The 57,543-nt window shown below is 41.4% G+C and overlaps 2 protein-coding genes across 2 annotated transcripts; one reads left to right on the top strand and one right to left on the bottom strand.

Annotated features, from left to right (window-relative positions):
* Nucleotides 1-24,268: 24,268 nt before the first annotated feature.
* Nucleotides 24,269-29,931, top strand: OPN5 (opsin 5). Its single transcript, XM_009573839.1, has 4 exons — nucleotides 24,269-24,346; nucleotides 27,569-27,862; nucleotides 28,444-28,775; nucleotides 29,572-29,931. The coding sequence occupies exons 1-4, from the start codon at nucleotides 24,274-24,276 to the stop codon at nucleotides 29,917-29,919; spliced, it is 1,047 nt and encodes a 348-aa protein (XP_009572134.1). The 5' UTR covers nucleotides 24,269-24,273; the 3' UTR covers nucleotides 29,920-29,931.
* Nucleotides 29,932-35,938: 6,007 nt separating this feature from the next.
* Nucleotides 35,939-56,368, bottom strand: MUT (methylmalonyl CoA mutase). The gene is made up of 12 exons (XM_009573827.1): nucleotides 55,961-56,368; nucleotides 54,476-54,843; nucleotides 53,566-53,723; nucleotides 52,005-52,176; nucleotides 49,482-49,730; nucleotides 48,066-48,177; nucleotides 46,670-46,785; nucleotides 45,896-46,011; nucleotides 40,079-40,210; nucleotides 37,672-37,819; nucleotides 37,389-37,556; nucleotides 35,939-36,067 (listed from the first exon to the last, which is right to left on the bottom strand). Exons 1-12 carry the CDS (start codon nucleotides 56,337-56,339, stop codon nucleotides 35,939-35,941), a joined length of 2,247 nt encoding a protein of 748 aa, XP_009572122.1. The 5' UTR covers nucleotides 56,340-56,368.
* Nucleotides 56,369-57,543: the final 1,175 nt, after the last annotated feature.

The raw sequence follows: 57,543 nt of genomic DNA, 5'->3' as shown, positions 1-57,543 counted from the left end.
CTTGGCCTTGTTGAACCTCATGAGGTTCTAGAAGCCTTTTTTTTTAAATAAGGTAGCTTTTCGTAAAGGCAGGATTGCAGCCCCCTTTTAACAGGAAACTCTAGGAATGTTAGAATGAATAACTGAAATATAGCCATCCTTCTCCTGCCTTTATAGGTCGAAACATTGGTTCAGTTTGTGAAATGCAGATGGCATAGTTATATTTTCGAATAGAACTGGCAAAACCTCTTGGCAGGAGCGTTGTCAAAACCCTTTGAACTGGGACTATTAAATTAGACAAAGATGAGCGGAATATTGGTTTCTGTGTTTCAGCTCTCGGGGTAAGACGGCTTGTTGATACTGCAAGCTGGGTGAAGCAGATGCTGGGGTGAGCAGGATGTCTTGCCTAGATTTTTCCTGCCACAGCAATCCATAGGATGTCCTTCTTGTTCCTCCTATGCAAAAAAAAAGTAACAAAAAATTCTCCTTCTGCCAGAACCTGTCTGATTCTCCACAAGAGGGCTCTGCGGCCACGGATTCGCTCCATGGACGTGCTGAGAAAGACTCTGCAATGAAAGAACCTGAAAATACACGAGAGATCAAAAATAATCCTGTCCCTGTTCAGCTGGTCCAGAACATCTCTTGTAGAAAGGGGTGGCAAGTAAGATCTGAATTTCAAGTGGAAATTAAGGAGGAAAAATACATCATCTCAGTTGTAATTGTCAAAGTTAATAGAAAGGTAATATCTCACACATTTGTTATTCCCATCTCATAGGTCACTTTCAAAATGCACAAACCCCAGCTGTTTTAAAGAGACTGAACCGCAGGAAATCCATTGTGAATAGGATTTCTTTTTTGGCTGTGAGTCATGTCTCAATTCCTAACGATGTGTACACTGATTTCTTGTAGTGATTTGTGTCTCAGCCATTTGCTGAATCTTTTTTTCCTGAGCTAGTTCCAAATTTACATTTTAAAAGTGCAGGGGTTAACAGCTGAAAAGGATGTCACAACTCAGGCAGCTAGTGTTTCCAAGGCAATGCAGAAAATGAAGAAAAGAACTTAATGGTGAATGTTTTAGTTGCTCATATATTCTTACTGGAAGGAGATTAATATCTGTTTCCATTCTTTCTTTTTAAAGCATAAACTTTTAAATAATCTTATTTGAAAAATATCTTCCCCACAAAAAACCCTGCAAAACTCTGCGCAAACTTTACAAAGCTATAAATGACAAGCCTGGGACATGACATGCAATGGCTGAAGAATAAATTTGGCCTACGGAAAGTGAGCCTGGGGGATGGTGGAGCTGCCTTCACATTGCACAAAGCTATGTTCTACAAATTCGACTTGCAGTGGAGTCATAGAAATTTGGCTGCAAAAATGCTCATGCCCACACTCCAGCATGAAAAAAAAGAGTCGTGGAAAGTATCTTGTAAGGAATCTCCATGATTCCTGCATCTCTGCCTTCTAACTCTGTGACAAATCTAAGAGAAAGCATCGTCAGATCCACTGTTAACTGGAGGAGGAGTTGCCACTAATTATTAATAGCCGAAAGTCTTCATTTATGAGCTTCAATTATGATTATGAGTGCATGTGTGTTCTTGGCCAATGAATGTTCCTTTGATTTCCTAGGCAGCAGTGACAGAAACAGGAAAATGCATATGAGATACTATATTTTTGAAAAATGTACTTTGAGAAAAAACAACCCAGCAACCTACAGCTTTCTGTCTGCAAGATGAAAAACAGACATTGATTTGTGCTGAAAATTTGTCTGCGCTGATTAACAGTCAAATATGTATCTTGTATTTATGGAAGATAATAAATTTTGAAAAACAATATGGAAAATGTTGGACACTATGAGAAATTGAAGTATCCCCAATAAAATGTAATTATTTGAAGTGTGAATTTTTGACATCTCTGGGGCCAGAATGGTGGCCCAGATCTATCTCAACTAACATAAGGTATTGACCTGAAATGCATAACTTGAGCACCCTAGGCTGCTTCTAGAGCAGTGTTTTTTATCCTCATGCATCTAATGCTGTATGTTGGAAGGGCCTGTGACAGTGATTTCGTAAGATCTTAGATCAGTATGCTTCAGTTTGCCAGCTAGGGCTCTGTACCTCCAAGAGGGATCATTAAGGCTTCTGCAAGCTGAAGGAGGTTGAAAACCATTGCTGTACAGTGAGAGCAGAGGTGAGGTATTCTACTAGAGCTCAGCTAGACTGAGTCACCTTTTAGAGTGTGTCTTTCTCGATTATGGAAGAACTTATGGAAATTACACTCCTAATATGCAAGCTTTGGCTACAAGACTAAAATGAGGTGGAGTACATGTGGCCCTCTGCCCGTGTTTCTGTTTGCATAGTACATTGCTTAGTGGAGCATGGTCTGATTACAGCCTCTAAGTGCTACTGCTGTATAAATACTCTTATTGCAGCAGTTGCACATGCCACTTCATATTTCATGCTCCTGATTCTGTTTCTATTAGTGGCTGTGTGTCATTACACTCACACAGATACCAGTAGAACCTGTCATTTGTAAATACTGGCAGATGGCAGTACAAGTCCGTTCCTAGGCATTACAATGGTAATGGTTTAAAACCTCAAGACAAATGTGGTCATCTTTAGACGCTTTCAGATTGTCGTCTGCCATAGACATCCACTACTCCTAGTAATTTCAGCTAAACCTTTGGGGGTTTGGCACGTAACAAAAAATTAAGCTGGAAATATCTTAGTTGAGCAAAAAGCCTGAAACCCCATAGATAAAAGATAATGTCACTTTTAGACCAGGGAGAGTCAGAGAATTGTTCCTAGGAAAATAATGGAAGAGCAGTTACGGTCTGACAATTAGAGCAGGAAAAGTGGTAGCTGAACACAAATCCAGCTGGAAACGCATAGAAACAGGCTGGATGAGTGGGGAATGAAATCGTTAATCAATCAGCTAATGTAAAGAGGGAAAATATCTCTAGAAGAGTCAGTCAGCACAATATCAGCTGTATTAGGACTGTGAGCTACAATGACTGAGAGCTTTTTAAGAGCTATGATGTTGCAATAACAAACCAAGACTTAGTAACTAAATGGCTTCTTTTATTGTAAAACCTGCTGGGTTGTTGTTTTTTTCACACTGCCACTGAGTTTTCTTTTTTTGTTTTGTTTTGTTTTTTTTTTCTTTGCAAAGAGCTTCACTAAAGTCTGTTCCAGAGGGAAGAGAAGAAAACGCATCAGTGAGGAGCCAGTCATTGGCAAAGAACTGAACAACACTTAGGGACAGAGCCTTCTAACACCAAACACTCACAGAGAGATGCAGCTGGGGATTGCGAGTCTCACATGAAGTCTCTAGTGCACTCTTCTTTTCAATACTTTCTGCCCCAAGCTGATTTTCTTGTCATTAAGTTCACCTTGAACTTGTTGAAACTGTAAGACTAAGGTGTGACGATGTGCCCCCCCTGCCCCCGACCTGACCTTTTCCCTTAACCCTGCTCAAGCGATAACCACCTGTGGCAACTGTGATGGATGTGTCTGGTCGTGATGGATGCATCCAGCTCAAAGTGGATTCGAGGGAGACAGATAACAACACAATAGGCAACGCGTCCACCTAACGGCAGTGCTGGTCAATGTCCGACTCAAGCCAAATTTGGAAGAAACTAACATCTACAGCTGGCATGTAGATATGACTATGAGTCAATCGTCTTACCCCCATGAAGAGTGGGCAGCCCAAGAGCCCTTGGAGCTCTCCTGCACGGCAGCGGGCTGCACGCCAGGATCTCCCCTTGAGTAGGGACCCCTCTCAGGGTTACTCCTCGAGGTTGAAAGATTCCTTGCTGCAACAGATCCTCGGTAAGTGACTCATAGCATGCTAAACTTGGAAATCTTAGGTAAGTGATATAAAGGATTAATTGCACATATAATCCTTTAGACATAAACCAAGTCTGGGACTAGGATTGGACCCAGCCGCACCTAGACTCCTCTCTGAGAAGGAGTTTAGAAAGCAAGGGGGTCCTTTCTGAACCTCATGACTCAACGGGAGGGCCTCCCTGACAGTTTTGTCTGACCCTGTCCTCTATGCAGTAAATAAAATGTACCTTGTCATCGAATCTTGTTAACTTACTGTCGCATTTATTATCAAACTTTGTTAAATCGCTCTCTTACATCAATAAACATATTGCTACTTCCCTCATGTGAATGAAGTGCATCTCTCTCTCTCACGCCATCTGTGACATGGGGAAGAAATTCAGTCTTGCAGTTAGGGCATAGGAGCCAGGAAGTTTGATTTCCACTCCTGATTTTTCTGCAGGTTTGTGTAGATCACTATCATTTGCAAAGTGTTTCAAGTTCTTCACATTGCTTAAAGAGAATAGTGCAGTGGTATTATGTAAGTGTTTGCAGCTCTCGGTAATTGGAAACAGAGTTTGATTTATTGCCATACACAGCATTTCCCTAAATCAGGAGACAAATATATCCAAGGTAGAACTCAGGAAAACCTGGAAATACACAGCCCTTTCTCTGGTAAATTGAGCATGGTCCATTCTACTGAATTTGCTCTTTCTCTGTCCCTGCAGTTCTCTTGTGCCTTTCTGATGTGGAAGACAGAGAATCTCTGCCAGCAGGGACACCAATCTGAGAACTTCTGAATCAAAGGATTGCTTTTTACAAAGCCACACTTAGAGACTAGTCTGATATCAAAGTTGGTATTCTTGAAGGTATGCAGAAAGAACTAGTAACACACTAAAAACTAAACGTTGTTTTCTGTTTTGAGCTGAACAGTTAGCCAAAAATTCTGGCTTGTGGGGTTTGTGCCGTTTGAGAGAGGAACAAGAGATGATATCAAATATTTCTGTCATGCAGTCCTGGTCACAGCTGTTTCCCTAGAAGGGAGGGAGTCCTGAAGGTCCTGTGTCTTAAATACATGCTAAAATGCATAAGGCATCCACTTCGCTTCATCTCTTGCCCATGTTCTGCAAGAAACATTGCAGAATCTGCTCTTCCCTCTGCTCTTATTTCTATTCTTTTACAGTTTTCTGTCCCCTTTTCCTACCTGCCTGTTTTCTTTTTGCATTCCCCAGATTCTCATCTTTCTTCCTGCTCTCTTTCCCTAAACCTTTTCACTCCCGGTCTTATCCTCATTTTTCAGAAATCTTCAACTCAGTTTGCACCTTTCTTTGCATGGTAGGGGCTCCAGGAATTCCTTCTGCTCCCTGTATCGCTGACCAGTACTTTGGTGACCTGAAGCTTGTTGGAGAAATCTTTACAGGGAAGGCTGTGCTCAGCTCCAGTGACTCCAGGGTGGATATGCCTAACGATCTAAGGGATGGTGGGAAAAGGAGCTGTGCTGGGAGGAGCTCAGTGCCAGCACACTGGACAATATAGCTGTCAAACTAAGTATCTCCTGAGCATGTATAAACTGATTTTTCAAGGGGCTCAAAGCTGTGTCGCGTTTGGAAAAACATAATGAAAACAGCCGAAGACACAACATTGTCCCCAGGGTTACATGTATGGCTTGATTTCAAGTTCCTGCTTCAAAGCACAGAAATGCTAGAGCTTTTCAGCAATACTGTGCGACTGATTGTATTTTTTTTAATTGTTTTACATACACAAAATATTTCTTAACATTGGTCTTGGAAATGACTGGGTTTTTTTATTGAACCTTTCTGAAAAAATATCAGTGTGAAATAAATGTGGCAAAGGAAATTTCAACTTGAAAGTTCCAGCATAACAAGACTTTATTGTGGAAAGCATGAGGAAGAGGAAATCTTAATGTAGGATATTGGTGCCTCCGCCTTCAATAATAATTTGAAAATTGAACATTAAAATACTGACAGTTTAACAGAGAGTAATGAGCCATCACTTGTCAAAAATAATATTGTAGGAAAAGGTCAGCTGTTTGGGAAAGCAACTGCCTGTGGATTGACAAGGTTACTCATAAAAATAAGTGTATCGCTGCTACATTGTCAGTTGCTGGGTAACCCACAGCTGAAGGAAAGTATATTTGCTTAATGGAAAGAATGTAATGGTTTACTATCTGTGTGAAGTTTTCTTCAGTGGAGTGTGTAAGACTAAAATACGTGTTGTACAGACAAGAAGCAACCAGCTTTGTTGGTAGAGTTCAAGTTACAATTAAGACATGAGGCCCAGTCCAGTTACCTGCACATAGGTAGGTGCCTTGGGCTGATTGAGGAGCCCTAGGCTACTCTACTGGTTCTTTTGCTGCTAGTCTAGAAGAAGCAGGTATCCTAACTCTGTCATATTGGCCAGCCCTGTGAGGATGTCTCCCATATCACAGAGCATTTAAAATGGTGCTAGAAGTCCATCTATGAACTGACTCAAGTCCTTAAAATGAGATTGAGCTACAGATTAAGAGACCTGCACCACATGTGCCTACAGGTGCAGCAGATGTCCAAGCTCCTGTTATAGTCGGTAGACCCTAGGGAGTAATTAAGCTGATCAGCCACTACAGACATGGTTCAGTTGCCTAAACATGGGTGTCTAGAACCATCTGAGGTGCCAGAGCGCATGTGAGCCATCTGTGTGGGCTGGTAGATATGACAGATACTATGGGAAAAAGCCCTTCTGGAAAAGCACCTGTAGCCCCGGCAAGATAAATCAGGGCATCTCAAATGGCTTGACACTTTTATTTGGGCAATGCAGTCTACCTATTACATTTGGTCAGCTGATCTCTCTCTAGACTCCATTGATAATATTGGCTGCAAGCTCAATTCAGTTGGCTGAACATGAATAACAATAAAAAGTTCCTTTATTTAGTTTTAATGAATCCCTAATGGACTTAAAATAACTTAAAACATCCACACCAGATAAAATAAACTACACGTGATTTATTTATGGAAAAGTTTTTTCACAGGCAGAAGGATTGAAGACCAACCTGAAAACATGATAAACAGAACTTGATGGCTAAGGCACCTCACTCTGCTTGCTTTTGACTGGATATTATTTGATTGTTTAGCTGGTTCTTGACATGGTTTTTGCATGTGGCGGGGCTTTTTTGCTGATTGGAGGCCTTTTGGTGTGATCTGGTCATGTCCTATTGCGAATTTCTCTTACCCTCCAAAACTGGGTGGCTAGATCCCAGTTGCCATTTGGAAATTATCCATCCATCTCTCTGTCTCTGCCAGGCTACACCAACAAATTAAACAGTGACAGACACCTGCACAAGGGAGTAGAACTCAGTCCATCTATATTGTCAACAAGGTACTGGCCTGGCTTGGATCCAGGCAAACTAAAACTCTCATGAGCAATTTCCAGGCGCAGTTTAGGAGTTAGTATGGGCCAGGGACAATTTCCCAGGACAGAGACCAAGACAGAGAAACAAACAGAGGGAATGACCAGAGAAGATTCATTTCCTTACTAAATCAGGTGAAAACCTCTAGCAGCAGTGAAGTCATCTAAAATCACAATTGCTGTAAAATAAAATAAAACTGGGTCAATCAGAACAGAATACACCTTTTCTCCTCTTTTGCCAATTCTTTGGATAATGTATTACCTCACCTGTCTACCCTTCTATAAGGCTTCCTTTAAACTAGACACCTAAGGCCCTTCTTATGGCTAAAAGAGAAGTGGGCACCTTACGTGTGCGATCCATCTGACCTTTAGACGTCCACATTAAAAGAAGATGAGTCTTTCACCTGGAAATACCTGTTGTAGTGTGTAAAGGCGATCTAGACTAACTTAGATGACTCCCATCCAAATGTACCTTTGTAATTTCCTGAGAAGCTTCTAGCTGCAAACTTAGTCCACTAACCACTAAAGTCCTCAGCAAGAGAGACTAAATGGGTACGTGCGGAACAAGAAACCTCAGAGTTAGGATTTCTGCTCTGGGCTGCAAAAAGGATATTTTGTTTGACTACATAAAAAGATGTTTTCTCTGACTATAACATAAAAGTAGCATTTTTTTTTGTTTGTTTCATAAGATTTCTTAAAAATTCCCTCCAAAACCTAAACTATATGTTGATCAGATGTGGCTTATGGAATTATAGTCAGCTTGGTTACTTTTCTGCAGTTTGGAGGAGTGTCTCAAACTGAAAACAAAATAGATATATGGTTTTTCAGATGTCTTTCAACTTTGTTATGTATTCTGCAGCTGCTTCATAATCATAGCAAAAATCAACTATATTATTCATGCTGACAAGATTGAAAATGATTGAAAATTATGGAAAAGGAGAAGCCAAAGCTTTTTGTGTTTGCAACCTTTTCCCCAGCTAAACATGTCAGGTCCCTCCTAGCCTATTTTTGTATTTTTCTTCCAGCTTAGATTATTCCATCCTAAAAGAGTTTAGGTTATACTTTTAATAATGGGGCATTTTATGTGGTACAAAAATTCTCTCCAGAATTGATTTTCCCCTGCATGTTGCAGAGTACCAAGTCTGGCTTCAAGCAAATTCCATTAATGCAAGTACAAAATACTCTTTTTTCCCATCATTTTGTCTTGCATAAGTGACAGTTACACGGCATGTTAGAAGTGATTGAGGCTTTCACTGAGGATTGAGGCTTTCACCAAGTGGTATGGACTTCTCATTAGAGTAGGATGATTACTAGGGTGTCTTTATCAGTCAAAAGGCATTATATTTGCAATGGCTATGTTGTAATTAAGCACAGATGAGACCCATAAGCAAGTATTGCTCTGAAAAATACAGTTCACATAATACTAAATTGAAGGAGCTTTCCAAGAAAAGGGGCTAGGAAGAAACTTAATTGGCACACATGATTTCTCTGAACTGTCCCAAGCCACTAGCTTGTGGTGCTTCGCCAGAGACCAACCTGTGACATGCTATAGGAAGACACTTCATTCTTTGCCTGGCAGACAAAAACAGCACTTGGGATTTTTCCAGAGGGTCATTTGCTGTGCCTACATTTAGCACATATTCCAGAAGCGGCGAAGTTCACACTGACAGACTTCTCCCTAGCTAAAGTTACCTGGAGTAGCTGTGGTTCACTCGAAGCAAACAAAACCCTATTGCTACTAGATAGGCCTCTCACCAAAGATATTACAAAGGAGAGACCTCATTTTAGAGATGGAGAAAAGAAAACACAGAGGACTGTCTTGCCTAAACAGAAAACTGGAACACAGTCCCGGTGTCCCAGGTGCCGTCTCAATGCTGTATCAATGGGAACACAAAAGGCAGTTAATGTTGTTTATTGCACCCATAATTGTGCAGCCCGTGCTATCTCCTTGCACCAGTTCCCTTGCCTGATATTGCAGTACTTCAAAACCTTATGTCATCTCTCTAGTGCAAAAGAAAGAAATCCTACTTACTGCTGCTCATTAAAAAAGAAATCATTCCACTCTTTCAAAGGTTATGTATAGTTTCTAGGCACATTCTGAGAGCAAAACTCATATTCAGCCTACCTGAAGATCCAAACTGGGCTCTATTTTGAGAAATCTGTATTCATGCCTTATCTGTATTTCTTTACAGAATTTTTGAGAACAGAAGTCCAGTCTTGCCCCAGAGGGAGCTGCATTCCCTAATAGATGATATGAGTCCGTACATCTCAGATAAGTCTGTGGAGTTCACAAAATGCTCTGAGATTTCAAAATACAGCTATTATGGAAATAGCCATTGTTATTCTTGTTTTTAATAGCTGCTGACAATCATGAATATTTTGAGGATAAGTGCCAAGTTAGAAGCTGTGTTTCTGAATAGAGCTTTTCAAATACGCAAGGACTCTATTATGTTTTGGGTAATTTATTGAGAAGCTTTATGTTGGTGTGTCTGGACTATTATCCAAGAAACATCTGGTGGAAGGGGATCAGACTGACACAACAAAGACTGGCAGTCATACTTACATGTCCCCTTGTGGAGCCAGTTTATGGTTTTGGTTGTGCTAAAGATGTTGTACACTTCATCTCTGCAGGGCTTTATCGAATTTACTTGAGCTGTCTGAAACTCAGCATTTCCATTTCATGGCTAATGTCGACGTTTCACAGTATATTTTCATTCTCAGTATGAACAAAACCACAAGTATAAAAGCTTTCCTGCCCATTTAGAAAAGTGTTGCTTTAAAAAACCATATATATATATATGTGTATATATATGTATGTACACAGGAAACTTCACTTCAAGATGAAATTGTTACTTCAAAGCTTATTTTGGGTTCTTTTTATCTTTGTATTAATTCATTATCTCCTGACATAACAGTTCTAGTGGTCCAGGATATGGCACATCTCATCACACTGTATCATGTCAGGATATGGTCGAGGTAAGGATGTTATTACTGGGCAACCAAGTGGGCAGTTTCCAGTGGATGGGATTCAACTACAATTACCTAATTTTAGGTATCTTCTTCATGTAGTGACTACATTGGAGCTGGTGGCCAAATTCCTGGTTTGGAAAGGGATTTTCTACAGCCTAGCATGTAGTCCAAGTCACTCTAAAGTAGATACCTACATTTAGGCAGGTGAATTGCTTTCCACTCTCTATTGCCTGTATTGACTAGTTCTCCAGTAAGTATAAATGGGAGCCTAGACTCTGTTGTAGACATGTACATTTAGGTTTGACTCTGGTGCTGAATTTCACCCTATACTGTTCACCAGTGGGATGAGAGCTTTCTGAGAACAAAGTAGTGGCAATAATTTGAAGCCTCTCGTCCATTTAATATTATCATCTTTGGAATATACTTGAGACCATTTTGGACCTGTCATCCAGAACATGTAACCAGAGCAGGGTTATCTTGTCACTGAAAAAACTTGGTATATTTTTAAGCTGGTAATATAAAATCCTACAGAGGCAAAGCTCTCTAGTTCATGCAAGACAACTCAAAGCCGACTGGGTTTACCTGAACCTGTCTCCACTAGGATCTTATATTGACTTAGCTGTTTGGTTTAGCAATCAGATATAAAAACACAACATTTTTGAAGCTTGTCTAATGAAGACACTTGGAGTGAAATTCTTCCGACCACATGTCAATGGCTGAATCTGAGAAAATTACCTCAGGCTCCCTTTATTGTCAATGGGAAGAAACAGGCATTTAGAGTGTGAGTCATCTGACCTATTTTAGATGTCCATTTTGGAGTGATGAGTTGCAGATGAAATGCTGACTTCTCTCCATTGAGTACTAGAGAAGCAGAGGGTGATTAACTTAAATGTAGATGTCTAATGGGATTAGATGAACTCATCCCATCCCCACTTCAGAGTACAATGAGGGTATGCTTTGCCTTATCAGCAGCTTTATCACCCAACAAACCCATGGCTGATATGGGATCTGTCCCAAAACTAATCTGCATGGAGATGAGAACAGCCACTGGAACTGGAGCTCCATTTCCATTTGAGAATGATTCACAGCCCACTGAGGTCAACAGGAATCTTTCCACTGGCTTCAGTGGGCTTTGCAAACCCTGGGGTTTTGGCATACATTAATTTAGCAGCTAGGTGCCACAAGATAACATCAGTCTTCTGGTTTTTATTATTAATGTTTTGCCAAAGGTCACCACTCTTGCAGCAGAGCTGGCAGAACAAAGTGAGTCATAAACTAATATGGGGGCTCACTCAATCGTAAAGGCTGTGTATATGCTACCCTGTTAGTATACTTTAGCACAACAATCCCTTCCTTTAGTACCTGAGTCTCCTCTGATTTGATCTATCTAGTCCACAATCTTCATTATCATGGCAATCAATACTTAATCCCTTTGTTTGTCCATCTAATCCAAGGCCACCACCATTCTGTGGTTTACAAAGAACGGCTGTCCCATCCAATTTGAGTGTTAACTGCCTTCCTCAAAGAGCCCCAGGAGGCTGGTCAGCTGGTGCCTCAGAGACAGGAGTAAGTTAGGGGGTCTGTTTTAAACTGATTACAGAGGTTCTTGTTATGATCTGTAAAGGACAGGTCACCTCCAGCTGAAGGGAGGTGGGATGATGTTTCATATGGAGGGTGCCTGTCTCTGACTGTGCTGTAAGTGGTCCCTGTGGGCGACTAACTTTTACAGGACTGTAACCAGAATGTGAATATATCACTAACTGTTTCCCTGATGTACGATCTCTATCCTTTCATCATTTGACCATCTTGAAGCCTATATCTCAATAACAAGTCTGGTGGATTAAACAAACTACCTCTGGTGATGCAGGGACTGAAAGTAGCTTTAATAAGAATTCAAGGTAGACAAAACTTTGGGGATAAAACTGCATGTTCTTCTTCTGTGCCAGACAGGCAGAGGTGTTGCTTATATGAAAGAGAACTCATAAGAAGAAATACATTATTGAACTGTTATTACTGAAGCTTGAAAATTCATTAATCAACAATAAGTAACATGAAAGGACATTGTAGCTTTTTGGGCAAGTGAAGACTTTGGAGAGAAAATATGAGGGTTTAAGGATTTGTCCTATTTTTGTGGCATTGTGGGTGCTTTTGCAATACTTATACTTTTACTCACCCCACTGCTCCAATCTTCCTTTTCAGTTTCTGGGAAAGATTACTCTTTTGTGCTGGAGAATGCCTCAGAGAAAATACTATTGCCTTACTAGCAGAGCCTTACAGGTACCAATAATTTTCTGTCACAACAAAGTGGCAAACTCATGTTCCCCCTGTTGTCCAGGTCAGTGTGATACGACTTTCACAGTCAAACTGGGATCATTCAAATACTACTAACATCATTGTCCTAATCGTGTTTCTACAGGAACAAACTGGTAATTTAAAACCTTTGGGAAAATAACATTAAAGCTGGACGGCTAAAATACTTCTTCATTTTAAACAGCAAACAGGATTCATGGCTGTTGCATGATCTGAGGAATTTCAGGGTTTGGTAGTAATGGAAACAAGGAGAATATGCACAAAATGTAAAGCATTAACTCAAGATTTGAGACACCTAGGTTCCAGTTCATCCTTTCCTATAGATTTCTTGTGTTGCCTAGAATAAGTCTGTCAGGACAGGATTCAGCTCAACCAAATCTAGCCACCTCAAACCAGGTGGCTTGTTTAAGACACCTCTCTGGGCTCTCTGTAATGTCAGTAGGCACTTCCAAATGGCAACTGATCTCATTCAGACAAGATGCATATTTCTGCACCAAGAGTGCCTCTCTTTCACCATTGACTCTCTGGATGACCAGTCTAAACTAGATCTGAAACTTTTAAATGTTTTTATTTAGCTGAAATAAATTCTGATGTTAGGGTTATAAAATCCATTTAAGTACATGTGACAGACAAATATTTTAATATATTCAGTTACAGGCAAAAATAGATTCATTTTATCCTGTCAACTCCACGCATTAAAGTGGTCACAAGTCAGTATCACGGAAACGATGAGTGAAAAAAGCATCATAATTATGGTTCTTTATTTACCTCATGGTTTTTGTGCCTGTTGTATTCATGCTGTCAGATTTTTTCTAAATAACCGTAGTGGATAAAGATGGCCTAGAATTTTCCCTTCTGAATGAATACAGAGATTCTCTCCTAATGAGGAAATGGAGTCTACAAACAAACAAACAAACAAACATGTTTGCAACACAGACTGAATAGAAAATGCTTTTGGGGAGGGATTCTCCAAGTGACAAGCATCTCTACTTCCAGATAAGCCAAAGTGTGCCACGGGGGCCTTTGCCCCCATGTGCTGATGTGAGTTCAACAAGCCCCCAACAACAAGCCCCTTTTGCACCCAAGCTCATGTGAGTAAAACAAGGCATCAACTGTGCTCTGAGCAGCAGGGCAGGGCGCAGATCTACGTGCCTGAACCTTCTTCCCTCCCAACACAGGAGGGAAACTGCCCACCAGGAATGGTCCCTGCTGCACTGGTATCCTTTGAATCGTGTCCAGACCTTGCCTGAGAGAATGCTGGTTTGCACAAGTCAGAACTCTGCCACGAAGTGTGCTAGCGATTTAAAGGATATAAAGAAGAAGAAGAAAGCTTTATTGACATCCATAGTTTAATTTTTGGGCATTAAGGCACAGAAAGATTTAATCACTTGCCGAAGAGCAGACAGGAAGACTGTGGCAAGGCAAGGAACTGAACCCAGCACTCCCCAGGGCCCTCGCCACAAGACTGGTTGTTTTTTCCGAGGCTAGGTTCATCTCTGTTTTTTCGGTGTAATTGAGTGCAGAAAGTATTCACAGTCACTGTTGCTGTTTTTAAGCATGGTCTATTACAGAATAATCTGAACCAGTGTCTTAAAAGTGAGACAGTATTTTTTCCAATATACAGCAGATTATTTAAGCCGCAGAGGAATTTGTGTCATACCTACCTAGAGATGCAGAAGGATACAGTGATGCATAGTTTTTCTGAGGCCTTTTGTCTTCTTACTAGTTTTTCACTGTAGAGTGGCCCCTGTAAGGTAATCATAGGGATAACTCGATGTTAGCAAAGCATAGCTGAACGCTGTTTAAACATGGAGGAAATAGATGAAAGTTTCTCTGTGCAAATACATGGAATATCCACTAAATATTTAGCTTACCCCCTGATCCCACTTTTGTTTCCTATCAAGTACCAAGAGCACCTGACTGCAAGTTAATAACACTTTTGGGAATTATTTTTTGCAACTTAGATGATCTCTAAGGCAAAGGGCATTTCACACCACTGCAAAGAGGGAGTGAAGTGCCAGGAACTAAACCCTAAAGCACCTTCCAACGCAGAGGTGTGGGATATGCTCTCTGAACACAACATGTAGCTGCAGCTTGGTTAACTTGGAAAATTCAAGCAATTAAAATGCTAGTGCCTGATATCTAATAATATGGAGAAAGTAGTACAGTAATTTCTCTTCTTGGCCTCACAGTCCTGCTCTGTGCCAAATTTACAGCCAGCTTGAAGCTTGGCAGTTTTGTATAGCGAGGATTAAACACTACTTGGCTTAAAGGGTCAAAAGGCCATGGAAAGGAAGTCAAGACAGAATAGCTGTGACTTCTCTCACTCACATAAATATAATCTGAAGGCTGAAAAAGAGACCTGAACATGATTTTGCAAATTTGATAAAGACCTCGAAAGCGTCAGAGAGTCTTCACATGAGGCTTCTGGTGCCATCCCTGCTGCTCAGGACCCTTAAACTCACTCAGCCAAGCAATATCTTTCACATGAAGTTAAGATCCAGGGAAGTTGCCTTAGCAGCGGGTTGTTGCCGGGCAGGCAGCTATGCTGAATGCTGTCCTTAACAAGGTCATTTTAAAAGTACTGTTGGTGCCACCACAGCTTATTGTAGAACAGAAGTTTTGTCTTCCCCATTCTACCTAATAAGAGATTTGTTATCATCAAGTCTCTGTTGCGCCTTTGTTTCCCAATCTTTCTGTCTTCTTTCTCCATTAAACATTGTGTTCCAGATTGAACAAGGAAACCTGTTCTTTTCCATCCAAGAGAAGCATCTCCATGAATTTCCACTCATATTTTCCACTATATTTTTACAGGATTCAGTCTCTCAGCTACCTTTCTCTTCCAAGTGTCTCTAAATAATAAGTTGTAATGCTGGCATTTCTGAATTCCCAGTGTGGGTCCCTTTAGAAATTAGTAAGAGTAAAATCAGCCAAATCCTAATATGAAAGAAAATTGGCCTCCTTCTTAAAACTATTGTTGTTGTATCACAATGGTGCTGAGAGGCACAAGCCAATAATGGCGCTGCATTGTTACCAGACACTAAGCAGAAATAGTAGGAGATCAGTCAGGCCTTGAAAAATGTACAATCTCACTGGATAAATCAGAGGCAGAAAGAGGAAGGAAGTGACTTGATGAGTGTCACACAGTAGGCAATAGCAGGGCCAGAGCAGTACCGTCGAGTTCATCTGTAGTGCCATAGGACTGCACCCTTGAACGCTACTCCACTGTCTGTCTGCAATGGATACACAGCCGTGCTTGCTCTGGTATCACACCCCTGGTCTGCTGTGTTCCTGCCTCTGTGGAGAAACTGGAAGAGGGAATAGAGGCGGGTGCACCTTGGAACTTCAGTCCTGCAGACAGTGTTTGTAAACCCAAACAGTGTCCAGAGACTCCATGGTGTGAACACAGCTAGTTTACACCATTTGGGTAAAGAATATCAGTATATAGAATCATAGAATCATAGAAGAGTTTGCGTTGGAAGGGACCTTTAAAGGTCATCTAGTCCAACCCCCCTGCCGTGGGCAGGGACATCTTCCACTAGATCAGGTTGCTCAGAGCCCCGTCCAACCTGACCTTGAATGTTCCCAGGCATGGGGCACCTACCACCTCTCTGGGCAAGCTGTGCCAGTGTTTCACCACCCTCATTGTAAATTTTTTTCTTTATATCTAGTCTAAATCTACCCTCTTTCAGTTTAAAACCATTCCCCCCTTGTCCTGTCGCAACAGGTCCTGTTAAAAAGTCTGTCCCCGTCTTTCTTATAAGCCCCCTTTAAGTACTGAAAGGCCGCAATAAGGTCTCCCCGGAGCCTTCTCTTCTCCAGGCTGAACAACCCCAACTCTCTCAGCCTTTCTTCATAGCAGAGGCGTTCCACCCCCCTCATCAGTTTTGTGGCCCTCCTCTGGACCCGCTCCAACAGGTCCATGTCTTTCCTGTGCTGAGGGCTCCAGAGCTGGACGCAGCACTGCAGGGGGGGTTTCACCAGAGCAGAGTAGAAGGACAGAATCCCCTCCCTCGACCTGCTGGCCACGCTTCTTCTGATGCAGCCCAGGATTCGGTTGGCCTTCTGGGCTGCGAGCGCACATTGTCGGCTCATGTCCAGATTTCATCCACCAGTACCCCCCAGTCCTCCTCGGCAGGGCTGAGTGACTTGGTGAGTGTCACACAGCTCTGTCCCCAAAGATAGTAAAAATACCTTGATCTCTTATCTCCCATTCTGGTAACCTTTCCTCTGATTACCTTTAAATAAAGCTAACAAGCTCCTCTCAAAACAAACCCCACTTTCCCTCCTCCAGTGAAGCATGCAACACCAACACAAGCAAGGATGCAATCAATGGAATCTACCAGAGGCAGCACTGGGTGGGTTTTATTGTCCTCATGCCTATGTTCAAAAGGTCCCTCTTGTGTTTGCTGTTCCATATGACCCTGCACGCCAAACATCTCCATTTGTGGCCATCGCTGCCACAGCCTGTTTTGTCCTGTCTCAATTCTGCCAGATCCTAGTCCTGCTACCAAAGTTAAGGAACAAAGAGAAGGACCAGTTTCACCTGTGCTGTTGGAGTGATGCTACCTCTCAGCATGGTTCTGGATTTTCCAACAAAGTGGAGAGAATTGCGTTTTGTCATTCAAAAGAGGAAGGAGTGAGTCCAAATCAGCACTAGGTGATATGAAAAGGAGACAAAGAAGGAGCAGAGCTGGCACTAGTTTGAAGCTAGGGAGACTCCTGAAGAGCTGGCCTTCCGGCTCCCAGTGCTGCTGGAGGGATCTGGGCAGGTATGGCCCCAGCCCTACACACTCTGATCCCTTTCTGATGTCTGACTCGCAGCGGCATGATTGCTATTTTGCTGCTTCCAGGACACTTCTGAGCTTAGGATCACAGACAGTCAAGTCTTTATTGCCACCATGCTACAGTTACACACAACTGGAGAGTCTTAAATGATTCAATTTGTTCACTGGCTTTTTGGTGTGTAGAGTGGCTGCAATGCATTGCTTCCCAGTTCATCCTTCTCTTTAGCCATGCTCCTGCATGCAGTCTGCCTAGAGCTGTGCAGAGGATGATGATACAGAGCTACTGCACAGGAATATTCTTGTGGTGGTAGAGTTCTGGGTGGTCCATTCTACAAATTGTCTGTCTTTGTCCCAGGGTCTGAATGACACAAAGGAACCATGAATAAATGGAGTGCAGGACCAAAATGCAAAGGAAAATTAAGTGGAGCTTGCTACCAAAAACTACTGGCAAGAAATGGTTGAAAAATTACTTAAACTGCAAGCAAGTGTCCCCTCATGATTACTTGTGCAATATCCAGCATAACAGGATGTGAATTTGTTTTTGAAACCTTGAAAATGAGAGGATTAGTTCATACTACTATTTAACTGAGGTCTGGGAACACTGTCACCATATTAAATATGAGCAGGTTTGCATTGTCAAATTCCACACCGTGGGCAATACATTTTATTCTTCTCTTCTCCTGACAGAATAGTAGTTTTCATTTTATGTTAGCACCTTTGGTGCCATTTCCTTCCCACTCATAGTGTATTAGTGTCAGTCGTCTCACACCTTTGAAAGAAGTAGCTATAACATGCTTCATACTTGCATGTTGAATTAACCTTTTCATATCTCATTACCATCCTTCCCTTCCCACCTCATGCTATGTTTCTACTTTGTCTTGTTTTCATATTGCGTCTCAAATTAGTGCCTTTCATTTCACATTTGGGAACTGTGAAAAAAAAAAATTTAAAAATTGTCCCTGAAAGGGCAGCCTGTTGCCCTGTTGAAAAGAGCTGGCTTGTCACGTCAGGGACACGACACATCTTTACTCCACATGTGACTGTCCTCACAGCTGTACATCTTGTCCTCTCCTTTTCACCAATGCAGAATGAGTATCAATGGTTACCAGCTACAAACCAATGATGACATGGTTGTTTAATAAGTGGGTGCTTCTGGCTTTAGTGCCGTGATATACTTATTAGTGCTAGTGTGGAATTTGTACAAGTTTTTGTTCCCTCATATCTCAATCCCTGGTCATTCATTTAGTGTTAAACTGCTATTTGCTCTCACCTCAAACTGCCAGTAGCACTGAACAACTCTTAAAAGTGAAGAATAAAAGCAATGTAAAAAGTCTTAAAATCATCTTTCAGTCCTGTGCGTACAAGATGGTCTTGGGTTTGGAATCCGTCTTCTGCTCTGGGGTCAAACACTCACCAGAATAACAGCTGCAAGTCAGGTCTTCCTGGGGAGTCTCTAACTGCTACGGTGGAAAGCTGTACTCACGTTGACTGGGTTAACCAACAGCCAAGTATTATATGTAAAAATGGTTTTAGTGAAAGAGCGAAATTTATTGATCCAAACTGGATTCTTCAAGGGGGCAGCTACCTTCGGTTACTGTAGAGGGAAGCTAGGGAGGTTGGTGTCCCTAAACCAAATTTAGACTTTGTAAATAACCCCTCAGGCAATAACATGCAAGTCAGCGCAGACATCCAGAAGAAAACAATTTGCAAATTACTATGCTTGAGGTTGCAAATACCAGCTTAAACAAGATCTGGTTGTTGAAAACATACAACTTCATAAGCAGACTCTGAGACTTAAATGCTGATTCTGGTTTTCATAAATGGAGGTGAAAGCTAGAAGCTCAGCTAGAGGTCTCAGCTCAAAGATGAGCTTCCAAAATTAAGACTGCAGAAATAGCCTGATAGTTAAATGGAAGGAAGTTGTAGGAATTCCTGGAGAATATGATGAAGTTGTGTCCTCCAAGGAGTTTGAAAAAGTTGGGATTTGTTAATGAAAAAGCTTGAGTGTGCATCATGGTAGACTTGTTTTAAAGCAAAGAGAAGGCACCCAAAAGGGACTGTCCAAATAGACTGTTTGCAGTACTCTTCTCCGCTTGAAGTCTCAGAGTCTTCACAGAAGAGAAGATCTGGACAGAGCAGCCGGAGAGAAACAGGAATAGCGAAGCCATGCTCCTCTTCTAAATGGTACATGGCTATTTTTGATAGACATGAATTCTGTGCAGATATGGACATAGATTCATAGCCCTCTCCAGATATCAGGAGACATAAATTATATTGATATATGATACCAAACCAAACCCAATATTCTTGGCCGAAACAGCTCCAAACCTTGAGACATTTTATCTCTGCAACATTAACTACCACATCCTGGCAAACTGGTAATTAAGAACAATTCCTTTGATCCTACAAATTCAGAGACTTTCAGGCCTTCAGAATACTCTCTTTTTTTTTCTTTTCTGTGGAAAGGAAGAATAAAGTTATAGGATGTTCTAAATTGATAGCATCGAGTAATTAGTCAACCCATACCTTGTTTTTACATAAACAATAGGAACTTATTTTATATACATGTATATATTTACATCAAATATGTATGTATGATTCCATGGTGAGTTCAGTTTCTGTTTAAAGTTTCACATAACCTTTCAGAAGTGAGTAGGTAGCAACTTTATTCTTCCATCTGTTTAATTTAAAGAGTACTTTCTTAAATTGAAGGGAAATTTCACAAAACAATTCTAAAATATGATCCCCAAAAATTGGGTCTGTCAAGATGTATAAACTTTGACTGTGCTTTGGTTGTAAACAGATAATCTAGATTGATCTGAAGTGCAGAAAGATAATGCTGGGTACAACTTGCTATTGTTAAATGACACATAAATAATGCACTCGGTTTGGGATCAGTCAACTCTTCTGTTTTTAATCATTTATTTTCTTTTCTTCCATTTCGTAACTGAACTGTTGATGTAATCCTACCCCATGTGAATGCTAAATTCAGGGTTTCACAATAAATGAAATGCCATCTAAACCAGCATGAAATATCCACACAGTGTAATCTAAGGTGCCCACAAAAGTTGGAAGAGGACTAGGCTCCTGATGTAGCCAATGGGGTCTCCAGGGAGTAATTAAATTCTCAGCAAAATGTTTTCATCTTGCCTCTGGTTTCTCTTTGCTTGCCTGAAGAAATTTAATATCTTATTTCAGTAGTGAGAGGATGGACCATGCAACAAATGGGAAAGCAGAAGTTCTGGCTTGGATTGGGTGACATCAGGCTCCTTGAACTGAGCCCTCTGTTGTGTTTTCACCAAGAAAGGCCAAAAAGAAACATTAGGTGAGCTGACTGCATAGCACGGGCCGGGAAACTCTCCAAAGAATTTTCTTTATCAGAATTATAAGCTCTATTTGAGCACTAACAATCCTAATGACTGCACCTTCAGAGTCTATTTCTCAGCTAAATGTTTGCACCCACGATAAGAGCAAAATGCATGGGCAACATCTGTACCAGGGAGCAAAAAAGTGTCACTTTGTTCAAAACCGATGACCTTACTGCCTACTGGAAATGGTCCTGGGCCCATTTTAGCTGACCTGTGCCTGGGAATGACTTAGGACAGTGCTAGTTGTCCCAGCCCAGAACAGTGCCAGCAACTGTTCTGTGAATTTAACAAGGTGAATGGTCGAATTCCAGCATCTTTGTGGTGATCTGGCATTGTTTACTTTACCAATATTACGGTTTTGTGTGCACTATACTGGATTAATTGTCAGAACACAGCCATCTTCTACTTTCTGTCACAGGATTTACTGTGTCTTTTGCTGACTCTAGCAGACATTTCTTCCCCAAATTGGGATCAAATGGTAACCCCTCTTTCTTGAACAGACTACACTGATTTGATCGAGCTATTTAAGACTCTCATTACTAGGCATGTTTTTGAGACATCATATCTGCCCCTTTTTAGCCTTTTCTGATATGAGAACTTCATTTTATAATAAATATTGCATGTATCCTACCTTCCTAGTCTAAACTGATACTCACTTGCTTATACACCCAAGGTTTGAGAAGCATTGCAGCAAACAACCACATTCAGCTGACTATCTGCTGCCAAGGAACATTCGGTGAAGGACGTCTGCACTGAACAGCTAACGAGTAGGTGCTTGATTTCTTGAGTTAGGTGGTGTCATTATTCAAAAACCATATGAGACTTTGTATGAGACCACAGAGGGGCACTGGAATAAGTTGCCCACAGAGGAGCTCCACCTGTTGTGGAGTCTTCATCCTTAGAGATACACAAAACCCAACTGGACACAGCCTTGAGCAACCTGCTGTAGCTGATCCTGTTTGGAGCAGCGGGCTTGGACTAGATGATCTTCAGAGGTGCTTTCCAGCCTCAGAGATTCTGTGATTCTGTGTGCTCTTTTCATTGGATCAAGGTTTGGAACATCAGTCTCTCTTCCCCCAGATAAGAGTCAGAGTCCCTCCTGCTCGTTTTGTCTTCCCTCTACCCATAACTCATGCCTTCCTAGCTGTCCAGTTTAAATGGGAACTTCACAACCTTTTTGTCTTATCTGCTCAGATTTTTCAGACCAGCAATTTCTGTCATTGAATTAGAATTTTATAAACTCTGGAGAAGAACCAGTGGACTGTTCCATCTCCTAGAACTTATCTATGCTATGAATACATGCAGACTCCATTGTGCTTCTACTGACTTTGGAGCAACATCAGATGGGTTGGGGGAATTTTTCAGAAACACTTGAGCTGACTACACATAAGCCTCAGTCAAGAAGTAGTTTAGCACAGGAAAATGGTTTCTGAGGATGTGAATCACTGGGTTGTAGTATCTCTTGAAACCTCCACTCTGATAATACTAGGAGGTACAGTATCTATTCTCTGATGGAAAAACAGACATCCCCTCTCTGCTCTCCTCTGCTATATCTTGCCTACATCCAGCTCCTGGCAGCAGGACTTGGGACAAGTGCATTGATGTGGGCTAATGAAACCACCTAACTCTTAGTAGGGCTCAGTCTCCTTAAAATAAGGTTTGTGTCTGTGACAGCAGAATTAGTGCTGGATTTGGTATCCAAGTTCTCTGTTCAGTGCTCGAGGCAGATTTAGTGAGAACAAAATTCATAACACCCAGCATGCTGACAGTGGGGAATCCTGATGTGGGGCCATGGTCCCAGATACTGGGATTTTGTTTCTCTGAAGTGGTAACTATACCCTGAGCAGCACCTCTGTAAGATTGGTTCACTTTGAAGCTGATGCTAGTGGCCAGTACTGAACCACCATTACCCCTGCATAGTTCTTTATGCCATAGCTGTTCATTGTAAAATATATTATAACAACTTTTGGAGCCAGGGCTCCCTTCAGAATCATGGGGAGTCAGATACCATTTGTTTTCTCTCCCTCCAATCTTGTGACTTAGGTGTGGTGCAAGCCGACTTCAAGTGGCTTCTGTTATGGCGTTTTCCTCACCCCAATGCATCTATAAACTGCAGAATAAAACACTCTTGCAGTAAAAACGTGTATTCAAGTCTCTGAAACTAGAGGAGGGAACAGATTTCTCCATTTCAGGGAGGATGGCTAAGCTTTTAGGACAAACACGCCCTGAGAAGGCTGTGGGTGCTACTGAGCCCTGTGCTATATGTGTTGGGTGGCATGTACCTGGTTGCTGAATTAGACTCCTCAAAGTTTTCAGTGCAGGGATCCCTGGTGTGTAAAATCCCAGACAGCTTCAGCAGGGAACAAGCACAGAGACATGCACCAAAGCTGAGGTGGCAGCCTATCTGTGCATGGCCAGTTTTGCTTTCTGGTGAAACTCAAAGCTTTTAAAGTGTCTCAGATTCCTAAGGATTCCAGAATTTAGGCGGTTACTGCTATACTTAAGCATCTAAATTCCATCTAGATTGCACGTGAGGTGCCTACGTGCTCTTGGGGATCTTAAAATTCCCTGTGTCTGAACAGAGTAAAAGAGGCCAAGCAGAGAATGATGCTAATGCAGCTTAGCATATCCAGGTACTGGAATTAAATAATTTAGAATAGATCAGCTCTTCAATATGCTGGCTGGATGCTGTCCAGGCTAAAAGTCAACTTAATGGCATTGCAACTACAGAGCTGTAAATTGCATGCACCAAAATCAAGACTTGCGTATTGATAGATGAGCCTGTAACACATATTTGGAGCCTGGAGCAAAACTTAGCATTGTTTATAAAGACTGAGAGAGCATTATGATGATTTTAGGCTCAGACGTTATAAGGAGAAGGTAAACTTGGATGTCAGGCGTTGCTCTGGTTGCTTGCCAAGTAAAAACACTGGAGTGTCACTAGGGTGAACTCAGAGCTTGGTTCTGCTCTGGTGCTCTGCAGCCTGCGCACACCGGACTGAGCATCCTCCAGTTCTGCCCTGGAGCAGCTCTGAAAGTCCTGCCTTCAGTGGCGTGACTTTGACCCTTCCGAACCCCCGCAGCAAACAGCTTTCCTCTAACCCTTCAACATAGAGATCCCCCCACCCCACCCTTGTATTTCCCATACGCAGCCATAAAGCTGGAAAACAAACCTCCCAACCTTCCTTCCCCTGCCTGATCCCTCAGCCTTGGATTTATTTCCCAAGGCTGCTGATGGTTGAACGACAATTGTTTTTGCTCAGCGATGGCAGTCTGAAGGGATTTGCACTATGAAGTTGCTTGACAAGCCAAGGAGCAGAGCGGTGTGAGAGGAGGGGGTGGGTGGAGAGATGCTCTGCCAGCCAGGCAGCCAGGCAGGCGGGATCGCTCTGGCAGCGGCTCTGCCTGGCTTTCACTCTGTCTCCCCTGGGAGGGAGCCTTTCTCTCACTCCAGGCTTCTCCCCTGCCACGCAGAGGGAGGGAGAGAGGAGAAAGCAGAAGGGTCCTTTCGCACAGACAGCACCCAACTGCCCGGCTCACATCTGCAGCAGGCAAGCCACGAGGAAGAGTCTCCTTGCCCCTACAGTCGCATCGCCTTTGATTTAAAACCTTCACCCACTTCCACAAGGGACAATGGAGGAGCAATACATTTCCAAACTCCACCCAGTAGTGGATTATGGAGCTGGGGTCTTTCTTCTGATCATAGGTGAGTTCTGCCTTCACAGCCTGCCTCTGTGCTTCAAGCCTAGGAGCAGACACCAGGGCTGCCCCGTCCGTGCTGCGGTCAGCCAGAGGAAGCTGGAGGGAAATGATAGAAAATCTGTTTCCGCACAGGTTTCTGCTTATTGCCTTCGCGTCGGTTGGTTGCCAGGATTAATCTCCGCTCTCAGATTTGCAATCTTTCGTTTCGATGCCGAAGACTTGTCAGCAGAAGTTTGCCTCTGCGGCATCACAAGTATTCAAAATAAGTTGTCTACCTCTTATCCTGGCATCTCAGCCCTGTGAGTGGAGAGATGAGGCAGCCCGTTTCATGAGACTGATCAGGGGCGAGCGACTTCGGTCTGACCCTTGTGGGGGGTTAATGTGCGTGAAAAGCAGCTGTGTCTTGGTAGGATAAACTGGTATAAAATAGCAAAGAGTTTCCGAATAGCAGTTCTGGTTTTTATAACGGCCTGTTTGCCCTGCTGAAGGCAGATTTACAATGAAATACAAGTGGGGATATGTACAAGCCTGCTCCAGCATGGCTTTAGCTAAGCGTTTTCTTCCTTGTCTGTTTGTTGCACGTACCCAGGTGATTTGTTTACTATCAGTGTAGATTTGGAGCGGAGCGGAATTGGTTTAGGCGTGCAGTCCAACTGAATTTTGCTAAGATGCGAGTAACTTCCTCCCTTCAGCTCAATTGAAAACCCTGGTTGAGGTGCATTTAAAAAGAACAAGCGTATATTTTTATGTGCTTAATAGAAAGGCTTTGGGCAGCAACGCTGGGCTTTAGCATTTCGCATCTCCCCCCCACTCCTGCCCACTTCTCCCTGCGCTGCGCTGCACCATGCTGTCCCCGCAGTTGTGCTGACAGCGGAGAGTACAACTCGGGGAGAAAAATCACTGTCTGCAAAACAATGAAGGGGTTTTCTTTTAATCCAAGTCAGGATGCCAGCTCCTTTCTCACACAAATGTAAATATGTAGATGCAGTTAAGGTAATGGGACGGGGCAGCAACTGGAAGGGTTGGAGGCTGGCGCTGGAGCTGGAGCTGGAGGTCCCCTTGCTGACATTGCTCTTGGGCCACCATGCTACAGTCTCACACCTCTCCTAAAGGGCTTTTAGGCTCCTAAGCTTCAGGCGTAGCTTCCAGCATTGGATCAAGAGCTCCACGCGGCAGCCAGGCTCACTACATCCCATATACGAAGCAGTGAGCTTAACTGGAAACCGTGTTGTATTTATCCGTAGCTTTGCCACCTTTGTCCCCTGAAATTACATTTTTATTAGGAAACAACAAGGCCAGGCACAGGCTGCAGGACTCACCACAAGCCTCTCTGCTCTTTGATTACTAGCCCACTCCTGCAGAGTTTTGTCCCGTCCCATCCAAACGGGAGTGGGATGGAGGGGAATAGCATCTGTCAAAGTAAAAGAGAGGGTGGGCCTGGATGTCCATCTCTAATGGTGAGACTAAGAGCTACTTCTTACCTCTTGCGTGGCGGTTAGGGCTCTCTCAGAAGAAAGTGAGGTGGGTTCATTCTCCTCCTGAAGCCTGAGGATGCCCCAGCCTGTGGCTCTCATTTGGCAGGAGAGTGCTCTTCCCACCAAGCCACAGGTTGCTCTCTGTCAGCAAGAGGTCCCGTGCCAAGCCACCGTGGGCATCTCTGCCTGTGCAGACACACAACTCTTGAGAGCTCAGGGAACTCTTCAAGCATATCCAGAGGTGCCAAGTGAGTGTGTGCGGTTAGAAAGCGAATGAATGAGGGATGCAGGGTCTCAGATTTGCATCTCTGTTCTGTTTAAGGCTTTCTCTTGGCATCTCTTCTCATTCTTGGATTTATGCCAATGCATTTATTCCATTTTGCTGCATGTGCCTTTATTAATTCCTCTGTGGGCACTTTATTATGGGGTGTCTGTGAGCAAATGCAGCCTTTCTGCTCTCACAGCCACAAGGGAACATGACAGAATCTTTTTCTGTTTCCCTATTTCACTTCTGACTTTAGAGGACACCTTCTCAGGAAAACCTTTGATCAAAACGTTGCTCCAGCACAATGTTCACTTGAAAGAAAAGAGAAGATGTTGCTATGTGTACTTTTGACAATGTTGTCATGAACATTTTGAAGCCCTGTGGCATATCTGAATAATGTATGTCTGACAGGTCCTTTTGCAAAGCAATCTCTGGTCTGCTGTGTGCCTCTGGCTAAACAATTTCTACGCTCTGTCTGACTGCACTCAGGGGCCACCACAACAGTGTGGGTGTCTGAACGGCGGCACGTAGTGATTCTCAACCGCTTGACCAGTGAGGACCCTGAGCTGCCCAGCCAGCACGTTTCGACTATCAAAGCAGCTCAGAGTCCAGGAGGCTTGTGCTGGGGCTCCGGTGGGAGATCCGTTGCAAAGAGGGAAGGCTTTGGGAGGTGGAGGGCACCACATGAGAGGAGGGGACAAGCAGGCAGGACAGCTGGAGTTCTTCAGTAGGAAGGAGAAGTAAGCGGGGATATTACCGGGAAAAAGGAAGGTGGATAGGCCTGTTCTACTTGATAGTATGTTGTGCAAGATCCTGTGAGAGTGAAGTGAATGAGTGTGGGCTATTCACGTGATAGGAGCCTCAGGAGAATAGGTGGGATGTAGTGCAGGGAGAGGGGGGTGTGACATGGAAGTGAAGAGCTATAGTGTGGTGATAGGAAGGGGAAAGGCATGGTCTACTATTCATATGACAAAATTTCCCCCAGTCAGTGAGGCTGGCCAGCACTACAGGAGGCTGCGAACAGAAATCTGAAGCGCTCTTTGCTCTAGCAGGTCCATAGTGGAAACACAGCCAGACTGGGAAATCCCTGTCTGGCAGGGTGGCAGGAATTGAAACCCACGAGCTGGCTGAAGCAAAACAGCAGATGCTGTGGTGAGGATGCCGAGCTGTGTAGCAGCTCTCAGAAATGCCATCCAGGTGGTATTTCCTATCTGCTGTCTAAGAGAACAAGCTTCCTCGCCAGCAGAAGAACCAGGTTTCACAGCAGGGCATAGCAGATACACACCAGCGTGTTTTCAAAGCATCAGCACGGTACTGTGTTGGCCTGGGAGATGCTGAATTCTGGCTAGTCTCCCAGTCTGTCCTGTCTTCTAGACTTTAATCCCAGGCTAACGACCGGCATTTTTCACATCCTTTTCATATATAAGCATTTCACAGGTGTGCTAACTATGTGACGTTATTGTCTGTGCTGATGCTTCTCTTCCAGCCATCCTGACAATCCTTGGAAATTCAGCCGTCCTTGCTACAGCTGTGAAGCGCTCTTCCCTCCTGAAGTCACCGGAGCTGCTTACAGTCAACTTGGCAGTAGCAGATATTGGAATGGCAATCAGCATGTATCCGCTGGCCATTGCATCTGCCTGGAACCACGCTTGGCTGGGAGGAGATGCGTCCTGCATATATTATGCCCTGATGGGTTTCCTTTTTGGTGTCTGCAGCATGATGACCCTGTGTGCCATGGCCGTGATTCGATTCCTTGTTACCAATTCATCCAAATCTAACAGTAAGTAGTTATGTTTCTGGTAACCTTGTAGTGGTGCGTTTGGGCTATTATGTTCAGAGAGATATTTGCTGAATATGGCATGGAGTATCAGTTCAATAACTGTAGGAATAAGCCTCAACTTTTAGTCCAGTATCAAACCTCTGATGTTCCTAGAAGGATCTGATTAAATTCCTTATTAAACAGTCAGGCTTCTCACTTCTCAGTAATACCAAGAAACTGAGGGTGCAGAGCCCAAATTTTTTGTTGGACCAGACTGTCTTATCTTCCTATTTGTGTGCAAGCAGACGTACTGAAATTTGAGAGGAAGAATCCTGGGCTGGGAGAACGGTGCATTTTGGGTCAAGTTGATCTTGTAAAGCTGCCTGACTTACCAAACTTCAGATCAGCACTGAGGGCTGCACTCAGGTCTCACCCAATCCATGGACACTCTCTGTTACGTTTCTCAAGAAGACCAAAGGTTAGGGAACTGCAGCAGCAGCCCAGGCATATTTGTAGCCACCATTCTTCTGTTGGAGAGTTATGGCAAAAACCGTGTCGCTGAGATGAGGTCCATATATGCTTGCTCTTCCTCTTTGTTGCAGGTAACAAAATCACCAAGAACACTGTTCGCGTCTTGATTACTTTCATCTGGCTCTACTCCTTGTTCTGGGCCATTCTGCCCTTGGTGGGCTGGGGCTACTATGGTCCTGAGCCATTTGGCATCTCCTGTACAATAGCCTGGAGCAAGTTCCACAGCTCCTCCAATGGCTTTTCATTCATCCTGAGCATGTTCCTCCTATGCACAGTCCTGCCTGCACTGACCATCGTTGCCTGTTACTTGGGAATTGCCTGGAAGGTTCATAAAGCGTACCAAGAGATCCAGAATATTGACAGGATCCCTAATGCAGCTAAACTGGAGAAGAAGCTGACGTTGGTGAGTTATCCCAGTGATGAGAAGTGTCTGCAGTGATCAGGAGCTTGCAGAGAACTGACTCTGCGCATGCATGGCTCATGATGACCCTTCATTGCTTTTGTCTGGTATTGACCAAAGATGGAGATGTGTTTCCAGTCTCACCCATACTCTGCACTCCTCAGAGGAGCAGGGGGCTCCTGGAAACCTTGTCAAGTCAGTAGCTTGATCAGGATTATATATTTTAGGTACAACACAGCTTGTTAAACCTTCTTTAGGGGGTTGTACCCATGATTTGCATGAACATGGAGATTTCCATTCATGCTGGAATAGCTGTTGAATCCATTCATGCTGTAGTTGGGGTGAAGGTCTTTGTCATCAGGTGTTTTTAGTTGACTGAGTGGCTATTCTGAGTGAGAGCTACACAGAAATTCTGTATGGAAACAGGATTCTTTAATATAACATTTTTTCAAATAAGCACTTCAGCTGCTCATTTCTTGTGGAAAAGCAGAACTGACCCAAGCTTTCTAGAGGCCAGTCTATTGACAGGCTATGCTTTCTGGTGGACTGTGTCTCCCATGACATATTGCAGCCAGAGCCAGGGAAGGAGATGAAAACAACAACTGCTTCATAAGAAACCCACGGTGCAGGTCTGCTAGGTGGGAATAAAAGCATATATGCACTGTCCAGTGTTACCTGTGCTCATGTCACAACACAGCAAGCATAGTTTCAGGTATTTCAGCTGGTTCAGGCGTGGTTTCATCCACACACCACGTATCAGACCCAGCCAGTGCAAACTGAAGCCCTGTTTCCCTTTCAGATGGCTGTGCTCATCTCGGTCGGGTTCCTGAGCTCGTGGACACCGTACGCAGCAGCCAGCTTCTGGTCCATATTTAACTCCAGCGATTCCCTGCAGCCCGTTGTTACGCTCCTGCCCTGTCTGTTTGCCAAATCTTCAACAGCATATAACCCTTTCATTTACTACATCTTCAGCAAAACTTTCCGTCGTGAAATTAAACAATTGCAGTGTTGCTGTGGCTGGCAAGTTCATTTCTTCAGCACCGACAACTCTGCTGAAAATCCTGTGTCGATGATGTGGAGCGGGAGAGACAACGTACGTCTCTCTTCAGCTGCAAAGGTGGAGAACCAGGGAGCTGCGGCTCGCTGAAACGCAGCGATGGTTTCACAGCACAGGGCGAAACTTGGGCTCACTCAGGGGTCCAAATGAGTAGGAATGCAGCACGTGGGGTTGTCACTGCATATCTTATGTCGACTACAGAGGTTTAAGTATATATTTTTAAGCAACTCTCAAATATCGTCTTTAAGCTACAGAACAAAAAAACCCGCTATTTTTTTCAAGAATTTCCACTTTAGAGGAAATAGATTTATGTACTAAACATAAAAACATGTAAACTAAACTTATTTTCAGGGAAACAGCTATAATTAAAAGATGATTTATTATTTTTGTGGGTTTTTTTTTCTTATACTTTTGACTTTTTAATGCAATCTATCTGCAAACTCTTGGCTTTATCAGTAAAACAGCCATCAGAGAAAACCGTAGGTGGAAGACAAAGTATTACCAAATAAATACAGCTGAGAGTGTAGCTTTCCAGCAATACAGACAGAAAACCATATAGGTAGAAATATTCACTGCCAGGAAAAGATGATAAAGTGGCTGCTATCAAAATGTCTTATAATGATCTACAGTTCCTTGCTCCGTCAGAGGTATAATTCCAAGTCCTCAAAACACAAGCTCGAAAAGGAGTCGAGCAGCCTCAGTCTGAAGAGGGTAGGTGGGAACGTGGCAGTCAGCGAAGGATGCCTTCTGCGTATCACAAATAGCACGACGAGAAGCGAAGGAATCTCTTAGCAAAAGGAGCAGTGCACCTACGCTATTGCTTGAGGTATCACAGCTCTTCTACCACGAAAGCTGTCGGATCTTTTGTTTTCTGGAGGAGCACTCTGTATAGCATGCCAAGAGACATCCCCAGGATAACCCGCCCGGCAGTAAGTAATCCTGCAGATGCAGTCCTGGCTCTCATGGCTTCAGCGAGAGCTCCTGAGATAGTGAGTTCCGCACGGGCTGGAGCACTGACACAATTGCAACCGAGAACAGAGTTTGCTGATTGGGTTTAAAGCATCCGTACACCCGTAACATCATCCTGCTAGCCAGTTTTAACGACGGAGATTCTGAGGTGGAAACGATGAGCTCCTACAGTTTAAATCTCTCTCTCTCTCTGACTTACTGTTTGTGATTTTAAAGGACATAAACCTTTAGGGTTTGAAATGTTGTACAAAATATGGCTTGAGAGCTGCAGCAGTTCTGGCTTCCCCTGCTTGCTCAGCTGACCACAGCTACCTTTGCGTTAGGTTCGGTGAAGACAAGAAGAGTTAAATCACAGGCAGATTTGGCAGAGATTTTAAACAACAATCTAAAACAATCGCAAATGGACTTTGAGTTCTTGAAAACTTCTACCACACTCAAACCCTAAGAATTAGTTTCGTTTTATAAACTACAGCTAAAGCCAAGAAGAGGATTAAAAGATAGGCTGAAACACTTCTGTGGCTATGAGAATTTGTTACTGTGGAGTGTGGATTACAAAAGCACAAACAAAATGAGCCATGAGCTGTAACATACACTAAAGCACAAATTAATTACTAAGTCGGGGGTTAGGAAACTTTAAGGAGCTTGCCTTCCCCCGAACTCCTGCCACTGGCAGTGTCGCCAACGCTCATAAATATTCCACTAGATTAAACTAGGTTTATTTGTAAAAAATTGTGAAAAATTCCTAAATTAAGTTGGCCTCCAGGGCGACATTTTCTTGTCCTGGGTTGTCACTCACAGGTGCTCCATAGGAATGAGACTGTGCTCAGTCTTCTGTCCCAGATACGAAGAGGTGAAACATCCTCTGGGAAACAGTCACCTCCGACAGCCCATGGCACAGGAAAATGGGAAAAGGGAAGAGGAGTGTGGGGAGCAGGAAGAAACACCAGTAACTGAGAAGGGAGCATGTGAAAGCTGAAGGAAAATATTTGGGAAGAGGAGAAGAGGCAGGAGAGTGTTATGCAAGGGTGTTTGTGGGGAGGGCGAGGAGACGGCAGAGGGAAATGCAAAAGGAATGATAGTGGAAAACAAAAGAGGGCTCGGAGCAGTGCGGCAGCGTGTGGAGAAAACATTAACGTGCTGGAAGGGGACTCGTTATGATAAATGTAAATTATCAGCATTTTTTCATCTTTAAAAAATAGCCTGATAGGAAAATGAAACTGTATGTTAATAATCATCTTCCACCTCAGAGTTTTTGCTTTCACTCGCTCAGTTGTTTGGTGTTTAAAATAAATAGCAAGATATGTATTCCCACCTGCTAATTGCAGATTTGTGAACGAACAATGAGATGCACATTAATAATGTAATGTAACGTGAGCTTCCTCTGTGAAAAATTTAGGAGCAAAACAGGTCCACATCCACTTGTAAATGCTTTTAAAGTGTATGTAATATGAAAAATATGCCACTCTACGATACAGACAAAATCTCTGTAAAACCAAAAGATCTGTATATTGTTAATGTCTAAGTATAATGTTTTAATAGCCTGATTTATTACCTCTTTATGTAGTTCATTTTTAAAAATCAAAGTCCAGGTGTTTGTCTATCAAATACGGCTCAAATCTCTTTTTCATTTTTCGGACTCAGTGAGAAGCAAATCAAAACTTCCCCAGTAGAGACTCTGAATTTTAGATGGTTTTATGGTATATACAGAAAATCTAAAAAGCAGGGCTGCCCTTGACCAGAGAACTAGAAAAGAAAGTATAGCATACTATATAGGGGACTAGTTGTTTTTTCTTAAGTTTCATGAAGTTGATTTATGGTCAAATTATAACTCTAATTTCATGGTATTTCCTGCCCAGCCCTGGACCGTGTTGTCAATTAAGTGATTTTCTAAGACACTGAAGCAGAATGCAAGCACTTACCTCAGGAGCGAAACTGAGCATCTTATGTTTGCAATCACCAGCGCAGTCATCCCAATACAAATATTTAAGGTAAAAACTCCAAGAGCATCTGACCTGCCCACATACTAAGAGTTTTCTCACTAAACTGTGGCAGTTTACAATGCAGACATCCATACCTGAGCGAGCCACCTTCGGCTCCTTTCTTTCTATTGAGGAAAAATGGAGCTCCCTACTCAGATGATGACATATAAAGTTAAATAACACAACTAGCACCCTGATTTGCATTACAATTAATTTGAATTCAGTGCCTTACTTTTGAAAAACCTTCTAGGCAGTTCGTCCACCTCAGCACAGGAATAACTTACAGAACTAGGTCACTTCTATTAATGGTCAATTTTCCATCTGTTAAATTAAATGTGACTCATTTCAGAACAAAGATCAATTATTTGAGGGAGATCATTGTTCTACCAGTTAGAGCATGAGGCTAACGCTGCGGAGACCTGGGTTCCACCCCATTACTTTGCCAGTTGTGCTGTGCGACTTTGGGGAAACCACTAAAATTTTGTCTTGGGTTCTCCTCTTATCCACACAGTAGAGATGGTCTTGCTGCTCATCATTGTAAAGCACCGCTTGTCTGATGAACAGCTTAATGAAGTGCAAAAGCACCAATCCTGAAGGTTGTGCAACACTAAGAATGAAGAATGGACTGCTATTCCCTTATAGTAGTTTCTTCTCTGGATCATCTACCATCCCGCTCGGGAGGTTACGTTACAATTGAAAATAAGTGGAAAGTTTGTTTTACAGTTAATTAGGGCACTGGCCTAGGACCTGGTGCTATGCTCGAGTTCTTGCTTTGTCATAGCTTCTTTCATGAAGGACAACGCATTGCAGTAAGGCAATTCCTATGTGTAAATTAGGATCTCCAAATCTCCAGCCCTTTGTCCTACCTGTATTCTTTGCACCTTTGCAAAACAGAACATGTCTTACACATAGAAAAAAATCTACTATTTTGGAACTTCCTAAGGGAAATGACTTAGCCATGCAGTAACCTGCTGCTTCCTTGCTCATTCCTATTGGAAAGGCTTGAGCGTCTAGTCCCATGGTTTATAGTTATCATTTTGTCCTGGAACATGCCAAAAATACTTATACTGAAACAAAATGTTTCAGCATATTTGCAGAGTACCTACTTGATTTTGCACTAACCCAAATTCTCACCAGCCTGAACAGCAGTGCAGTTTTAAAGCAGCCAGGTTGACGAGGAGCGTGTGCAGCATCTGAGATTTTAGTTGGTAACCATTCACCGTTATCAATGAGGGCCGACAACCTGACACCAACTTGTCAGTAAGCACTACGTTCATCGCTAGGCTGCTCCAGCAGCAGAGAACATATGGGAAAAGCATATTCCATCTTAGCTTGTCATCCCATAAGGAATCTCTACTTAGGCAGTGAACTGACGATAAGCTTGAAGGAAAGTCTGTTCGCTTTAATATTTTCTTTCCTTAAAGGGCCTAATACACTGTGTGCCGGGTGAGAAAACTATTCTGTCCCTAGACTCACCATTTTGTTTTCCAACTTTGATATGACAAGAGAGAATCAACGTACGTTAGTCAGTCCCAATCGAGAGCTGTGAAGGGCCCTCCTTCAAGCATTGAAGGGCTGGAGCAATTCCAGTTGAAGTTGGTGGGGATTTTTTTATTGAATTTAAGGAAACAAGATGCAGATTTTAAAGAAAATTAGAGTTAAAAAAAAGCAGAATCTGTAAGGCAAACACAGGTAGATGACACACATTACCACAGAGCAGAGAAACCATAGACAGAAAGAAATTAATGAAACCAGTGTCATTATAAAGTTTAGAGGTCAGCAACACTTCAACTATGTATCTTTCCAGCTGGCAGGCAAGAAGGCTTGTGAAAAGACATATGGGAGTATTTTTATTGTTGTTACTTTCTGTATATCCTGGTTTGAACCATACCAATTTTTCTTGGAGGGAATCAGATACTTATAGAGTTGAGGATAAACCCCCAAGGAGTTTTTAAGGCAAAGGTCTGGTTTGGGATCAGTACTTTAAACCCGAATTAGAAAGACAGAGAAAAGAAAACAGCAAGTCAGTTAACCTCCTTGTTTCTATGCAGTGTGAGACTACGGGCATGTGCCCCGTTAATTAAGTTATTTTAAGTAAAGATCTCATCAATTGCAATCTTTGAAGTGAGGATATAATGCTATTAACTGGATCTGCAATTTCGGGCCAACTGCAGAAGATCTCATTTTGAATAAAGTGTGATGGTGCTGAGGCTCTTAAAAGTGTGCTACAGCCTCTTCCACCATGACAAGCAGATACAAGCGTTATCCCAGGAAAGCTGTAGTCTCATTTTATGACAGGATACAATGAGCAGCAAGGCAAAATGAAGTGAAGTGGGATAGGGCCATAATGCCAGGTACTGTCCCCTAAAAGACCCTCACACCCCATTTGCCCTGTATGAATTCCACAAAGGACTTTCCACATGTATAAATGAAATTCCTTCTGGAGGGGAGACAAAAATGCTGAGAATTTAGGATCAATTTACCTGAAGAAAGTCCAACTGCTATATAGACAGGGATAGCAAGAACAATACTGGATAAAAATACAGAACTAAGGAAGGGAGAATGAGCACTGAAATGAACTTCATTTGAGAAATAGTGAAGTATTGGGGAAGGGCAGTGATGTAGACAGAGCGGAGGTGCACAGCTGCTTCTCTATGGGTTACTGCCAAGATTTGTATCTCATTAAACAAACCATGAAATTTGAAAAATTATGGTTTATCTACTTACATGTTTCTAAAGAGAGTTAAGTCAGATTAACGTTAACATCAAAGTGCTGCTGGATTCAATCACATCTCTGCTGAACTTTAGTGATTTTGCCTTAAGACTTCTAGGTCTACAATGCCTGCCAAAAAATTCAAAAGAAGTTCTCTGCATGCAAAAAAGATCAACCAAAGAGCTGGAACCAATATTTTATCAGTATATCTGGAAAAAAACCCAAACCCACCTACTGAATTCCCTTCATTCCGTGAAGTCACAGTTCTAGAGATAAAATTTTCTTGTGGGTACATATATAAATAATCCTCAGACAGAACAAGCAGAGAATTTACAACTTTCTTAGAAAGCACAAAACACCAGGCCACAGGGCAGTGGAATCAAATGCTGATGATTACATTCTGTAAGCGATTAGTATAAGGCTGGTTGCGGTGTGTGACGTTTCAGCATTACATAGATTGCTGCCTCTTCTCCAGACACTTCTCAATATCATCCAACACTTGGACAGCTGCTTTTGGAATACGAGTCCCTGGACCAAATACATTGGTAACGCCGGCTTCATACAGGAAGTCGTAATCCTGTTCAGAAAGAAATTTAAGATCTCTAGTTAATAGTGCAACAGAAAATTGATAATTGATTTATTGGTGTATGCTTTATCCTGTCTGCTGGGCCTGAGAAGTATATGCAACAAGTCCCAGAAAGAGGCAGCACAGATCAGGGAAAATGGGAAAAATACGGTAGTTAGGAGGTAAAAAAGAAATATTAAGCAAACATCCACGGGAAAGATTTTGTTTGTTTAGAATCAGACTAATGTCAGATCCTTGGAAAATATTCAGAAGTCAACTGGATATGATCCTGAATAACCTAATCTAAATTTGATCCAACTTCTAATTTTGAAAATACTGCTTTAAACAACGGCTTGGACCAGATGACTGCCAGTGGTGTCTTGTAATCTAAGTTACTCTAATTTTATGATTGTCCTGAAATTTCAAAAAAGACCTGGGAAGCAGTTACGTATTCTCTCTTACTTCTGTATAGGATATATTATACCTTTTTCAACCACAGGTTAGGAGCATCCCATTGAGAGATACTGGACAGAACACAATTTGTCTCCTAGAAAAATACTACGAATTTTGTTTGTTCAATTTAAAAGTCTGTCACTCCTGAACACTTAGCTAATTGGCTAGAAAAGGAAGAAGTCTGGGAAAAGGCAGTAGCAGGAGATTTATATGCAAAATCAGTTTGCATCACTCTAGACAGAAGATGACCCTAAAGGTGATACAGCCAGGCAAATTGTGGATGAGCTAAGGAAAATTTTAAGACAAAAGCACAGATCTGACTGCAAGGGAATCCAACAAACTGTTCAACAGTTTAGGAGAAAGCAGAGGGAATGAGAGGCAACACTGAGGCCTGATGACGGGGAACATGAGGAGAGGCTGACCAGTGAATGAAATGTGTAGCCTATAGGTGTTGGGACCCACCAGGTGTCTTAGTCACTAGCTAAGTCACTGGCTCTTCTGAACTGTTACTGGAAGTCATAAAGTCTCTTAAGACAGGAGCTAGCCTTTATCAGTAATACGCAAGGTACTGGTAATGGGAAACAACAGAGCATAAAGAACATCTCCCTGAGGCTAATCTTTTCACAACACAACTTAATATTCCATCCAACAAACACTGTAAGTTAAACCAGGACATAGTGTACAGAAAAGCAGATCAATGAGACCTGACAGCACTCTGAGACCATCTTGCAGATCTGTGCTGACCCTGGTGATTGTACACAGTAGCCTTCAGCGTTGTAAATGCCCTCTGACATTAACAGAATATAGGAAATAGCTAAAACCAGCACAGACAGAAATAAAGCAGTCTCCTAGTCTTGATGGAAATGATGTTGACCCGTACCTGAGGTGGGATGACGCCTCCACATATGACAAGAATGTCTGGCCGGCCAAGGGCGTTGAGTTCTTTGATGAGTTCAGGCACAAGAGTTTTATGACCTGCTGCAAGTGTGCTCACACCAACACAGTGGACATCTGCATCAACCGCCTGCTGGGCCACTTCTCGAGGTGTCTATATGGGAAGAGGATTATGTGACAAGTAATAGCCCCAGCCTGGCTGCTGAGCAAGCGTTAGAGGGAAAATCGCTGCATTTGAAATATATTGGACACCACTCAATCAGTCATACCTGGAAGAGGGGACCTATGTCCACATCAAAGCCAATGTCTGCAAATCCTGTAGCAATAACTTTAGCTCCTCTGTCATGGCCGTCTTGACCCATCTTTGCAACAAGTATACGAGGCCGGCGCCCCTCACGATCCATGAACTTGTTAACGCTGGTTGAAAACACATATTGTATCATTGTAAGTCACTGAGAATCATTAGAAGTATTTCCACAAATAGAAAAAGCACTGGTTGCAACCATAGCATTGTTTCCGTACGTCAAATCAAAAGATCTTCTAAGTCATGGTTTGTCTATGTAGTCTGCATACTATGTTAATATTCATGTTATATGATTACTAACAAATTTCTTGCAATTACTATACTGAACAATAAAACGTTCTTTTTTAACGAAAATCACTCCACTACTTTTCTGCGTTGTAACGGACAAAACACTGAATTCTCTGAGGGTTTAATAAGCTGAATTACAACTAAAACACAATTTTTAGATTTTAAGAACAATCACGACCAATTATTTCAAAAGTGCTTGCATAGCACACAGGCTATAGAGATGGGTCCTAGACATCATACTGTGCATCACCATTCAACTGGGCACAAGCCTGTGCAGAAAAGGATTACCGTATCCCCCACTCTGTGCACTCATTCCAGTGCCTCCCTTTTTCTGGTTAGTGGCAGTTCAGATTTCTGTTGTGTAAAAGTGACTGTGTAACCACAGCCTCAGAGAGATTAATCTTTCATCTTACTTCTCATTATCCATATACCGCCAGTATCTGTCCTTCGGTGGGACACTACAACTACCACTTCTAAGAAATAAAAGTTTTTTCGTGGTTTTTTTTTTTTTTAATACTGTACTGTTCTAAGCATTCTGTTAATGACTGAGTTGTATGGATTTGGTGTGCATTGAAACCATATGCTGACCTGGCTGGGATGATCATTGTATGAATCCCGTGGCTTAGCTTGGGGAAAAGAATGACTCTAGATAAAGCATTTATCAGCAGAGATTTGAACAGCCTCATGAGATGATTCCAGGACAGGAAAATGCATCATGTAAGAGGGAAAAAGTAAGAACTGGGACAGCTTAAACAGGAATTATGTCAAGAGAGCCTGAAGAAGCAGACTGACAAAGCTTCTGTTTGAGGATGTATAGGAGTTGGGCCTGCCGTCTCTGTTTCTAAGGACTGCTGAGAATATCAATGAAGTAGGTATCTGAATTGATTGGTGATATCTTAAAATCCTTTTCTCTGTATTGTTTTCTGTTTCCATATTCTTGTTCTCTTACTTCCGCACCCACAAGCTCCCTTCCAACAAGACCAGCTCTAGGTGCTCCAAGCCTGCCAGGCTAAGCCCACCTGAGTCACTGCAATTCAGGGCTTGCTTGAAGTGTGGGGCAAGTGTGAAATCACACTTTTGAAGGCCTGTGCAAAGGTGACACGTAGTAAATCCAGTTTCATTACCATGTTCACTAACTGGTACATATGATCTTGGACATAAAGGCAGGTATGTAAAAAAGGGAGCTACATCTTGATTCTCATGGAATCAGTTCAGTTCAGTTTCATGTAAATGCATAATTACAAATACTGAAATTTAAAATGAATATTTAAAATAAAAAATGATGCTGACATCCCCCAGCACAACTACTTTCAAGCCAGGCTAAACATCACCATTGTGAAGCTATCGAGTAACTCCCTTTTAAGAGATCCTGTAACTCTTTAATGCATAAGCCCCAACACAGCAGGGACTTACGAGTATCGATTCGTATCACATCACCACCCACTACAGCAATTCAGTCTCTTCACCCAAGAGGACAGCAGCAAAGGCAGGAGCTGACAAAAGGCACAAATGGGCACTCTTTTCACACATACTACCATCTTCTGATCTCTTCTCCCTCGTGATACGAGTAAGTAACACCCGTAAACTGGAAGTTCTATGCGGCTATCCAGACAGATTTTAGCCTTACAATTTTAGGAACAGTAAGGGTGAAGTTGCAAGGACACCGTATGGGCAGACCAAAACCAGGTTTTGCAAATATGAATTGCTGGAAATATTTGTAGACATTACTATTACAGAGTCTTCAAAAGAAGCAATCCAATGTACAGGGATTTCAGGCGACGTTTCTCAGCTTCTTAATCTTACAGCTGCCTAGTCTATTCAAACAAAATCCTCAAATCATAACATCACCTTAGTGGATTTTGTTTGCAAGCAAATACAAGTTCAACTAAGTTTTGACTATTCTCTTATTGCACTTATTTCTTCTCATTCTGCTTACTTGCTTACAGGCATGAGAATGACTGTGCAGGTCTTTGTTTTGTTCTGGGGATGTCATTCAGGTTTGGGGAACGCTTTTTTAGGGCACAGTGAGTATCTAATGGATTAAACGTGAGACTGTGTTTGGCTTCCTGGGAAGCTATTCTCACCTATTGATGGCATGAAGAATTTCATCGCTCTCTCCAAACTCCTGGCGATAAGCTCCACTCACCATTCGGTCACTGGCTTTATGCTCCCCAAACACCTTTTTCATTGCATCTGTTATTTCTCCAACAGTGCACCTAAGATACAGAAAAAAAGTATTCATGCTATCAGAAGGCTTGTATGAAAACAGAATACAGAAATCACTGGCAATGGCCCAACTATTTGTCTTGCTGCAGGACAAATTCATTTACACTCATTTCCCCTTTGCTGCTACAACTCTGAACATCTGACTCACCCCACTGTCATCCACTAATAGAACATGCAAGAGTATTTTTAAGAAAATACTCTTTTGCTGATGTGAGAAGTGATTTTACAAGTGACAAGGCAATGGGGACCAGTGCATGGCAAAATATTTCAGGAAATTAAATCAAATTTTCTCAACTGGGAATTTCTGGGGGCTCAGACTGCAAGATTTTCCATTTGGTCTCATACTAAAATTCAAAATATAAATCAAGAGAAAAAAAAAAGGAAGAACACACTGAAAAGGCTGAATCCTAACTTTTTAACTGGGATTTGTTTGCCTTTCCCTTGATGTTTATATGTTAGTATTTATTATTCTTATCCTCTACTCCTGACATAATTCCTTTATCCGCTGAGATGCAGAAGAATCTGGGAAATCCATTTACATGCAAGTTACAAGCTTTGTTTGCTATTGGAGACACTCTGCATATTCAAAATAATACACATTTTACTGCTGTAGCACAAGTGCTAGAAGCAAACTAGGCTGTGCTGTCTTCTTGTACAAACATCAGAAATAACAGCCTTTGTCCCAAAGCATTTAAAAATCTCATGCTTAATGGATTGCACCTTTCAGCGTAAAATCTATAATGCACACTGTACCAAAAAAACAATGCTGTGCTCTAATTACAGTTGAGCCCACAACCAAATACTTGATGAAAGGAACCTAGTTAGAAGGGAAAAACAACTCATCTGTGGATAAAGAGCAGTTCAGCTAGTAGCTCCATCATAGCAAGCTTCTTACTTCTGGTGTGAAATTAACTGGGATTCCACACTGTGTAACAATTTTGAAGGTATGCTACTAAGCTCTTGATGAAATCTTTCATCAGAAATATTTTGACGAAAATATTTTAGTTTATACTTGAACAGCAAAAGAGTAGAGAATTTGTGTATACTAAGAAATTAATACAACTTGCTGCAAACTTTGTCAAAGGAAGGAAAGAAAAATACTACTCTTATAAACCACTTTAAAAGTATGCTTACAAATAGAGAGACCAAACCCCATCCATTCAGCTACTGCTAAGCACGTTTCAAACCCCTGGAATTCACATTTTCTCCTGTCATATTGCATTTAACTATAAGCTACTCCGAGGCAAAATTAGGTTAAGCATCCTCTAAAGCTTTATATATAAAATGCTCAAGGGATGTTTGGACAAGATGCAACTTCTTGTCCACATACATTTAGAAGGGGATGGCCAAATGAATTGTATTCAATCTTCCTTCTGCTGTTTGCAGTTTCAGTAGCTATTATCTGATTCCTACCGTACGCAATCTGCCATGCATCCAATATAAGATGGATTTTTGCTTACTGAATCCCTCAGTAAATTTCATAGAGATATTTTACTTCTTGTAACCCCCTAGCTATTTCGCTCTTTCGCTAGCTCATATTTTTTACACTCAGCAAACTCAACCATAGTTATAAACTGTAACTACGCTAATGTAAAATGGCAGAAATCCTATCTTGAGCATATAGGCAAGACCTGTATAATGCATATGCCTGAAGCTGGCCTCTTATCTCTAGGTATCACTCTTCACAGTTGGCCTGCTTTGTCTAGAAGACACTATCACGCTGGAACACACCTTTTTAAGACTGTGTCATGTTACTGATACAGTCTTGGCCACTTTTTGTCATCTCCCCTCCCTGGCTTTCTGGAATTATATTTTTAAAGTTCTCTGCTTTTATCCATTTTATTCCTCAGCACACTAAGGAGTTCGTATTTGGATTTATGAGGATCATAGTCTAGAAAAGCAGCTAACGCAAAGTAATACCAAATTTATAGTATCTGTATGGCTATGTGTGAATGGGACTTAGTCTGATACCTTCTTTGAATTTATTTATTAGTAATGATTTAGAAAGCATTAGTTATGAAGCAAACTGTCCACGATTGCATCAGAAACCACTGACATCACTATGTAATAGTCTTAATTTTTACAGCACCTGTAAGATCTCGGAAATCTTAGCAAGCACTACCTGAGTTACAATAGTTCTCAGACCTTATTCGCTATATAATCATCTTTTTGTTTTTCAGGACATCTAAATAATCTTATTAATATTACTGTTCTCTGATATTACTAACAAAAAATTGAAAAGTAAACTGCATAAGTGCTAGATTAAGTGACTTCCTCAAGGTTAAAAAGCAAGTTTGCAGCAGACCTAAAAATAGTATCTGTAAATACTGACTCCCTCTCACAGTGCTAGGCATCACAGATTGCAGCCTGATATAGATACATCCCATGCATAAACACTGACAACTTACGCCTGTGTAAACACTGGCTGTTTGCTGAAGGCTTACAGTGGCATAACACATGTCTTGTCTTCTAGAGAAAACTGTAAGTTTAGATAAATCTTCCTCCTCCTTCTCTTTTGCAGAAGCAGTATCTGAGTATAACTTCAGTATTAAAACAGCGCAGCACGTGTAGATATAGTTGTGGTGTGTTTTTCTGTTCTTACTATGTAAAAGTGAATGAAAGTTTCATGTAACAAGTGAAAAATAAATGGTTTGGACAATCAATTTTATTGAAGTATAATCTGGTGGCTGGGATGAAGTTTTTTTGTGTACTGCACAAAAAATGAAATACATTTCTTTCTTCTGTAAATACTGCTTCTGAAATCCCTTTAGAGTATTTTGAAAATTCTGCAACCCTTTAAATCTAAAGTTCCTAAGTAATAATAGGAGTTTGGCTTGTAAACTATTAATGAATATTTTCCTACTATTTATCAATAAACATTTTCTAAAAAAAAATCTCTACTTAGTTCTTAGTCCTGCTGCATCAGTGGGTGCTGTCTATGCATCCACAGTGGAATATCTCTCTCTGGAGCCAGGAATACAGCCTCTCTTCTTAACAGGAGAGGAAAAGCGTATTTTTATGATGATTACACTTTTCTTTAATCAGCTAGTCATAACATTGGGCAAGTTCTTTACAGTCTGGATGCATAAAAACCTTCCCATTTCTGTTTATCTTTACAGCAAAATTTTGTTCTGGAGACAACCGTTTTCAACTCACTCTTACAAAACTTAAGTAGCATAAGCAACAGTTATTATTAATTTACAGTTTTTTCAATGCATGCTGATAAAAACCCACTGGATAATTATGCAAAATTAACAGAAGTCACTTTGCCTTTATTGTATAAATTTGTGTTTCCTTCATATGACTATCATTCACATTTGCTTTGTGCAGAACTGCATGTTTTGGTAGCACCCTTTGTTTTGGGATAGCAGGTAATTTACAACCTAATCTGTGGTTTTAAGTAAACTTAAAATTTTGAAGTGGAGACCAAAAGATAGCTATAGTCTCCGTTTTGTGTTTTATCAGTATATAGCCCTTACAATGTGTCTTGTGACAAGGACAGCATTGTCTTGTGACAAGGACAGTTTGCACATAAACTGTAGCCTGCATCCTATGAACTTCTGCACTGCTCAGAATTACTGCTGACCAACTGTGCTATATCAGAGCCCTCAACTGTTCAGAGATTCCCTGAGCCTCCTAAAAAGCAGGAGATTGCCAAATAAGAGGAGCTTGGCTCTTCACTAAGCTTTTGGGCATTTCAACAAGGTCAATGGGATGAAATACAACCACCGTGATGGCCAGAGAGGATATTGCTCAATTCAGTGTGTCCTATCAGGCACAGGATCTACCTCCTTTAGCAATCTGTGCTATGACTCTCTCTCAGTGGTTCACAACCAGCTGTAGAGGCTATGCTGCACAAATATGAATTTGAAGAAAGAAAGTCAATGACCATAATGTGCCTGTTAGGACTGTCACCTTCTGTCTGTTCAGTCTCACATACTGCCGCTGCCTCGGCATTTCACCAGTAATGAGAGGTAGCACTGTGTAATCAGGTGACAAAGTACCATGAGGACACAGACTGGGCAGACAAAGAAGCAGCGCTACATGCTACATTGCACTTCATGCCTTCCTTTCCATCACCGATAGCTGGCACAGCGGGAACTGCAAGTCTGGAGAGGGACAGAAAAACAGCACTGCAGATGAAGGAGATGAGAAAGAACTTAGCATCATCTGCCTCATAGCCCTACCTAATTACACCCATTTTCCTGTAACATGGCTTCTCACGAAAAATGAGGCACAGAAGGGAGGCTGTACTGCTCCCATTCCCTATCACCTTTGGCCTGCCTATTGCTTTGGTTACAATAATAAAATTACTTTTCTACTTGTGCTTGTCAGCACTGAAATCTCCATATTAGTCCACGGAGTCTTTTCCATAGTTCCGTATTACTCTTTTTATTTCAATTGAATTATATTACTTGTCTTCATGTTCAAATCCCATCATTTTCCATTCAGTAGGAGACAGGCATCTGTCACTAACATGCTGGTCATACTCATCTACTTGTCTACTACTTGTAAAGGATGAACGTGATCACTTGAAAACCTTTTCCCTTGTTGCCCCTAACAGAAGGGCTCCCCGTAAGTGTTCACAGAGTTCACAATCCTCCTTCAAACACTCTTTATCAGATGCCATGAAAACTTCTTTCTGTGGTCACATCCCATCTATAGTTTTGGGGCAGAGGTAAGTTTTGTGTTTGCACTTACAAAGTGGATCTGCAGTCCCTTAATGCTTTTACAAATAATAAAAACAAGGTCACCGAGGACAGAAACTAGCAGTTAACTGGTCAGTATTGGTACAGAATATATGAATCCTTGGTAAATCCAACACTACCCTCCTATAATCTTTACAGTTCAAAGACATGCTGCTAGAGAATCGTGACAAGCTCTCTGTGGGCGAAAATGTATTCAAAATATGGCTGTTAATTGTTCAAGGAAAGGGAATGAAGGAATTGGAGACATCACAGTAAAAATAGGACAGCACCCCGATAAGGAGTGAAATTGGTTTGTTCGGTTTTGGGGCATTTAGTTAATTAAGGAACAGACAGCTAGGATCTATTCTAGAGACGGATGCTTAGTTTGAAGCAAGAATGAAAACAGTCTTAAAAGCACCTTAGGTGAAAAAGTAAATGTTCCACCGGACTCTAAAGGATGCCTCACTGCTCTACTCAAGAGCATCTTTTACATCTTTGCCTGACTAAGCAAACTTATTTCTCCTTCAGTCAAAAAGTGTTTTCACACCACTCTGTGGTGCAAGAAAGGATGAAGCAACAGACCATGATAAGATTGTGAATATCCATTTTCACATCTCAGACACTTCTTAAGCTCCCTGACCTATGAAACAGCAGGGTGACGGATAAACCTAGTTATGTCCTGAAACTGGTAAGAGTCTGAGTTGTAAACAACACACTGCGTATGAACAACACCACTTCATATAAGATTCTTTGTATCCGTTATTGTTCTTTGTGAGAAATTAAAGCATAGCCTTAAGAGACTGTAAAATGTAATAGTCTATCTGAGAATGCCAAACTGCAGCCATCTTTTACTTCCACCTCTGAAGAAAAACCCAAAACATCTCAAGACACCAACCTCACTGACACCATACCCAAGAACAGTTAAGAGGTGAAAATGAACCATCGATTTTTAAACAGCAGTTGGATATTCACCCCCACCCCCAATACCTTGAACGTGCTGCTTCCACTGCAAGCGCAAGTAAGTTGCCTTCTCCCGTAGCAGCACACTGTGTTAGAGCAGCGAGACATTGCTGGGCTGCTGCTTGATCTCTACTAGCCTTCACCTAAAGCGGAGGAGAAAAATATTAAGTTGAAACAAACTACAAAGTGAACTGGGAAGTCAAGTGTGTAAGACTTTCTGATTTCAAATATTAATTCTGGAGGCATGGAATTGTCAATTGTCAATATATGCTATATATTTCAACAAGATTAGAAGTAAAAAGGCGTCTCAGACGTTGAAATGTGCACAAGCCCATAAAGTAACTCTAAAACCATTTTATCTACATTTTTACTAATTATGAAAGTGGATGTTGATTTCTGATTCCATAACCCTGTCCCTTAATAGCACTTGGCAAGCTGCATCAAATAGTCTGAGCGATTAAGTAATGTTACATACTTTTAGAGCAAAACATTGCATAGCTATTTTCTATCTTATTTTCAGAAAACGTAAAGTTCTCAATTTTGACATATATTCATGAGACTATCTGAAATACAATGATTAAAACCAAATGAGCGTAAAAAAACATTTTTGTTTGGATTCTAATACTGTGTTTCTTGGGATTTTCCATCAGCCTCCACTGAAGTTGAACAGAAATCTAGCTTCTCCACTAAAGACTAGACCGGATTCTCAAAAATGTGGGGGTCAAGTTTCTGGCAAGCCACCTTTACTCAAGTTCTATCTGCAATTACAAGAACTTTCATTTTTAAGAAGGTAATTCCCACCTTATTAATCTTCTCAATCTGCTTGCTACGGACTGAAGTATTATCAATAGCCAGAACTTCGACTGTCTCCTCTTTTTCTAGCTGATGCTTGTTTACTCCAACAATTACTTCAGACCCTATTTCCAGTGGAAACACCAGAAACTCAGAATACATTTGCAAACTACTGTGAAAAGACACAATATTAATAGGACAAGAAAATTTTGAGCATTATAATGAGTGCTTTGCTTTATAACTATATACATTTCAAATACTTAAAATTTGTTCTTATAGGAAGGACTTAAGTCTGTATTTTCCATATTTTACAATGAGAGATGATTAGATGTATGAACATTCAACTCAGTGAATACTGGGCCAGAACAAAGATTTGAAATAGAACAATATTTACCTTACAAACTGAGTCACTGAGTCATGAGTCACTAATATACCTGAATCTTACAGAATTAAGCAGAAGTGCTGGTCTCCTGCACTGCTCTACATTTACTTTTCTGATTTACCAGATAAACAAGAAAGTGAAGTTCCTACCTAAAACTACTCCATGTGAATAAAATTAATTTATCATGTTGGAAAACTGTATTTTAGCTTTCAGCCTGTATGGACTTAACAAACATTTTTATTTGCAGTGCCTGATAACATTACTACACTCTTCAAAGCAACATGAACTAATTTACCTTGGGAGAAAAAACACAGAACATTATTGATTACTCTTTATTGGTCTTAATTAAAGACCTGCTTCAAATTTGTTCTCCAAGCAAAAAAGTTCATATAACGTCTTGCATGATCGAGTTATCCCTAGTTTCTGTACTGGACAGCTACTGCAATGCAGACTACAAAAAGCAGAACAGAGCTATAAGCACACATGTATACACATCTCCACATATACTTACTGTATGTGTACATATGCATATACATATATATATACCACAAACAAAGAGCTGCATAATCCTCTTATCTGAGATGACTGCATTTTTTCTGGTCTTCAGGAAAAATGGGCAGTTCTCAAGCAAAACCAGGAATTTGGCCAGATACATTCAGTATCGCCATCTGCTGGCAGTCATGCTTCTAAATTCAGGAATCACACTTTAAAGATACTATCAGAAATTAAGCGATTAACTACTGAAGGCCCAAAATACTCCTTTAAAATAGTCTTTCTAGTGCTTTGTCTAATCTAGTCTTAAATATGTCAAGCAAGAGTGTTTTCATTCTGGTACTGTATTTCATACATACTGCTCTCTCTTTCCAGAAGCTTTCACTGACATAAAACTGTTACCATTTTATCACTCACAATCTGCTACTCCTAAACTAAGAAGAAAAAAAACAATGAAAATGTGTGTAAAAAACCTTTATACAAAGGTACTCTACTGGCAGTTTTCCCTTCTTTCATCTCCCTGCTTCCTACCAGAGTCAATCCTGGCTTGTCTTCGAGCTGCACATTCTTCAATACGAAGTTTGGGAATCCCCTCAGCAACAGCTTTGGCCATTCCACCCATTTCTTCTATCTCCTCAACAAGCTGGGAAATGAAGAGGATTTAGAAAGTAGAGTAATAACAAGGTTCATAAAACGAGCTTTGCACTTGTACTACCGTCCAAATTTTTATTATACCTATATATATAGTCTGGTGCTCTAAGAGTGTGTTTCCTATCTCCGTGTCTCTGACTACAGGTTTTGGTATAAATTAAGAGACATCTCAAATAAAAGAGCATTTTTATTACCAAAACTCCATTAATTCAGTAACAGTGCATGGCATATTGTTCAACCAGTAACACCCATGGATGAAAAAGCTTAAAATTTGACACCTTCACTCTGCACTCACTTCTGCCTGCCAACCAGCCCTTATGGTTACATGTATACAAATACAAATAAATTGAAAAAAACCAGGGTCAGTTCTCTGATCCTGAAGGCAAGTGGCATGGCATGGTTCAGCTCTCACACAGCAAAAGCCTATTCAGCTCCAAAACATGGTGACCGCATTCAAACTGCCTACTGAAAATGGCCATCAGACCATGCCTGGCACTGTCTAGAAGCATCCTAGTTGACAAGGACCTAAAAACCACATCAGACAATGTGCTAACAGTGTCTGTACAGTCCCAGGTTAGTGTTTGGGCTTGTATTAGCTTATTAATTTGGGACTTTGCATAAGAGCAATAATTTGCTCAAAAAGAGAATCACTGGGTTTAGCTGTAGGCTAGACATGTAGGCATATATCTTCATGCAGGATTGCCACCAGTAAGACTACTCCTGCACAATACTTTTCACATGCAAGTATGACTGGCAGCTGAAAACATTATTAAAATAAAAATATTCTGATCCAACAAAAAAATTTCTCCTAAATTCTGCATAATACTCAAGTATGGCCAGACAATTGTCTGCCTGCATGCTTGGCTATAAAACTTAGCTTTCAATAACCCCTAGTTTTAAAGTCTCAAGCAGATCACCACAAGCATGAGTAGGCACATAACTAAGTTGGTTTGACTCTTTCTTCTGTTGAACCCTTTTTTTTCTTACACATAAAACAGAGATCCCAGCAAACTGGGAGTCTTCAGTGTGCAAGTCCTTTGCAGGGCTTGATTATTTGTTCCACACTGGGGTATTTCCCTTTCGAATGTAGTCCACTAGAAGGCTGAAATCTCTTTTTCTCTAAATATACACCGCATTTTTGTAAAGTTCATTTACGAAGAAATCACTGAAGCATAAGTGTAAAATAATTCCCTCTTTAGAAGTTGCCAACATATCAAATAGTCCCTTAAAAGACATTTCTCAAAACTCCTGTACCTAAAATTTTCTCACAAAACTTAAAAGGTTATGCAAACTGACCTTTAAAGCAGCTTCATAGACATCGTTGGTGAGGCACTCCATGAGGTAAGATCCTCCCCAGGGGTCTGCCACTTTAGGAATACCAGACTCCTCTTGAATTATGATCTGCGTGTTCCGAGCAATGCGAGCGCTCTTCACTGTAGGCAAACCCAAGGCTTCATCAAATGAATTTGTATGCAAAGACTGTGTCCCTCCAAACACGGCAGCCATTGCTTCAATTGTAGTACGGATAACATTGTTAAAGGGATCCTGGAAGGAAAAGGAGAGCTCTGAAGCTCAACGGTTCTGCCATGGGGCTGAGGCAGACTAGTCACACATATACTACTGCAATGAAATGAATGCAAGATTCCCAATAAAAACACTGTAATCATAACAAAAGCTGAAAAAGAAAACAGTCAAAAATAAACATCCAAGCAAACTGATATATCACTTATCAATATCTCGGACAAAAAGATTAATCCATAAAGAAAGCCAAAAATATCAGTGTATGAGTTACAAAGCAAAGCCTGACTTGTATTTAGTGGTGTTTCAAAGAACTTAATGAATCCAAATTGGAAAGGATGGAACTGGTAGTCCCCATGTCCTCTATCCTGGGATTCCAGAAGTCTCGGAGGGGTGAATAGCACATCTGGCAGACAGGTTACTAGCCAAGATACGTTTTGAAACTAAATGTGCTTAATATTTTCATTAATGACAGCATTACACAAAGGTAGGAATTACCGTTGAAATTTGCTGGTGCTATAAAATTGAAAGACATCTGTGGGAGAGCTGGGATATTAACCAAAACAAATGGATAACCTGGAGTACAAGGTATAGAAATAGACTCAGTATTACAGAATATAATCTCAGCCTTTAGGTCAAAATTTTTATCTGCTCTTTTCATACATCTAGATAGTTCAGTTGTATATATATGCCTTTACAGTCAAAGAAGAGTTACCATGGTCTCCAGGGGCTAACTTGTGTTTTGAGGCGGAGTGAAATTCACCCACTGCATTTGCTCATCTTATTTCATTTGATTATTGAGGGAACTTAACAGCAGCTCAGATTGCATACCTAATTCTTGACATGCGTAGTTGGGATGAAATGTATCCAAAATAATTAAGAGCTACCAATGTAATAGGACCTTCAAGAAGGAATCATGACGTCTGTGAATTAAATAATTTTCCATAAAGAAATTGAATTAATATCACTATTTTACAAGGACACGGTAATTCTACCCACACTGGAGTCTAATTCTGGTTCAATTTAAAGAATTATAGAAAAATGTGATTTCGATGAGCAAGAACATAAAACCTAATTTCTGAGTGGATACCTATCTAAAGGCAGTCCAAAGGAAAATATATTTGCCTTCTGAAACCTGTAAGGAGCAAGCACTGGGCACTGAGGAACTGTATTAAGATAAATAATGTTTAGAGACGAAAAAAGCGTTATGATCTGGCCAGAAATATATTTACACTGGACACTAGAAGATGGTTAATCATATTTCTGTAATAATAGTATTTTGCACTCATACAATACTTTTAATTGGAGGACCCGCAAAGGCTACTGTTCAAAAAATTCCATTGTTTCAGTTTTACTGCATTCCTGTAATGTAAGTAAACATTACATTTGCTCTGAAAAAAAGAATAAAACCAAGGCACAGAAGTCAAATAACAATGGTTGCAATCTCAATCTAAAAATAACTCATACTGCATGAAATTGATTCAGAGCAGGCCTTGGAGTAAGAGCTAGAACCCAGCTCTGACCGCACTTGGGAAACTATATATGCAGTCCAATGATTTATTTTCTTGTTGTGAAGTGATGTAACTCAACAGGAAAAGCAGAAAGTGCACCCAGGTTCAAAAGAGCAGACGAGCTGTAACCATCACTTCACTCTTCAGCAGTGACAGACAGGGGCATGAATGACTTCCTTGGATGCTCAAATGAATTCTCAAGCCAGTGATCTTGAGAAAAAGGAGCCTCTACTTCCTTAATCAGCTGCATTCTGAAAGGGTAACTTACAGAACAAATTCAAGAGCGCGCTTCATCCTCTGAGTCCTGAATTAATATAAGCACCTCTCTGCAATTCTGTCTCTACTTAACAGGTTTGGATCCTATTCTCAAGTCAGTATCCACTAGACTGAGAGAACACACGCTTATGACAATGATTCCAGAATGAAAATGAAGAATGAAAATGAAAAATTAGGCACTGAGACTCTGCCTATCACCATACTGGAATCCTTTTGTGAATACAGTCTCAAGCCTTTAGTTTCTGCCCTTTTACCTGAGTGCTACAGGGCAGTCCAGAATACTGAGGTATTTCATTTTGGGAAGCAATGCTGCTGGCACTTAGCAAGACTTTTTGTGTTACGTAAGCAAAAAGATGTATCCAATGCTAGTGTGTGCATTTGTCAGACTGAGAGTAAGACAGGTTGTCTCCTTCAGAAAGCTGGATCTTTATGAGTAAAACCAGCAACCCCCTTCAAGATATACACCATGAGAACATATTTAAATGATGAAGTTGATGAGAGTCCAATTTCTAACCTGCTCAGTGAGTGACCAGCCCGAAGTCTGACAATGAGCTCTCAGCAGAAGAGATTTGGGATCCTTGGGCTTAAACATCTTCTCTATCAAGTGAGCCCACAGCCGCCTCCCAGCTCTCAGCTTAGCTATTTCCATATAGAAGTTCATGCCAATTCCCCAGAAGAAGGAGAGCCTGTAACAAGAGCACATGAACAGGATAAAACATTAAACCATTCTAGTAACTGTTTCAGTAAAGGAGAAGTCCTACAGCAAGGTCTCTGATTAATTTACTTTTACAGATACAACCCAAACCTAAGATGATGGGAATGTTCCTGGACACTAATGCTAATTGCTACAGAATGATACACATTCATGCCAATAAACTGTCTTAGCCTCCAATCAAGGTGACTGCAGGCAAACTGCCAGCGACGATGGTCCCTGTAACTGCAGAACTGTCCCCAGGGACTGTTTTGGGGGAGCACTAGGTCAAGCAGAGTTCCAGCAAATCACTAATAAATACAATAACACTCTAGTGCCAGGGAATGCTCCTGGACACAATCTACTAGTGTAGTTACACTCACAAACTATTTATAATGAGAAGACATTACATATTATAAGCATGCTTTCATTCTTCTCCTGACGATTTTAATCAAAATCCAAATCAAACATCAGTTCAATACTGAATAGCATATCAGGACACAGACTGATTGATCTACTTTTTCCTACTTATAGCTTCTATGATTTATAAATGTAAACATGCATAGTTAAAGCCAGTAAAACTCATCATACTAAAGATGCACTTTTTTAACAGTGAATTAGCTACTGAAACAACTTGCCAAAGGTTCTTACAGATTCTCCATCACTAGAAAGTCTGAAAATAAGGCTGTATCTTTTTCTATATGATCCACTTTGATTTTGCCACAGATCTTGGAAACAAGTTAATTCAGCTGACTCCTATAGTTTGAATGTACAACAGGCTACGTGAACCACGCCTTTTGCTTTTTAGACTCACCATATAGCTAGGGAATCTGTAAATCAACTAGACCACTGAAACTGTGATTCTGCTTAGTTTGGCAGTAACTATACAATAATACAATATTCTGCTTAAAAATAAATCTTATTTTTAGGGGATTTTCAACTGTAAATTGAACTTCCTCTTGTTAAGCATTTTTTCCCAAATATTTCAAAATAATACTAACGGAAAAAAATTCAATAATACTACAATATAAAAGAACCACGAGAGCTCTTGCTGCATTCTGCAGTCCTAAAGCTACAACTGTATTACATGTTACAGCTTAGGGATCTTCTTTCTGACCCAGAGACCAACTGTCACAACAGACCTTGACAATGCTTGGGCTTGTACATGAGCTTTATTCAGTTTATCAGCGTAGATGTAGTCTAAGTGTCTGTTGGATCAGATATTTTCCTACCGCTGAAACTGTGCTACAAAACCAAAACAAAACCTATTTGCAATGTGAGCATTGCCAATATTGCTTGTGTGTGTAAAAATACTTAATTTGATATTGAACTCTAGAGGTTTTACCAAAAGTGAGTTTTATACTTGCAAATTTCTTTAGCTCACCTTGGTGCAAATTCATCAATGGTAAGGCCAGCTTTAAGTCCAGTTCTGCAGTACTCCAAGCCATCTGCTATAGTATAAGCTAATTCCAGAATGGCATCAGCTCCTGCCTCTTGCATATGGTATCCGCTGATTGAAATGGAATTAAATTTTGGCATATACTGCAAAAATAAAAGACAACATGGTACGACATTGCAAGGGGTAGGACTAGATGACCTTTAATGGTGCCTTCCAACCCAAACCATTCTATGATTCTATGACAGCAGAAGAGGGGAGGATCAGATAATTGCTCTACCAACATTCACAAACAATCCATTCTTTGTAGATTGCGAATACAACCCATCTCTATTAAACGGTGTTTGCAGATGTATACTTTACATGCTTTTACCTTTTTGCACTATTGTTCTTAAACTATCACCCACCATGATAAGTCTCTGTGGTTTATAGGCGGTGTTCCACCTCTCCAATGAAAATGCAGCTAAGAAAACAACTGGTAGTACTGAACTTCCACTCATCAGTTCAGGACTTCACTCCTTTCATTATCTGCTTCTCACGCTCAATTTCACAACAGAAGTCCTTCAAGATTTCTTATCATGCTTACAGCTGTATAATGCTTCTTAAGTACATGGCTTCTTGATAATGCAAAATACTGTCTGTTCCTGTTCTCCAAGTTTCCTGCTGTCCTTTCAGGCTTAGGCTCATCTTAATCTGATTTTGATTTAGATTGACTCAAAAATCTTAAAATTTATGCCGTAAGTGATTTGGGATCTTAACTTCTCCTCCTGGCCCCTTCTACAACCACATCATTCTTTACTATGACAGGTCTTCCCATCTTCTGCTTTGTTCTCCAAAGTGCCTCATAAATAGTTAACTAGACATAATACAGAAGTAAATACATTTAAACAATGAATACCTTTGAGGTGTACTGGAAGATGTCAGCAATAATCCGCATGGATGGTTCTGGGGGGAAAATGTACGTATTTCGGACCATGAACTCCTTCAAGATGTCATTTTGGATTGTCCCCGTCAGCTTGGCCTGAGGCACTCCCTGTTCTTCTCCAGTTACAATGAATGTTGCCAACACGGGAATGACTGCCCCGTTCATTGTCATAGAAACTGACATTTTCTCTAAAGGAATTCCATCAAAAAGGATTTTGGTGTCTTCCACTGTATCAATGGCAACTCCAGCCATTCCAACGTCTCCTCGAACTCGTGGATTGTCTGAATCATAGCCACGATGGGTGGCTAAATCAAAAGCAACAGATAATCCCTGCTGGCCAGCTAAATGAAAAAGGAAAAAAAAAACCCAAACAACAAAAAAACAACAGAGAGAGATTTAGAAGTGTTAAACAGATTTGCATTAGGACTGGATCTAAATGTATTAATTTTATTTTACATCATCCAGTCATCCAGGCTTGGACGACAAACCAATTTTTGATGTTAAACGCTGTTCCCTCCCCAAACTTGTCCAAGGTCTTCTGGTCTTAAACTTTAAATGAAAAAGCTATTAATTGAGAAAAAAAAAAACCATAGTTCGTCTAGTTCAGCCACACAATCAGCTTACCATGCTTAACAAATTACTGCATAACGGTTTAGCCACAAGTTACAAATGTGCATAGACAGACAGTATCAGAGCTTATACACAGAAACTCTACTTAGCTTAGCTGGAAACAAAACTGTGATAAACTACATCACGTGACCTCTTTATCACAAATTAAACACACACATACTGATTGTTATCCTGGCTCTACTGACATACGTTGTTTATTCCTAAAGTGAAGCGATGCATTACTAAATCTGCAGTAAGAGAAAATTACTCATATAAAGCAGGGAACAGGACAATTAGAGCTCCTGACAGGCTTGCTGCTCCGACCTGAAAGCAGTACCTGAAACTCTGCTAACCCCAGGCATTCACCCTCTGACCAGCACTGCTGTTCCTGAAGTAACTATATCTACCGCATTTGCAAGTCTACTTCTCAACGCTGGCAGAGTTCTTAATTGTCAGATACCAGCTATTGGCTTTGATCTAGAAAGCTAGGTGTTAGTTCTGAAGCACAATGACAAAAATTTAAATTTCTGCCTAGTTTCAAGCAATAGAAAAACTCTGCTGGTTGGACCCTGAGATGCAGCCAAATTTTGCCTCTGTCAGTGTCAAGGCAGCATAACTAAAAATAGCATTTAACGCATTCATTTTTTCACCTCAATAGCAAAATGAAGCAAGGATAGTTTCAGAAATGATCCAATTTCCCAGTACTAAAGAAATACAGTGCCACTGGGAAAAGCCTATCAGAAATCAAAACTCACAAGGTGGAATAATCACATTTGCCATGTAATTCACCACATTAATGTTCCCCATTGCTTTGCAAGGCAATGTTGTTTCCCAAATCAGCTGTCTTACCTTTAATGTTGTCCTTGTAGAACCTGTTGCTCTCCTCCACTGTACTGAAGCCAGCATATTGACGGATAGTCCATGGCCTGTATGTGTACATGGTTGGGTAGGGTCCTCGAGTGAAAGGTTTCACCCCTGGCAGCTCCTCAGGCAGGTCTTTCGTGTCCCTTTTGGAGTACAAGGGTTTGATGTCGATCCCCTCTGGGGTATGCCAAATTAAATCCTTTGGATTCTTGCCCTTCAGCTGCTTTTCAGCAAGGGCAGCCCACTCCGGGTGCAGCGGCTGCCCGTGCAGCGAACGCCACGCGAGCCTGCAAGCTGGAAGTTGTGCCAGGCATGTGCAGTGGTGGGGCCACAGGCGCAGGAGAGCATCCTTGGCTCTTAGCATGTCTGCCCCACTGATTGGCAAGTATGGGGCAAGCTGAAGAAGATAAAACCAGGTATTTTGCATTATCATATAAATCCAACATGGGAGAAGTGAGCATGGAGAGGTTAAGCAGTTTGCTAAAGCCAAAATGATTACTCAGGAAAAAACTAAGTGTATTTATTCACTTGCTCATTTGACAGACACCCCCTCCCCTTGCCTTTCAACCAGACAATGCATAAAACAGAGTTCAGGAAAAATCCTACATTTTCCTCTAGCTAAGGAAAACATTCCTACAACTCATCTATATCCATGTATGAAATGTGTAACTTATTTCAGTCCCTAAGCAGCACCACCATTTATCCGTCACTGAAAAGTCAGTGTTATGCATGAAGATGGCATGTCTAGCTACCTTCTCACCTTCCCACCTCTCTCTCATCTATGAATTCCTTTATGTCAAAGAGGGACCTTCAACATCAAAGAGAGACTGAAGGAAGTAGACTGTCAGAAAACTGCTGACATGTCATACAATTTGGAAAAGGTGGCTTGGGTTGGAAGAAAATCAGAGCTATACTAAGAAAGAAAGGAGAAAAAAAATGCGATATGCAAGAACACAGGGATAATACTAGTTGCAGAGGTCACCTCACCATGCACGAGACTGAGGTGGTGGATAAGTTCAGTAACTCCTGAAAGCTGTAAGCACCTCTGCTTCTGCTCCCTGTACCCTATCCCTGCACTTCCTCCCCAGCCCAAAACCTTTACAGCTTGGCTCCAAGGGCCAGGCACCTCCTCTCTGCCTCATCTCCTTCACAACTCCCTGGAAACACACACTTCCCTGGCACCTTTATGAGAAAGTCTGCATAAAACTGGAAAGCATCTCTATCACTGTTATGGTGCTGCTGCAACATGCTCCATGCAAGTGCTTTAATAATATATATGCTACGTGTGGTATACATATATAAGCACAAAGGAGCACCAGAGGAGCACTCAGTTCCCCTGCAGAGACTAATCCTGCAGCCAGGACGGAAGGCAACGGGTCCCAACGCCATCTCCCAGCCCCGTAGCCCCAAGGCACCACAAAGCTGCCCTGTCACCGCGCCTCTCCCTCCACCCCTCACACCACGGCACCCACAGCCGGACGGGGGCAGGGACCAGAAAGCACCGTTCACCGGGAGCCCCACACGGCCCTGACAGGCCCGCCTGTGCGCAGAGCCGAGCACCCAGCACC

This window comes from Fulmarus glacialis, unplaced genomic scaffold, assembly GCF_000690835.1.
Source record: "Fulmarus glacialis isolate BGI_N327 unplaced genomic scaffold, ASM69083v1 scaffold9930, whole genome shotgun sequence".
NCBI classification, from domain to species: domain Eukaryota; kingdom Metazoa; phylum Chordata; class Aves; order Procellariiformes; family Procellariidae; genus Fulmarus; species Fulmarus glacialis.
The sequence above is the reverse complement of the archived record's forward strand: the minus strand, read 5'-3'. Positions and strand labels throughout refer to the sequence as shown.

What these genes read in the sequence shown, in the direction of transcription:
- MUT (XM_009573827.1), bottom strand. Translation starts at nt 56,339, where the DNA reads ATGCTAAGAGCCAAGGATGCTCTCCTGCGCCTGTGGCCCCACCACTGC. An exon ending in ACAAGCCAGGATTGACTCTG is followed by an intron (nt 46,786 to 48,065) that starts GTAGGAAGCAGG and finishes CACTGGAAATAG; the next exon opens with GGTCTGAAGTAATTGTTGGA. An exon ending in ACATAGGTCCCCTCTTCCAG is followed by an intron (nt 37,557 to 37,671) that starts GTATGACTGATT and finishes CTTCCCATATAG; the next exon opens with ACACCTCGAGAAGTGGCCCA.
- OPN5 (XM_009573839.1), top strand. Translation starts at nt 24,274, where the DNA reads ATGGAGGAGCAATACATTTCCAAACTCCACCCAGTAGTGGATTATGGA. An exon ending in CAATTCATCCAAATCTAACA is followed by an intron (nt 27,863 to 28,443) that starts GTAAGTAGTTAT and finishes TCTTTGTTGCAG; the next exon opens with GTAACAAAATCACCAAGAAC. An exon ending in TGGAGAAGAAGCTGACGTTG is followed by an intron (nt 28,776 to 29,571) that starts GTGAGTTATCCC and finishes TTTCCCTTTCAG; the next exon opens with ATGGCTGTGCTCATCTCGGT.